Genomic DNA, 72,089 nt, shown 5'->3' on the forward strand with positions numbered 1-72,089 from the left:
GAGAAAGTGCGTCAAGGAGAGGGTCATTGACGGGATCTTCCAGATCAAAATCTTGGTTGGTTTGGGCTGCCACACGAGACAAAACATTAGTCGAAAACCAAGAAACAAGAAGTACAATAAAATAGAAGGGACGGGTGATATTACTCAGCGTACGTCGACTTTGCGATTTCAAACGCTTGATGATCCCTTGTTCTCGAGAAGCTTGTGCAGCTTTACGCTCGTCTAAGGCAGATTCAGCATCTTTGAGCCTTCTCTGCAGTTCCTCGACACTAGCGGCCTTTGCTTTGGCATCATCGGCCTCGGCTCTAGCTTCGCTAGCGACAAGTTCGGCTTTCTCGCGAGCCGCCTCACTTTGCTCTAGTTTGTGAGCAAGAGCGTCGGCACGCTTGTTGGCCTCTGCAAGTTTCTCTGTCAAGATAAAAAAGGGGAAAGAAGGATCAAAAAATAGCGACAAACACAAAGGAGAAAAAGTCAGGAAGGACAGTAAATATAAAAGTTACTACCTTCGGCTCTGCTGGCATACTCGCGGTACCCAATAAATTGGGACCCGATGCGGATAAGATCCTTGATCATAGGCTGTCGAAGAAGAAGAACGAAGGGGAAAACATCGGCATTAAAAAAAAGGGGGTCCACAAAAGCAAAATAGAAGAAATATAGACATTGACAAACTTACATCATCCAAGAGCTGCGACGAAGAGCTGCCCAATTGAGGAGGAGGCTCAACGATCATTTCAACCCTTGCCCTTTTTGGTGAAGGGACAAGGGGGCTTGATGGTGGAGTAGTGGTGACGACGTTTTGTTGAGGAGGCGACGTTTCATCTCCTTCAACTGGCGTGTCGGAAACAAGTACAGTTCGTGACGTGCTTGTCCGAGGAGCCACGTCAGTGACTGGTACTTCTTCTTCCTCATCACTAGTGAACAAAAAATCGACAGTATAAAAAGCAAGACAAGATAAATATTTCGAGTACAAAAAAAAGGGGGGAGAGATAAAGTCGACTTACGAGCTGATGAGGGATTCAACATAAGGATCGTAAGCTGCCTTCGGATGAGAAGGAACAACTTCTTCAGCCTTAGAAATGCCAGAATCCTCGGCATCAGTCCTTTTCCTTTTGTTCCTTGGAGAAACAGCGGGAGGAAGGGATTCAGTCGATTCACTGGCTTCAGACTCAACTTCTTTCTCATGAGAAGCCGCAGATTTGTGAGAACCCGCGACTTCACTTTCAGGAACAGAAGAGCCTTGAGTATCTTCGGCAACAATGCCCATTTCTTCGACTTCTCCATCCTCAGGAAGAGGAGGAAGGGAAGCCATAGTAGGGTGATTCTACAAGAAAATAGCGACAAAGGGAAAAATAGAGAGATATCAATGCAATGAGATGCAGGGAAATTCAGAACAAGATAAAATTCGAGAAGACAAAATACCTCGGGGAGAGGATTGGTGGAGCTGTAGGGTTCCACGCGACAAGAGGAAGGAATAGGGTCCTTCTTACTCAGCGAGGTAATTCTTCGAATAAGCTTCTCCAAGTCCTTCACAGAAAGATCATTGGAGAGCCTATTGGCGTCATTGGCACCAGAGTACGTCCAAAGGGGATTTTTGCGAGCTCGAAGAGGCTGCACTCTAATCCTAAGAAAATAGGCAGTGATTTGGACACCGAGATAATTCTTTGCCTCGAGTATTTTGAAGGCGATGAATACGAGACATAAGAGCTTCGTCGCCTTTTTCTCTTCTTCGGAAGCTTCGGCGTCCCGGGAATAGCGGCGTTGAATTTTTGCGTTTCCGTCGAAAGGAACTATGTTGTGTTCCACGGAATTGGCGCTTTCTTCGTGTATATAGAGCCACCTTTTGCGCCATCCTTGGACGAGTCGGGAAATTTGACGTCGAAATAATCGACATCGGTTCGAACACGGATAACTACGCCACCTATGTTGTAGGTGGCGTTGTGAGCGCCATTGCGGCGAAGGCAGAAAATGCGCTTCCAAAGAGCCCAATTGGGAGCGACTCCAAGAAAGCATTCGCAAAGTGTGATGAAAATGGAAATGTGAAGGATGGAATTGGGGGTCAGCTGGTGCAGTTGAATCCCATAGACAAAGAGAAGACCGCGGAGGAAATCATGGATTGGGGTAGAGAGGCCGCGAATGAGATGATCAACGAAACTAACCCGATACTCCATTGGAGGCTTGGGGTAGCTTTCTTCGGCTGGGAAAGCGGATGGCGTCTTCCTTCTTCATCGGGCCGAGCCTCTTCGGCATATTGACATCTTGGTTGGAGATTTTGGATCTCTCCCACTCAAGATCTTCAGCGGCCATCTTGGATTCCGGAGTGCTGTGGCGAGTCAGACGCGCACGCGGTGGCATCAACGGCAATGGGCAGAGCAATGTATGCGCGTGCGGAAAAATCGAGAGAGTTGGGCGCAGGGGAAGATTTGCGAAGAGGAACAGGTGTGCGGCGCAAGCGAGGGGATGAACGGAGGTTGAAGAAAGGTTTATATAAGAATTGGGTCAAGCAGTGTGCCGTTGGATGAAGAAATCGTGTGGTGAGAATAGATCTTCTCGATACAAGGGCAAAAAAGTATTTTTATTGAGATAGGCGTTACCGTACGTGCGCCAGAAAAAGCGGAGGACGTGTGTCCCCCACTTGCACGACGTGTCAACATGGTGGGAATGATGGACCCACAAGGCAGAAAAATCTCGACCATTAATAGAGCTGAAGAAAATTTGACAAGGAAAGATATGTCGGCACGAGAAATAAAGGAGAATGGCGACAGGAGAAATTATTAGTACTTTGAGAGCCTTTGGTCAGAAACAAGTTTTTGCCCAAATGCTCGGGGGCTACTTCGACAAAAAGTAAAATTTCGAGTATGACAATATAGAAAATGTTGAGCCTACAGTCAAGCACAAGTTCTTGGCTGTAGCCTCGGGGGCTACTCCCATCGGGAGCGCTGTTCGCGCACCCGAGAGAAAAAAAAAAAGAGAGAGAAGAAGAAGAAGAGAAAAGAGTTCATATTGAGAAATCATGACAATATAGTGACAAGGTGGACTAAAATGTTGAGCCTACAACCAAGCACAAGTTCTTGGCTGTAGCCTCGGGGGCTACTCCCATCGGGAACGCTGTTCGCGTGCCCGATGAAATTAACAAAGGAAAAATAGAACAACAAGAGAGTATATTTCGAGTTATAATTAACTCTACATATACTCCCATCGGGAGAGCAATATAAGTCATATTTGACTCAATAAAATGTGCCATTCCAACAGCCGGAAAAGCACTCGACAATATATTCTCGAACGCCAAAGTTGCGATCAATTTCCGAATGCCGCAAAATTGCGAAGGTAAGACCCCGGATCCATTCCGCTGGGCGTGGCATCGCCAAAGACTGCGCTCCGCTACTTTTATCCGTATCAACGGATACGAAGAAAAATCCTAACGGACGCGTTAGGTACCCGATAAATTTGGTCGGGACTCGACAGAATGGTAAGACCTTAAGCGGCACCTGTCGAAGTTTACACCAGTATCCCGAGATCATGTCCAGGGACGTGATTTTGAAGTAGGTTTTTGCGGATTGCCACTAGAGCAGTTAACTAGTACCTGATCTGTCAGATGAACTAGCCCCAACTACCAATATCCCTGTACAATATAGAATTTTATGAAAAAAAATATAAAAAGTTAGAGCTTTCGAGTAAAAATAAACAGTGGAGATTTTCCCTGACTCTATGATTCAAGCAAAATCTCGGGGGCTACTGACATAGGCGTCCCAAATGGGCCTGCCGAATATAGTACCCGGGGTTTATTGAAGGCTCACTATCCGAAGAATAAGAAGATTCGGGAGCTCAAGATGTATTTAAGGAAAAGATAGAGTTGTAATAGGAAGTGTTATTTGTAATCTGGCGGGATGAGTTAGAAACCGTCCCGGACTCTGTAACTTGTACAAAACGAAACCCTCGGCTCCACCTCTTATATAAAGGGGGAGTCGAGGGACGAGGAGATCATCGAATCATTGTCCGCAAACCCTAGTTTTCATATTCGTCGAGTACTTTTCGGCTGAAACCTTCGAGATCTACTTGCCCTCTACTTCTAACTAAACCCTAGCCTACAATCCATAGGCATTGATAAGTTAATCCCTTGTCACTCATAGCATTGTCATGGACAACGACAGCAATTTCACCTCCAAAGAATTCAAGGCATATTGCGCAGAGGTAGGCACCAAATTACACTTTGCGTCGGTTGCGCATCCGCAAACTAATGGTCAAGTCGAGAAAGCAAACAGTGTCATTTGCAACGACATCAAGAAACGATTGATAACACCTCTGGAGAAAGCTCGACACACTTGGCCAGAAGAGTTTCATCTTATGGAGTATACGAACAACACCTAATACAGCAACACAGGAAACCCCATTCTTTTTGGTCCATGGAACCGAGGCAGTGCCGCCGATAGAAATAGAACACAATTCTTCGAGAGTGGCGAAATATGATGAAGAAACATCGATAAAAGCACTAGAAGACGACGTCGACGCACTTGATGAGGCTAGAGATGAGGTGTTGTCAAGAGTCACTAAGTACCAGCAAGACCTGAAAATTTACCATAGTCGACATTTGCATCCAAGGTCTTTTCAAGTTGGCGACCTAGTTCTTCGGCTTACCCAAGACAACCATGAAAAGTTCGAGTCGCCATGGGTGGGACCATACATCGTCACAAAGGTGATCCCAGGAGGAGCATACAGAATAAAGGATAAAAAGACAGGGGTCGCAGAGCCAAATCCATGGAACGTGGCGCAGCTTCGGTGTTTCTACGCGTAGAAGTGAAAATAAAGATATGCATGTAAAGATACAATTTACTTAAAAGCTCGCGATTTTTCACACGCACTCTTTTCCTTTCAGGGCACCGAGTGGGGCTGAAAGGTTTTTAATGAAGCGGGCTCGCGATGCTACAATATAGTAAAGATATTGGTGATATACATCTTTTTCTTCGACAGGCTTGGGGGTTTACAACTCACAAAATCGACAAAATAGACTTGATCTTTACAATATATAAAACACAAATTATTTGCCTTGGTTACAACACCTCGCAAGTAATAAATATACATACGCCTGTTGAAATACTCGGGGGCTAGAGAAAGAGAAAAAAATAAACATACATAGTTATCGCAATATACATACTCCTCGCAATATACAAGATATTTCTTCGTTACAGGAAAACTCGGCAAAAGGGAAAATTTCATTAATCTCCTATACGGTCATCTATATTTACCCTTTCACCTTCCGCAGGAGGCACCCAGGGAATCAACGTAATGGTTCTCGGTGAAGTACTCAGCATCCATCCGAAGAAGATCCTCAATCATCTTTTCGGCTACGGGTGTCACCTCGTCGTTGATCCTGTTGACGTTTCTCCTTCGTTTCTTTAATCTGGCATGACAAAGTTCAACAACGTTGTACATGTCCAACTTCGGGTGACAGATTTGTAGCATGATCATAGCAAATCTAGCACCATCCATTAACTGGGCCTTCACAAAATCATGGATTCAATGCACACTTTTGAACTTGTTCATCAATCCGGGAAGAGTTTTGGGCTGAAGATTCCGAGGAAACATGGCATTGTAAACCATTGATACGTCTCAAACGTATCTATAATTTCTTATGTTCCATGCTACTTTTATGATGATACTCACATGTTTTATACACATTATATGTCATTATTATGCGTTTTCCGGAACTAACCTATTGACGAGATGCCGAACGTCCGATTGCTTGTTTTCTCGCTGTTTTTGGTTTCGAAATCCTAGTAAGGAAATATTCTCGGAATCGGACGAAATCAACGCCCAGCATCTTAGAATTCCACGAAGCTTCCGGAACACCCGAGAGCAACCGGAGGGGGCCACGGAGCCCACCGGATGACGAGGTGGCGCGGCCGGGGCCTGGGCCGTGCCCCCTATTGTGTCACCACCTCGTCGGCCCTCCGACTCCGCCTCTTCGCCTATTTAAAGGTCCCCGACCTAAAACCTCGATACGGAAAAGCCACGGTACGAGAAACCTTCCGGAGCCGCCGCCATCGCGAAGCCAAGATCCGGGGACAGGAGTCTCGTTCCGGCACGCCGCCGGGACGGGAAGTGCCCCCGGAAGGCATCTCCATCGACACCACCGCCATCTTCATCAACGCTGCTTGTCTCCCATGAGGAGGGAGTAGTTCTCCATCGAGGCTAAGGGCTGTACTGGTAGATATGTGGTTAATCTCTCTCCCATGTACTTCAATACAATGATCTCATGAGCTGCCTTACATGATTGAGATTCATATGAGTTTTGTATCACTATTCATCTATGTGTTACTCTAGTGATGTTATTAAAGTACTCTATTCCTCCTCCACGGTGTAATGGTGACAGTGTGTGCATCGTGTAGTACTTGGCGTAGGTTATGATTGTAATCTCTTGTAGATTATGAAGTTAATTATTGATATGATAGTATTGATGTGATCTATTCCTCCTTCATAGTGTGATGGTGACAGTGTGCATGCTATGTTAGTACTTGGTGTAATTGCAATGATCTATCATGCACTCTAAGGTTATTTAAATATGAACATTGAATGTTGTGGAGCTTGTTAACTCCGGCATTGAGGTGCTCTTGTAGCCCTACGCAATTAGTGGTGTTCATCATCCAACAAAAGAGTGTAGAGTGGTTTTATTATGTGATCAATGTTGAGAGTATCCACTAGTGAAAGTATGATCCCTAGGCCTTGTTTCTAAGCATCGAAACTCCGTTTATTTATCGTTACATTGCATGTTTACTCGCTGCCATATTTTATTCAGATTGCTATTACCACTCATATACATCCATACTACTTGTATTTCACTATCTCTTCGCCGAACTAGTGCACCTATACATCCGACAAGTGTATTAGGTGTGTTGGGGACACAAGAGACTTCTTGTATCGTGATTGCGGGGTTGCTTGAGAGGGATATCTTTGACCTCTTCCTCCCTGAGTTCGATAAACCTTGGGTGATCCACTTAAGGGAAACTTGCTGCTGTTCTACAAACCTCTGCTCTTGGAGGCCCAACAATGTCTACAAGAATAGAAGCACCCGTAGACATCAAGCACTTCTCTGGCCCGTTGCCGGGGAGGAAAGGTAAAAGGCACTCATACTCCGGTCCCAAGTAACTAAGTACTTTTCTGTTGCCGTTGTGTGTGTGCTCGAAGCTATTTCCTTTAGATCCTGCAATTGCATCTTTTTGTTTCTTGTTTTACACTAGTAAGGCATAATGGACAACAGTGAGCTTCTTATTCTATTTCCTGAGTTAAGACATGGATTGTTTGATGCGAAAATTAAAAACCTATGGAATCTTATTTGCATGCTGGTAGTAATATTAGTATGAACGCTTTGAACACCATTGTTGATAATGATATAGAAAGTTCTAAGCTTGGGGAAGCTGGTTTTGATGAGTATGATATTTTTAGTCCCCCAAGCATTGAGGAGAAAATTTTCTTTGATGATACTTTGCCTCCTATTTATGATGATTATAATGATAGTGGTCTTTTGGTGCCACCTACTATGGAGAGTAAATTTTATTGTGACTATACTATGCCTCCTATATTTGATGATGAGAATAATAATGATAGCTACTTTGTTGAATTTGCTCCCACTATTACTAATAAAATTGAATATGCTTATGTGGAGAGTAATGATACTTTTATGCATGTGAATAAGAATGTTTCATTTGATAGTTATATTGTTGAGTTTGTTCATGATGCCACTAAAAGTTATATGAGAGAGGAAAATATGGTTGTAGAAGTTTTCATGTTACTAAAACACCTCTCTATATGCTGAAATTTTTGAAGTTACACTTGTTTTATCTTTCTATGCTTGTTGCATTATGCTTCATGAATTTGTTTATTTACAAGATTCCTTTTCATAGGAAGTGGGTTAGACTTAAATTTGTTTTGAATTTGCTTCTTGATGCTCTCTTTTGCTTCAACTCTGATTTCTTGCGAGTGCATCATTAAAACTGCTTAGCCCATCTTAATGGCTATAAAGAAAGCACTTCTTGGTAGATAACCCATGTTTTTATTTTACTACAGCAATTTTGTTTTATATTTGAGTCTTGGAAGTTGTTACTACTGTAGCAACCTCTCCTTATCTTTATTTTATTGCATTGTTGTGCCAAGTAAAGTCTTTGATAGTAAGGTTCATACTAGATTTGGATTACTGCGCAGAAACAGATTTCTTTCTGTCACGAATTTGGGTATGATTCTCTGTAGGTAACTCAGAAAATTCTGCCAATTTACGTGCGTGATCCTCATATATGTACGCAACTTTCATTCAATTTGGGCATTTTCATCTGAGCAAGTCTGATGCCTCTTTAAAATTCGTCTTTACGGACTGTTCTGTTTTGACAGATTCTGCCTTTTATTTCGCATTGCCTCTTTTGCTTGTGTTGGATGGATTTCTTTGTTCCATTAACTTCCAAGTAGCTTTGAGAAATGTCCGAAGTGTTAAGAATGATTATGTCACCTCTGAATATGTGAATTTTTGATTATGCACTAACCCTCTAATGAGTTTGTTTTGAGTTTGGTGTGGAGGAAGTTTTCAAGGGTCAAGAGAGGAGGATGATATACTATGACCAAGAAGAGTGAAAAGTCTAAGCTTGGGGATGCCCCCGTGGTTCATCCCTGCATATTTCAAGAAGACTCAAGCATCTAAGCTTGGGGATGCCCAAGGCATCCCCTTCTTCATCGATAAATTATCAGGTTTCTTCTCTTGAAACTATATTTTTATTCGGTCACATCTTATGTACTTTACTTGGAGCGTCTGTGTGCTTTTATTTTCGTCTGTTATCTTAGTTCTCTGAATAAATTCATGCTTGTGTGTGAGAGAGACACGCACCGCTGTTGCATATGAACACATGTGTTCTTCGCTTTATCTTTAATGTTCATGGCGAAGGTTGAAACTGCTTCGTTAATTGTTATATGGTTGGAAACAGAAAATGCTGCATGTGGTAATTGGTATAATGTCTTGAATAACTTGATACTTGGCAATTGTTGTGCTCATATAGATCATGTTTAATCTCTTGCATCATGTACCTTGTACCCATTAATGAATAACTACATAGAGCTTATTAAATTTGGTTTGCATGATTGATCTCTGGAGTCTAGATATTTTCTGGTTGAGGTGTTTGAACAACAAGGAGACGATGTAAAGTCTTATAATGCTTACAATATGTTCATATGTGAGTTTTGCTGCACCATTTTATACTTGAGTTTGCTTCAAACAACCTTGCTAGCCTAGCCTTGTATTGAGAGGAATTCTTCTCGTGCATCCAAATCCTTGAGCCAATAACCATGCCATTTGTGTCCACCATACCTACCTACCACATGGTATTTTTAAGCCATTCCAAAGTAAATTACTTGAGTGCTACCTTTAAAAATTTCTATTCTTTGTCTTTGCAATATATAGCTCATGGGACAAAATAGCTTAAAAACTATCGTGGTGAAGAATATGTACTTATGTGTCTTATTTCTTAATAAGTTGATTGTTGAGCGGTAACCATGTTTCTGGGGACGCCATCAACTTTACCTTTGTTGAATATCATGTGAGTTGCTATGCATGTTCGTCTTGTCTGAAGTAAGAGCGATTTTCATGATCAAATGGTTTGAGTATGCATACTGTTAGAGAAGAACATTGGGCCGCTAACTAAAGCCATGATTCATGGTGGAAGTTTCAGTTTGGACAATAAATCCTCAATCTCTTATGAGAATTTTAATTGTTGTTGAATGCTTATGCATTAAAGAGGAGTCCATTATACTGTTGTCTATGTTGTCCCGGTATGGATGTCTAAGTTGAGAATAATCAAAAGCGAGAAATCCAATGCGAACATTCTCCTTAGACCTTTGTACAGGCGGCATAGAGGTACCCCTTTGTGACACTTGGTTGAAACATATGCTATGCAATGATAATCCGTGTTAATCCAAGCTAATTAGGACGAGGTGCGAGCACTATTGGTATACTATGCATGAAGCTTGCAACTTATAGGATATCTTATACATAACACATATGCTTTATTACTACCGTTGACAAAATTGTTTCTTGTTTTCAAAATAAAAGCTCTAGCACAAATATAGTAATCCATGCTTCCCTCTGCGAAGGGCTATTCTTCTACTTTTATGTTGAGTCAGTTCACCTACTTCTTTCTATCTTAGAAGCAAACCCCTTGTGTCAACTGTGTGCATTGATTCTTACATGTTTACCTATTGCACTTGTTATATTGCTTTATGTTGACAACTATCCATGAGATATACATGTTACAAGTTGAAAGCAATTGCTGAAACTTAATCATCCTTTGTGTTGCTTCAATGCCTTTACTAAGAATCTATTGCTTTATGAGTAACTCTTATGCAAGTCTTATTGATGCTTGTCTTGAACGTATTATTCATGAAAAGTCTTTGCTATATGATTCATTTGTTTACTCATTGTCTTTACCATTGCTTTGAATCGCTGCATTCACCTCATATGCTTTACAATAGTATTGATCAAGATTATGATAGCATGTCACTTCAGAAATTATCCTTGTTATCGTTTACCTACTCGAGGGCGAGTAGGAACTAAGCTTGGGGATGCTTGATACGTCTCAAACGTATCTATAATTTCTTATGTTGCATGCTACTTTTATGATGATACTCACATGTTTTATACACATTATATGTCATTATTATGCGTTTTCCGGAACTAACCTATTGACGAGATGCCGAAGGGCCAGTTGTTGTTTTCTGCTGTTTTTGGTTTCAGAAATCCTAGTAAGGAAATATTCTCGGAATCGGACGAAATCAACGCCCAGCATCTTAGAATTCCACGAAACTTCCAGAACACCCGAGAGCAACCAGAGGGGGGCCACAGGCCCACCAGATGACAGGGTGGCGCGGCCAGGGCCTGGGCTGCGCCCCCCTATTGTGTCACCACCTCGTCAGCCCTCCGACTCCGCCTCTTCGCCTATTTAAAGGTCCCTGACCTAAAACCTCGATACGGAAAAGCCACGGTACGAGAAACCTTCCAGAGCCACCGCCATCGCGAAGCCAAGATGCGGGGGACGGGAGTCTCGTTCCGGCACGCCGCCGGGACGGGGAAGTGCCCCGGAAGGCATCTCCATCGACACCACCGCCATCTTCATCAACGCTGCTTGTCTCCCATGAGGAGGAGTAGTTCTCCATCGAGGCTAAGGGCATGCCGGTAGCTATGTGGTTAATCTCTCTCCCATGTACTTCAATACAATGATCTCATGAGCTGCCTTACATGATTGAGATTCATATGAGTTTTGTATCACTATTCATCTATGTGTTACTCTAGTGATGTTATTAAAGTACTCTATTCCTCCTCCACGGTGTAATGGTGATAGTGTGTGCATCGTGTAGTACTTGGCATAGGTTATGATTGTAATCTCTTGTAGATTATGAAGCTAATTATTGATATGATAGTATTGATGTGATCTATTCCTCCTTCATAGTGTGATGGTGACAGTGTGCATGCTATGTTAGTACTTGGTGTAATTGCAATGATCTATCATGCACTCTAAGGTTATTTAAATATGAACATTGAATGTTGTGGAGCTTGTTAACTCCGGCATTGAGGTGCTCTTGTAGCCCTACGCAATTAGTCGTGTTCATCATCCAACAAAAGAGTGTAGAGTGGTTTTATTATGTGATCAATGTTGAGAGTGTCCACTAGTGAAAGTATGATCCCTAGGCCTTGTTTCTAAGCATCGAAACTCCGTTTATTTGCTTGTTACGTTGCATGTTTACTCGCTGCCATATTTTATTCAGATTGTTATTACCACTCATATACATCCATACTACTTGTATTTCACTATCTCTTCGCCGAACTAGTGCACCTATACATCCGACAAGTGTATTAGGTGTGTTGGGGACACAAGAGACTTCTTGTATCGTGATTGCGGGGTTGCTTGAGAGGGATATCTTTGACCTCTTCCTCCCTGAGTTCGATAAACCTTGGGTGATCCACTTAAGGGAAACTTGCTGCTGTTCTACAAACCTCTGCTCTTGGAGGCCCAACACTGTCTACAAGAATAGAAGCACCCGTAGACATCAACCATGGCCAGAGTTTTGGTGCAGAACTCAAGATACTCCCGCACCTGAGCAGCTCGATCCTGGAATCATACAATTTGTCGAGTCCGATCGAGGGAAGCCCATAAGCTGGAGTTATTTTGTTGAGCCAGCCGAAGAAGAACTTCGGACCTCGCATCAACATGCTGATCCTCGGCAGTAGCATCCAAGAAGGAGCCTACTCATATCAATAAATATAATGAGGATTGCAAAACTTCTACACAAATAAGGAAAAGAACACAAAAGGAGAAACTTACCCGCCATATCCAGACTTGCGTCAGTTAGCAGGTCAAGCATATAATCTTCACGGGCCGTAGCCTGTAAGGCCTCGGTAATCGCAGATTATTTCAATTTTAAGGATTCTTGAGCCTGTTGAAGAGCTATTTTCTCCCGCTCCGAAGATTTGTGGGACTGTTCCATGACAATAAGGGATTGTTTCTTCATGGCTTGGAGTTGTTGTCGAAGTTCGGTTAATTCTAATTGATCTGAGTTAACACACGAAGAATCGTCCAGGAAAACGTCGTCAAGTATCCGGTTCGAGCGAGACGTAGCAGGGAAAGAAGATGATGGTCCAGCAGTCTTAGAGTAATTGTCAAACACCAACTGGAAGAAAGGAAAGGACGACATCAATTACCAAACAAGGATTTTTTCCTTTTTCCATTCATAAGTCTAAATATTTACATAGGCGAAGATTCAGTTCAAAAGATCGACTCCTAGTGAGTGAGCAGAGGAAGTCGCACATCATAAGGATATCGACATCTACCAAAAGAGAGAACAAATGGAAGAGTAGGTTGGTCTACTTGACCTCCGGCTTGGCGGTACTGGAGGAAGCAGCTGGTTTGTAGCCGAGGAAGGAGAGAATCTTCTTGGAGTGTGGCTTGGCAACCTTCACTACAGCTGGGCATGGGCAGCCCGGCTCGTACGGCCCGGCCCGAAAATCCTAGGCCGGGCCGGGTCGAGCTTGCACATCGGGCCGGGTTCGGGCCTGATTTTCGAGCCCGAACGTCGGGCCGGGCCGGGCTCGGGCTTGCATAAAACACAGTTTCAGCCTAGTTCAGGCCGGGCTTGTCGGGCCGGGCCGAGCTTTTGGCAGTTCGGGCTGGGTTCGGGCCTAATTTTTAAGTCCGAAGGTCGGGTCCGGGCCCGGCTCGGGCCTGGGAATTTTAGTTCGGGCTTTTTCGGGCCTGGCCCGAAACTCGGCCCGGCCCGAGTAATGCCCAGGTGTAGCCTTCACCAAGGACTTTCACTTCTCTTTGTTTATTCCTTTCGTTTCACCAGCTTTCACCCAGTCGATGTTTTGCTGGCTTTCGGCAACCAGGGCTATGGTACCTTCAACTTCAACCTTTAAGTTTTCTTGCCGAAAAGCCAGCCCAAGATCCTCCTCGGGAATGAAGCGCTTGGCAAGCTCCGAAAAGGCATCTGGTTGTTTTTGCTTGGGAAAGAAGTAGGGGAAGAGGCGCGTGAACGCGGTCCGCGCGTCAACAATGCTGTTGCGCGCCAAATCCCCATGAAGCTCAAGGATGGAGAGGGCGTCGAGGAAACGGTCGTCCTCAGGTTCCTGGAGAGCAAAATCATCACCAATCCTTTCTGCTGAAACAACATTAGGGTTTTTCGAAGATCTCCAATAGAGGCAGCGTCTTGCTCAGCTTTCCCGCGAGTTTTTTCGCTTTGCTCAAGCTTGACGGCGAGATCATCGGCGCGTTTGTTGTCTTTGGCGAGAGCCTCTAGCGGAAGGAAATGATGCAGGAGTGTTAAAAAGCTACAACATAGTCTACTCGACGAAAAGTAAAAATATTTTATCTACAGGAAGGGTTACCTTTCAAATTTTCGACAGTATTATGGTACCCAATAAATTGAGTACCGAGACTAATGAAGTGTTTCATCAGAGGCTGTAGAAAGAGAGGAGATAGAAAGGTTGAGAGGGGGAAAATCGATAAATGACACAAAATAGTTGCAAGGGTTCTTATATCATCCAAGGAAGGAGTCGTTGAACTCCCGGCCAAGAAGTCTTGTTTCTCACTAAGCTCAATCCTCGCTCTTTTTGGCGAGGAGGCTCGGGGGCTGACGACAGGAGTCGACATTTCCAAGTCTTGATGATGAGGAGGCGAGGTTTCCTCCGTTGCACGGCGAGCTTCCGAAAGAACTAAAGTTTGTGACGTGCTTGTTGGAGCAGTCACATTGGCAGTGGGTTCTTCTTCTTCTTCTTCTTTGCCACTATTCGTAAAGATAACATGAGAATATTTACAAGCAATATAAAATGAAAAAGGAGGCAGAGTAGCTTACGAGCTAATGATGGCATCCTCATAAGGACAGAAGGCACCCTTTCCTCGGGAGGCGACCCCTTGGGTTTGGAGGTGCCGGAATCCTCGACTTCACCCCTCTTTCTCTTGTTCCTTGGGGAAGCAGCGGAAGGGAGAGAGCGCACTGATTCGGAAGCATCAGATTCTGTCTCTTTTTCGGAGGAAGCCGCAGATTTGTGAGATCCTGCGGCTTCACTTTCAGGGCGAGAAATACCCTGTGAATCATCGGTAACGATGGCTCGTTCATCGACCTCCCCACCTTCAGGAAGGGGAGGCAGAGAAGATAAGACTTGGTGTTTCTGTAGAAGGAAAATTTACACCAAGGGAAAGTTAAGCAAGACAACAGTCATAAAAATATAAACTCGAGAAGACAAGTTAAGCAAGATAGCAGTCGAAAAAATATAAACTCTAGAAGACAAGTTATTTACCTTGGGGAGGGTGTTGGTGTCGCTGTATGGTTCCACACGACAAGAGGTTGGAACTGTGTCTTTCTTGCTCAGCGACGAAATACGTCGGACAAGCTTCTCCAAATTCTTTACCGAAAGATCCTTGGATACGTGGTCCGCATCTTTTTCGCCAGCAAACATCCAGAGGGGGTTTTTGCGAGCCTGTAGAGGTTGCACCCTGATCCTAAGGAAGTGCACAGTAATTTGAACACCCGACAGTTCCTTACCACGGGTGTTCTGAAGCTCATGGATGCGCCTCATCAGTGCATCTGTTGCCATCTTATCTTCTTCGGTAGCTTCAGCATCCCATGATCGGCGCCGAAGGATTTTTGCGCCACCATCAAAAGGCGCGATGTTGTATTCCTGCGAGTCGATGTACTCCTCGCGGATGTATAGCCATCTCCTACGCCACCCTTGGACGGAATCGGGCAATTCGACATCGAAATACTCGACATCGGGACGGATGCAGATAACAACACCACCTACATTGTAGGCGATGTTGTGGGAGCTGTTGCGGCGAACAAGAAAGATGCGTTTCCACATGCCCCAATTTGGATGGGTCCCGAGAAAGCATTCACACAGGGTGATGAAGATGGAGATATGGAGGATAGAGTTGGGAGTCAGCTGGTGTAGCTGCAGCCCATAGACATAAAGTAATCCACGGAGGAATTCGTGGATGGGAGTGGACAGGCCGCAGATGAGGTGGTCAACGAAAGTTACCAGGTATCCGATGCGAGGTGTCGGGAAGCTTTCCTCCCCAGGAAAGATCAGCCCCTCTTCTTTCTTCATCAGCCCAAGCTTCTTGAGCAAGTTCACGTCCTGGTTTGAGATCTTGGATCTCTCCCACTCAGAGATTTCCAAATCTTCCGTCGCCATGTTGGTTCCTAAAGCGGTGTGCCTGAGGAGTTTGGGGCGTGGTGGCATTCAAATGAGTGGTGGAGGAAAGTGGAGATGTGAAGCAGTGCGATGAGCTTGGGGGAAGACAATGGAGCTTTTTGCAGCGAAGGAGAGAGAGAGAGAGGAGATTTGAACGGCGCAGCGAAGGGGAAAGAAGCAAGAAGAAGAAGGTATTTTATAGGAAAGGGATTGATTCGTCGCACTGTTAGATGGAAAGGGAATGGATTCGATGCCTTACACATGTTCGCAAGGGCACAAAAGTCTTTTTACTTTGAGGTAACTAAACAGGCGCTACAACGCGTGTGCCAGGAAAAGCGGAGGACGTGTGCCCCCACTTGCATAACGTGTCAAGCGATGCAGTGTTAGGGACCCACGAGTTAGTGACAGGATATGACCCGCACCTTCCCAATACAACGATCGTGGCCATCGTCAGCGCTGATGTCACTATAAGGGAAATTTCGGGTACAATGCTTCGAAGATTGGCGACAAAGGCGTATTATTGATAATTTCGGGAGCCTTTTATCAAATACAAGTTTTTGTTCAAATGATCGGGGGCTACTTTACGAAGGAGTTTGATATGGAGTTGATTCAAAAAAGAGAAACATGAGCATACAACCAAGTATAAATAATCGATTGTAGCCTCGGGGGCTACTCCCATCGGGAGCGCTGGTCGCGCACCCGATAAAGATGGAAATACTAGAAGAGTTGACAAAATAGCGACAAAGATAATAAAAAGAGTGAGCCTACAACCAAGTACAAGCACTTGGCTGTAGCCTCGGGGCTACTCCCATCGGGAACGCTGGTCGCGTACCCGATGAAACTGAAGGAGTCATAGTGAGCATATTTCGAGTTATGATATAAATCTCTATATACTCTCATCGGGAGGACAAGATAAATAATATAGGAGTCATCATATGACTGGAATAAATGTGATATTCCAACAACCGAAAAAGGCACTCGACAATATATTCTCAGAGCGCCTCAGTCGCGATTTAATCTTTGAATGCCGCAATACTTTGCGAATGTAAGACCCCAGGATCCGTCCTGTGCGGCGTGGCATCGCACCCGAATGCGCTCTGCTACTTTTTCCGTATCAACAGATGCGAAGAAAAATCCTAACGGACGCGTTAGGTACCCGATAAAATATGACTGGAGCTCGGCATATGGTAAGACCTTAAGCGGCACATGTCGAATTACGCCAGTATACTGAGATCATGTCCAGGGACTTGATCTTGAAGTAGGTTTTTGCGGAATTGCCACGAGAGCAGTTAACTGGTACCTGATCCGTCAGATGAACCAACCCCAACTACCATTATCCCTGTACAATATATGATTGTTTTATGAAAGTCATTTAGCGACTCGAAGAAATCAGGTGTTAATTGTAATGATGGAGATTTTCCCTGATTCTTCGATTCAAGCAAAATCTCGGGGGCTACTGACATAGGCATCCCCAATGGATCTGCCGAAGATGGTACCCGGGGTTTACTGGAGGCCCATAACCCGAAGTTTATGAAGCCTGGAAGCCCAGTTAAGAGATGGTTTGGAAATATAGAGTTGTATTAGGAATAATGACTTGTAACTATTACGGGACGAACTCAAAGAGTATCCCGGTCTTTGTAACTTGTACATCACGAAACCCTCGGCTCCGCCTCCTATATAAGGGGGAGTCGAGGGAGAAAGAGAGGATCGATTCATTGTCAACATAACCCTAGTTTTATAATAGTCGAGTACTTTTCCGGCTAAACCCTCGAGATCTACTTGCCCTCTACTTCCACGAAAACCCTAGTCTACAATCTGTAGGCATTGACAAGTCGATACCTTGTCAGCTGAGGTGTGGTAGATCTCCTCGGAATCCCAGCTACACGACGGCGTGGTGGTGATGGTGGAGGACAAAATCTGCAGGGCTTCGCCAAGCCGGAGCAGATGTGTAGAGCAGGAGAGAGGGATGCGCCAGGGCTAGGGTTTCAAGGGTGTGCGCCCCCTGCCCCCTCCCCTCTTTATATAGGGGGAGGTCGGTTTGGGGTGGCCCCCCACGCCCCAAACGGATCTAGGGCCGGCGGACAAGAGGGGGGGAGGGGATTTCTCCCCCCCCCCCCAAGTTGATCCCCCCTAGGGTTTGGGGAAACCCTAAGGGTGGCCGGCCTGGGCTATGAGGGATTGGTGCGCCTGGCCCATTAGGGCAAGTCAGCACCCCCTCGGCCCATGTTGGCACTCCTAGGGTCGTGGGCCCCATGGTGGACCCCGGAACCATCTAGAACCTTTCCGGTCTTCCACCAGAAAAATCCTGAACTTTTCCGAAACCTAGAAATCAACTTCCCTTATATGAATCTTATTCTCCGGACCATTCCGGACCTCCTCGTGATGTCATGGATCCCATCCGATACTCCGAACAAACTTCGTTCTCCATCTCATATTCCAAATCTACTTATGCAACATCGAACCTTAAGCGCGTCACCCTACGGTTCGTGAACTATGTGGACATGATCGAGACTCCTCTCCGACCAATAACCAATAGCAGGACTTGGAGATCCATAATGGCTCCCACACATTCAGCGATAACTTAGTGATCGATTGAACCATTAACATACGATACCGATTCCCTTTGTCACGCGATACTTTACTTGTCCGAGGTTTGATCATCGGTATCTGCATACCTAGTTCAACCTCGTTACTGGCAAGTACTCTTTACTCGTACCATGGTATGTCATCTCTTGTGACCTAGCCACATGCTTGCTAGCTAATTAGACGATATTCCACCGAGAGGGCCCAGAGTATATCTATTTGTCATCAGGATGGACAAATCCCACTCTTGATCCATATGCCTCAACTCACACTTTCCGAATACTCAATCCCATCTTTATAACCACCCATTTATGCAATGGCGTTTGATGTAATCAAAGCATCCTTCCGGTGTAAGTGATTTACATGATCTCATGGTCGAAGGACTAGGTAACTATGTATCGAAAGGTTATAGCAAGATGAACTTAATGACTTGATCTTATGCTACACTTATTTGGGTGTGTGTCCATTATATCATTCACCCAATGACATAACCTTGTTATTAAGAACATCCAATGTTCATGATCACGAAACCATGATCATCTATTAATCAACAAGCTAGTTATACAAGAGGCTTACTAGGGACTCCTTGTTGTTTACATAACACACATGTATCAATGTTTCGGTTAATACAATTATAGCATGTGATGCAAACATTTATCATAAACATAAAGATATAATAATAACCATTTTATTATTGCCTCTTGGGCATATCTCCAACAGTCTCCCACTTGCACTAGAGTCAATAATCTAGTTTACATTTGTAAAGATATAACACCTTGGCCTTCTGGTGCTTATCATGTTTTGCTCACGGGAGAGGTTTCAGCCAACGAATCTGACATGCTCAGAAACGTATGTATTTTGCAATTCATTTGCGTCTCCACGCATCACTCATTTTCCAAATGAGTCAGCATTATGTTTAGTCTTCTGGTGGAACCTTAATTCCGCGGTCTGAAATATGTCACTAATATTGTCACACACAATATAGCTTCAAAGTTCTGACACTATCGAAACTACACCAAGTTCTCAAAGAACTCCTCGACTCAAACACTCTCGGTCATTGTCAAAACAATGACATACTCGGGAAAATGTGGGCCCCCTGGCCTCCACCGACATCGCCCCTCCGACTATTTAATCACGATCTCGGGAAAACCTTGAACACCCGAGCCTCCATCCACGAAAAGTTCCGCCACGACCGCCATTGCATACCCAAACTCGGGAGGGTTCTGAAGCTCTTCCCGGCATCCTGTCGGAGGGGGAAATCATTGCCAGATGCATCTACATAGCCATGCGCACCTCCGAAGTGATTCGTGCGTAGTTCATCCCTGGACTATGGGTCCATAGCAGTAGCTAGATGGTTGTCTTCTCCAATTCGTGCCTCATGTTCGGATCTTGTGAGCTGCCCTACATGATCAAGATCATCCTTATGTAATGCTACATGTTGTGTTTCTGGGATCCGATGAATATTGAATACTATGTTGACATCGATTATTTATTCTTGTCATATGTTATTTGTGATCTAGCATGCTCTCCGTTGCTAGTAGTTGCTCTGGCCAAGTAGATGCTTCTGACTCCAAGAGGGGGTATTTATGCTACTAAGGAGAAAATAACAATGTTTTATCCGAGGGTAATTCTAGTGTTTACTTTACAGACATTGCTAATGCGATAATATGTTGCTTGTAACTCAATACTGGAAGGGCTTCGGACGATAACCGGAAGGTGAATTCTTAGTCATAGACGCAGTTGGATTACGGTCTATGTATTATGTTGTAATGCCCAAACGAATCTCAGAGTAATCATCTTGTCATGTATGGTCTATATTATGTCAATTGCCCAGCTGTAATTTGTTCACTCAGCATGTTTTATCTTTATGGAGAGACACCTCTAGTGAACTGTGGACCCGGTACTTCCTTTACACTGATAAATTCAACAACTGCACTATTTACTTACTGCAAGCTCTGTTCCCTTTAATTACTGTAAACATCTCCTTCCACTCGATACATTTAATCCTTTGTGTTCAGCAAAACCAGTGAGATTGACAACCTCACTGTAAGTTGGGGCAAAGTATTTTGGTTGTGTTGTGTGCAGGTTCCACGTTGTTGCTGACGCCGGTAGTGCGCCCTGCCACTAGTCAGCTAGCAACATCTTCGGAAGTCACGCCTTTCTCCTACTGGTCGATTAAACCTTGGTTTCTTACTGAGGGAAAACTTGCTGCTGTGCTCATCACACCTTCCTCTTGGGGTTCCCCAACGGTATTGACCATCATCGATTAAACCTTGGTTTCTTGCGCTGTTGCCGGGGAACAAATCAAGACACTCCATCAAGTCCCGTCACACACCATCAAGCTCTGTTGGCTAGATCGATGGAGTGCACTTCAGACCTCTTCTTAGGGTCGAGCCGTTTGAAATTCTTCCTACCATCGCCAATATAATTTCTTTTCTTTTTTGATTTGTCCAAATGACAGCGCCAATGAGCATATATGTTGAAAATCTAGTAAATACCTCAAAACCACAACACAAATATTGATGAGAACATAAATAAGTAATTTAATCATGGGGAAATTAACTCAAAAACCGTACATACATGTACAAAAACTAATAAATACCTATAAAAATCACTATCTAGATATGTAAAACGCATAACTAAAACATGTAATTTCTTCAGCTAAAACGCCTTAAGAGATTAGTGCCTAATGTAAAAAATCCATATAGTCTCATGCTGCCGCCTCCGCAACACCTTTGTCACCGCAGCCGTAGCACTACGGTCCTCCAACACCCAGCACTGTCAAGGACACCACCCATCTTCCACCTCCATCAAGGACAAGGATCCGCCGCCTCGAACACCGCTGGCACCAACCTGGTACATGCTTCTCGCACCACACGACACAGTGTCACCCAACTCCAGCCGAACAACCGAGCAACTGCCACCTGCCCTACATTCCAAATGGGCCCATATCGGGCCCGTGCCATCCCCTCCATCTCACTTGCAGGCTCTGCCAGGAGAGCGTCGCGACATGCCCGAAATGTAGAGGCTCATGTCTGCATCTCGCCATGACTCCTCCTCATCGAACACCTCCGTGTCACCGCCTCCCTCGCCTTGGGCTCGCGTCGCCGTCTCTAGCCACGCCGTCGCACCACCTTGATCCGCTCGTCTGTAGCTTCCTTGCCGATCTTAGCCACTCCTTCCCCCGCTTCCTTGTTCTGCGCCAACGTACAATCATGATGCCACACGCCGCAACTAGCTCCACCTCCCGGGTCGCCTAGATGGCATCTTCCTCCATGTGAAGGAAGCCCGCCGGAGCGCGCACCAGCCCACATGCCGCCTTTCAGGGCCGGGCGCGCCCGCTACCGTCGGCGGCGGCCAAAGAGAGAAGTTGTGGCGGCAGCTTTTGCCTAGGGTTGGGAGCCTTGAAAACCGCCCACACAAGTGGTCGGGGAGGCGTTTCTGCTGTTTTAGAATCGACGAAGGGAAAATTAGTGTGGCCAACACAAGCATAACTCATGATCTCTATACTGACATTGTGAATTTCTGTGTGCCAAACAAGAAATCTATAGAGCTAGGGAGATTTACTAGCATGACTTGTCTACTGCTAATAAGAGTTTGATAAAGCATGTGAGATTTCATTATTTTTGAAAAACTAGGTAACACAAAGAAGGCAAAACAGTAAAGGACCTTGCTACACGACGGTGCCGCATAATTATCGATCCGTACGTCGGCTTCTACTTGGCTGGACGACCGCGTATAATAAGGACGCGTTGCATACATGCCCCGTAGTATATTACTCGTAAATAATTATTATGCGTGCATGCAGATATCTAGGCAGCAGCTAATCCCGATTCTTGCAAGCACGCATACATGAAAAAAGCTATTCGGTGCATGTAGCTGTCAGTGCACACAAATGTACTAGCCCTACATTGCCACAGTTCGCACTAGCTTTCTCTTCGATATATTCAACAACTAGCAATAGTATTAGCTAGTTTTCAAAGTTCCAATACATGATTGTTAAGTTAATTATATTTTTTGTGCCAACCAAATTAGTGCCTAACTGCCTAGTTAATTTTATCTAGTTGCCAAATTTGTACTGCATGCTTGCAAGTTAATTACATTTGGTTGTCAACCAAAATTAGTGGTTAATTGCCAGGTTAATTTCACATACTTGCTTGACTAACAAGTTAATTGCATTCGGGTTTCAACCCAAATTAGTGCCTAAACTGCCAGGTTAATTTCACCTAGTTGCCGGAATTGCGGTGCATGACTAACAAGTTAATTGCATTTTAGGAGGAGTCCATGAAAGAATAAAAGAGAAGGGATAAAGACGACTTGTCGTGGACCGCACGATCCCTATTTTGCGAATCGTCATGCACCGCCGCACGCGGAAGGGAGCGCTTATAAGTAGATTTCCCCAACAGTAAAAGAGCGGAAACGAAACAAAAAGGGGACAGGAAAGACAGCCAGATTGGAAATTAAGCGAGTAACAACCTCCAACCCAGACACTGTCACCACCACCTCCACGCCCCCTGCTGTCCCCTCCCTTCTCCCTCGGCCCTCGCCTCCTTCCTCCTCCGTGGGAGTCGGCGAGCCGCCGCTTCCGTCTCTTTTGCCGGGCACCGAGCTCCTCCGCCACGCCATTCCAACTGCTGTCCTCCGGCGAGGTAAAGAAACCGTCTTTTCTCACATTCCCCACCCCCTCCCCTTGGCTTGCTGGTGCCACGGGCGTTCGCTGTTACTCGACTAGATCTGCGCGCATTTGGCGTTTATTGGGCGCAGATCTTGAGTGCAGATCCTCCTATTACCGGATCCGGAGTGAGGTGGATCCGGCGTTTCCGCGGTGCTGGTCGGATTCGGTCCTACTCACAGTGGGAAACGAAAGACCGCATTTTCGGTTTGTAGATCGTAGAGCGTGTGCGTTCGATCGTTTCTTGGTGTTAGTCTCTTCACGTATGCGTGGATTCACAAGTAACCTATGCACATTTGTTCCACCAAGTTCTGTGGATTGTCACAACCGTCAAGTAAATTACCTCTGAACTCTGAAGTAGCACCATGCTTAGCAATCTTACACTGACACTGTGCCTTCCTGTGGTGGGTGCAGGGGAATAGAGCATGATTCCGTGGCAAGGTTGAATGGCAGCGAGTTAGGGATACACGAGACTGTGCTCGGCAGAAGGGTTTCTAATAACCGGGAAAGAGGTGGGACGTGGCCAGGATGGATGCTGTTGCTGATGTTGCTGATGCTATGGGCGCAGTGACTATAGAGAATGGGGTCAATGGCAAGCTGGTGCTGCCTGACGCTGTAGAGGAACACGGCGAACATCATGATGCACAGGCCAATAGGGACCATTCGGGGGAGAGCGAGGTTATCAACCCGCACGAAGAGGCAGGTGGGGAGGCTAGCTCACATCCAGAAGGGAAGAAGACCCGCCCTTCTAAGGTGATCTTGCGACAGCGATGTTTTTTGTGTGTGTCTGGTACCAATACTGTGCTGATTGGTGTTTTCTACGTGATGTGCTTATAGGGATCTCCAAGTCATGGTCCTAAGGCTGCAAGGACTAGGACCCCAAAGAGTGGAGATGGAGGTCTAGCAAGGAAAAGCACCCCTACTTCCTCTAATCGTAAGGCACCAATTGCGAGAGTATTGCATGCAGACTCAGGCTCATGTACAAATGGTGATTCGAGTGTTGATAAGACCGTAAGTTCTCTATTCTGCTTGAATTTTAATTCCTAAATTATTTGGAATTGGTTCCATGTCCAGGCGAGCTAGATCTTAAATAGTTTGTTTGGTAATGATTAATCAGAAAAATGGGAAGACTGAGTCTCGCTCGTCTGCCAAGGAGTCATCATTGCTTGAGGCCACAAAGTATGCATCTATCTTTCCTGTCCGTGCGCTCTTTCTTGTGTACTTTTACCATCGATTTTGCTCTATCTTTGTATGCTTGTCTAGCCCTTATTAATCAATATAAGTTCCAACCAATGGTGGTACCATTGAGAGCTAAAGCTTTGGTTGCTAGTTAATGATTAGCTAAAACAGGGAAATATACTGTGGTTGTGTTTCTTGGAGTACCTTACTACACATTAGCTTAAGGCATTAAAACAGATGTGCGCTTACCTCGATTCAATAGAATTGATGCTAATTTGAGCCTTTTCTCTTTTATGTCGCTGAACGACACCTTTTCATCTCGTCATTTATTTATCTACAGAAGGTCTTTGACAAGTATTTCAGTATCCAAAGTTACTTTTCCATCTTTTGAATGTCATGTACTTTAGAAAGCTCTGCTCAATCTTAGTCGTTTGTCATTTTCAAAGTTCAACTTAGGGCCAATTTGAATCTTTGGATCATTCTTGCATAATTTCATGTAAGATCCTTGAGAATATCTCTTTTACATTCAGACTCCAGTTCTCCCTTTTCCCCTTAATATTATCTAGTTTAGTTGGATACTCACGAAGTTGCTGATGCTGTTATGTTCATCCCCACAGATCCAGGGAGAAAAGTAAAACTCAAAAGCCATCAGATGAGCATTCTTCCATCAAACGAGATGAAGAGGATTTAAATAGTGAAAGTTCAAAAGCTCGAAAGGCTGGTGGCACTCCTGCCTATGGATTCAGTTTCAAGTGTGACGAGAGAGCTGAAAAAAGAAGAGAGGTAATTTCTGTGCCTATTACCATGTTTTCCTGTTTTTATTTGGAAACACATGCAGATTTAATTTAGCTATTTTCTTTACCAATGTGTAGTTTTACTCAAAGCTTGAGGAGAAGATTCACGCAAGAGAAATGGAAATAAGCAATATGCAAGCAAAATCAAAGGTAACATCTTGTTCTCTCTCAGAAATGTTATCAAACAATTCCTATCTTCCATCTCAAATGTTGATTGCTTATGATTGTTGCCTTATAATATGCAGGAGACTGAAGAAGCTGAACTCAAAATGCTGAGAAAAAGCTTAAAGTTCAAGGCAGCACCGATGCCAAGCTTCTCCCCACCGCCAAAGGTTGAGTTGAAGAAGGTAATCCTGCTTTGTTCCTCATTCATTTTGAATCAGTGGCTTTTCAACAAGTTAATTCATGACTGTGATATGACTTATGTAAGAACTCAAGTCTGTGGGGTTATCCCTTGCAACGTATGAGCTCTAACGGGCAAGTGGCCATGAAAACCACCAACATGTGCGTTTTTGTTCTATACTGACTCCATGCTTTAAAAAATTAAGACTTCCAAAAATATTAGAGTGCTATGTTCAGAAAGTATACTGAAAACGAAACTTCATCCCTTAAAGAAGAAACACACAAATATACTAGAATGTTATGTTAAGAAATCACTTATACCATGTTATACACTAAAATTCCGTGTTTGTAATTTAGGTTAATGCAATACTCAGATCTGTCTGATCCAAATTTCTGAATTCATCATATCACAGAAAGTAGTGTCTATTAGATTATTACCAATTGGAGCACTCTAGTCTACTAAATAGCAACCTATCAAAGTTGAAGCATAAAGAGAAGACAAACCGCACTTCTTTGTTTTATTAGACATCATTTGAAGTAACTATTAACCATGGCACCGAATTATCTGAATGCGTCCAGAACCAAATGTCATATGCTCCTCTTCACATCCTGCATTGTGAACATTATTAGAAAATGCTTTTCTACATTTCAAACATTGGACAATACTTATCATATGCTGTTATTTGTTGTAGATTCCTCCCACTAGAGCTAAATCACCAAAGCTTGGCCGTTCGAAGAACAAGTCCGGGGCAGAGACTGAAGAAAGTACCACTCCTTCAAGCCGGCCTATCCGTATGAGTCTTGATGTGAATATTTCGCAAAATGGTGCAAAGAAAGCAACCCCATCAAATGTGGCAAAGAAGCCCCAGAGGAAGTCACTCCCCAAATTACCTTCAGAGGAAAGCGGTCCACTTGAGGCGAAACAGCTAAAGAGCACCGACATAAACACAGATAGTTATCAGGAGTCAGGAACGTCGCCAGCAAAGCAGCTTCAAGAAACCGAGTCGATTGCCGACAATGTGCAGGAGCCAATCCGAGCTAGAGTTACTCCTGACGACCAGGAACTCGATGAACAGTCCGTGTAATGAAGGTCATGGCTTGCGGATCCTTCGATTTTGTGGTGGCAGGGCAGGTGTGCCTCTGGCGTAGTTGTGTATTGTTGCTTGATAATTTCGATAGTATGTTTAGTAGCCTATGTTTTGTAACCAACACACTTGTCTCATCGTCCTGGAGTTTCATCTGTACTGCTTCTGTCTATATTCTGCTTCTGTCCATAATCGTAAGCGAGGCTTCAGTCGTCATGTGCAACTGCAAATGGTTTTCTCATTATTTTCTGGTGATCTGGATGAACTTTGTCGCCCTGTTTTATGGCTATGGTTATGTGGTGTCGGTGTGTTGACCCCACCTGACAGCCACTCATTCATTTCTCAGTGTGCCGCTGACCGCCACACCTGTCGCGTCCCCCTCTGCGGCTCTGCAACTGATGAACCAGCCATAGTCACTTTGTGCATCTTAACCTCGCTGTCGCAATGCGAGTCCGAGCCCGCTCGGGCGCTCGACCTAAGATCAAGCTTTGTGGCCGCAACTCTGTTCAAGGCGTCGACCTCCACCTTAGTATCCTCTGCCCACAAGGTGTTACCTCCACCTTAGTATCCTCTGCCCACAAGATGTTTGGTGATTTGCCCGAACATTTCTGAGGTAAAAAAAAAAGTTGCACAAACTTTCTCACCCTGTTTCACTTCAATGCATTGATCATGGTGGATAGCTGCGACCAGGTCGGTGGCATTTGTGTGCTCCAAGCTCGTTGGTCTATTATTCGACACCCTGCTATAACATGAATAGAAACAATGTGGGTGGTGATAACTACTCAAATGGCGGGTGTAATGTTTAAACCTTTTAAGTAATAAAACACCCTTTATAAAAAAAACTACTCATGTGACCATGCCCAAATGATTGTGGAGGATGATTGTGACGATCAACTCCATGATCTAGCAGGGGAACTTTCAGGGCCCATTGATTGAGCCCAGCAACGTTCCCCTTGATTGAGCCGAGCATGCATCGGCAGAGTTCAAAGATTACCTCGCGATGCTTCATCAAATCCGTTGCAGCAATGTTCATCGACAGTTCCAAAATGATCTAGTTGAGCACACGTAGATTCACAAAGTAAACGATACGAGTGTTTTCAATTAACAGAAGATACTATCACTCTGGAAAAAGGGTCTGGCAGAGATTTGTATGCCCCATCCACGTTAATCTTCAGAGTGTTTCCTGGTGGCACCCACTGCAGGTGCAAAGCATTGTCCGTAAGTCCGTTGTATTGCCGCACCTGCTTTGCCCGCACAGAACACCGCTTGATGCGCACGTTCTCTGAGGCAGAAGCAGATTGTTTGCCTTCCCTCACCCAGTTCTTCCACCAGCTAGACCAGATAGCAAAAATCTGAACCCTCACTCTTCACCTGCTTGCTACCGAGCATGACTCCAGCTTCGAATAATATGCTCCAGGTCCATAGCTCGCCAGACCGCTTTCACATGCTTGCTCGTGGGTTACTTCATACTCCCTTCGTCTCATGAAACTTATCTGTCCTGCACCCTCCTCCAACCCTAATCTCTCCCGCACCCGCGCGGCGGCGCCGCGCCGGGCGGCCGCCTCCCCTTCCCTCGGCGCTCCCCTCCTCGGCCTCCTCTCCCTCCGCCGCCGCCCAGGATGTCACCGGGCAAAGCCCCTGTGTGGCGCGGCGGCGGCGGCTTTCCTCGGCCTCCTCTGTTGCGGATCGGGGAGGCTCGGCGGCGTCCGGCCTCTTCTTCCACGCGAAGGCGCTGCGGGGATGTGGCCATTGGTGAAGCTTCTGCGGCTGGTGGCGAAGGCAGGTGGCAGCGCTGGCCCCTTGGGTCCGGCAGGCTCTGCTTCTTCTCCGTCGATGGCATGGAGTCTTCCCCGGGCTACCTCTGCGATGCTGAGGATGGCTGGGAGGTGGTGGTGTGCCTTACCGGCGGCAGAGGGAGGGGTGGGGGCGGGCTGCATGGGGAAACCCTAGGTCCCCTTCTCCTCGCCTATCGGCGGCCGGCGGTGGAGGGCTGGCGTTCGGCTGCGGTGGTGCCCAGGCGTGTGCGGTGTCTCCAGTTTACGGCGATTTGCTTGGTATCTCCGGTGGCAGCTATGGCCAGCCTGGGATGGTCGCCGGCGTGGGGGTCCGACCTGAATAAAGGCGGCGGTCCTATGGCCTCTCTTGGGTGAAGAGGAAGACCTACCGGAGGCCTGGACTTGCGATCTGGTCGGTGTGTTGAGTTCCAGAAGGCGCCGCTGGCAAGTGTAACGGTGCTTTTATCGCCTGGAGTTTGCTGGATCGGTAGTATTCGGTCGTGCACACCCATGCTTTTATTCCGACCGTTTGGTCTGGAGGGAGCGGCGCGAAGCTCTTTTCTGTGTTGACACCAAGTGACAACTGATCCATGAGAAGTTAGAAGAAGAGAATATCATGAAGGCCGGATTGGAGGACTAGCTAATGGAGGTTCAAGTCTTTGCGCTGTTGAGGGGCTTGCTTGGTGTTTCGGACTTTGCAGCTGTGGTATAGAAGTGGGGGTGGCAACACATATGAAGTTCGGAGTCTTACCTTTCAGGTAAAAACCCAATGTCTGGCCTTAACTGGTTGTGCCTGGCAGTGTCCTTGTTGAAGGCATTGTTTTGAGAGCGAAGACTATCTTCAGGGTGAAACCTAAGATCTTTGATCGGGCGACGGCGACGCTGGTGCACTGTTCCCTTCTTGGAAGCGTCGCTTTTGAAGAGTCTGATTTTCAGGTGTTGTCTTGGTGGTGGTTGTATTACTGTTGTTAGGGCTGTGATGCTGTAGCGGAACTTTTATTTCTTTTCTTTTTCTCTTTTTTGGTTGTGTGCATCCGTAATGTTTCAGGCCATTGTTGTTGCAAAAGCTAGGTGTAATTGGTATCCTTCGATATTAATATATTTCTTTTATCAAAAAAATGAAACTTGTCTGTGATTTGACAAAATTTAGATGTATATTAAATAGTGTCTAGATATATTTAAATAAATTTTAATAAATCTCAGATAATTTTTGTGGGACGGGGGAATACATCTGTTAAAACCCTATATACAGCTAATTTTATTTCAAATCATATGGTTATACTTTACGCCTCTCTGGAACATATGCTAATCTGCAGTGACTTGATACTTTTCTCCCTATCTCGTACGTTTTTCATCTGCATACATTCGTTTGTGCGATGGGCAAGGGCCCTTGATTCAATAACGAGTCAATAATTTGTGTCTTTTGAGCTAGGTTGTGCAGCTTGCAAGCTGTGTTCTGTCATGAATCACACGATGAACTATTATTATTTGTCTTTGATATGATAGATCTGTTGAAATATTGGGCCCACTTTAAGTGGCCCAAATTAGATTTCAGTTTTTCCTATAAATCTCAAAGCCCACATAGTGGCAGCCTTGTGAGTTTGAGCCCAAGTTGGTCGCAGCTCACTAGGGAGTGGCAAGAGGTGGGAAGTTTAGTCCCACATGAAAAGTTGGGAGGAAGTTAGACCACCTTATAAGGTGGGTTGTTCCACCACTAGTAAGTGAGTGAGAATAGGAGTGCTACACGCGCGCTCCTCCTCCTCGCTCGCTCGTCTCGTCTCGACTCGACACGACACGTCACGACGCGCGCCGCGCTCGTGGTGAGTGGTGAGTGGATTGAGCCTCGAGCCGAGACTTTCCTTACTTTTTGCAGCTCAGGAAAACGAACAGAGTCCTAGACGGACGCGTCGCAGTTAGTCGGTTCGGGTCGCTCCCGGATCGTGGGCTATCCGTAACCGACTCGAAATAGTTCGTGCGACGTGGGCGTGGCCCACGTTGCCTAGGGTTTCCCGAGCCTATATAATCTCCTGCCCGGCTACCGCTGAAATACATCCAATACACGAGTTAGGGTTTCCACCTCTCTCTGCTTGCGCCGCCATCGTAGCCTACTCCATCCCGCGCGCCGACGTGCATCGGCGAACGGGAGAGCAGGTCTCCGGAACCGCTCGTCCTTGCGATCCTGTACGGGAGAGGGCGAATTAGGTTTTGGGAAGCGCTCGCGCGACTCGCTCAAGCTCTTCATCACGGGTCGCCTTCCGTCCAAGTCGGGCGGTGCTGCCTACCGTCGTCTTCAACGCCGTCTACTTCGACCCGTCGTCCCCGTCGTCAACAACGTTGTCATCAACAACGTTATCTGCTGCGACGAGCGTCTGCTACACCTCCACCGCCACCACCACCGGATCGGTACGTGCGACATATCTCGATCTGTTTAGCGATGGATGCTTTACCGTTTGCGCTGCTGCTACTCATGTTGATTAATGCATCTAGTATGTTTGAGTTTCACATGTTAGTAGTTGATGCCGTCATGTTTTATATTCTGGAATTAATCATGGAAATTGTGCCTAATTATCCAACAATCCAAAAACCTAATTGTAGGCAATTTCCTGAGTTAACAATGGCTGGTTTTTCCGATGCACTGAGGCCGGATAAGTTTACCGGTGTGCACTTTAAGAGATGGCGGTATAAGGCCATGCTGCGGCTTACTCATCCGAAAGTGTTCGAAGTTACCGATGGTTTACTCGAAGGAACTATATCTGACCAAGATCGGAACAAGTTCAAGGAAAACAATACTCTCTTCGTCGGATGCGTTCTAAGTATTCTTGCTCGATCGTACGTGTGATGTGTACATGCACTTAACGGACGGTAAAGAGCTTCGGGATGCACTCGAATGCTAAGTTCGGTGCAACCGATGCGAGCAGATGAAGCTGTACATCATGGAGAGCTTCCATGACATCGGGATGGTTAACAACCGTTACTCGTAGTCGAACAAGCTCATGAGATACAGTGCATTGCGAAAGAGCTTGAACTCCTTAAGTGTGCCTTACCTGACAAGTTTGTGGCTGGATGCATCATCGCTAAGTTGCCCCCTTCATGGAGGAACTTTGCCACAACTCTCAAACACAAGAGACGAGGAGATATCGGTTGAAAATCCGATAGCGTCTCTTGATGTTGAGGAGAAAGCTCGGGCTAAGGATAATGCGAGAAAGGAGAGGGTCGGTCTAGCGCCAACATGGTGCGAAGAAACCCTACGGCAAGAACAAAGGGAATAACAAGCCCTCCTTCAATAAGCCTATGAAGACTACAACCTTCAAGAAGAAGAAGATGATAAACAAAGCAGATCCGAGCTGCTTTACCGTGGAGAGGCTGGCCACTTTTCTAAGGACTGTCCGCAGAGGGCGGACCGCAAGAAAAAGGGAGGCAAGTCAACACGGTGACCGCTAGCAATGCTGATGGGTACGGTAATCTTTTTACTATTCTTTCGGTATTTCAATCTCCATGTGGTTGGATTTATACGGGTGCTAATGTTCATGTGTGTGCTGACATATCCTTGTTCACTTCTTACCAGGTCGCCCAGGATTCTTCCGTCTTGATGGGGAATGGGTCACATGCTTCTGTTCGTGGTGTTGGCATGGTAGATGCGAAGTTCACTTCGGGGAAGATCGTGCGGCGAGGAACGTGCGGCATGTCCCTACTATGAACAAGAATCTCGTTAGCGGCTCCCTTCTATGCGAGAGATGGGTTTAAGGTTGTTTTAGAGTCAAATAAAGTAGTTGTTTCCAAGTTTGGACAATTTATTGGTAAAGGCTATGAGTGCGGAGGCTTGTTCCGCTTTTCGCTTTACGATTTCAGTAATAAGTCCGTGAACCATATTTGTGGCAATGTTAGTGACGATACCGAGTGTTTGGCATTCTCGTTTATGTCACATTAATTTTGGTTTAATGTCTCGGCTATCCAGTTTAAGTTTAATTCCGAAATTCACCATTGCCAAAGGTTCTAAGTGCCATAGTTGTGTGCAATCAAAGCAACCTCGGAAGCCTCACAAGGCGGCCGAGGAGAGAAACTTGGCACCTCTAGAACTCATACATTCTGATCTATGCGAGATGAATGGTGTGTTGACAAAAGGTGGAAAGAGATATTTCATGACATTGATTGATGATGCGACTAGATTTTGCTATGTTTATTTGTTGCGAACTAAAGATGAAGCTTTAGACTACTTTAAAATTTATAAGGCCGAAGTTGAAAATCAACTAGAGAGAAAGATCAAGCGTCTTAGGTCGGATCGTGGTGGCGAATATTTTCCTAAAATCTTTGACGAATTCTGTGAGGAACATGGCATTATTCATGAGAGGACGCATCCCTATTCGCCCCAATCAAACGGGGTTGCCGAGAGGAAAAACCGCACGCTGACTGACTTGGTGAATTCCATGTTAGCCACTGCTTGGTTTATCAAAGGCATGGTGGGGGGAGGCTTTGTTGACTTCATGTCATGTCTCGAATAGAGTTCCTAACAAGAATAAAGATAAAACCCCTTACGAGGAGTGGTACGGGAGAAAACCATCACTTTCGTATTTGCGCACATGGGGATGTTTGGCGAAAGTCAATATTCCAATTACTAAGAAGCGCAAACTTGGACCAAAGACAGTGGATTGCATCTTTCTAGGTTATGCTCCTCGGAGTGTAGGATATAGATTTTTAGTAGTTCAATCCGAGGTACACGATATGCATGTTGATACTATTATGGAATCTCGTGATGCAACATTTTTTGAGAATATGTTTCCTATGAAAGATATGCATAGCATTGCTAGAATTTCTACTGAGATAATTCACGAGTCCGAGTACATCTAATGAGTATTTTGAACAATCACATGAGAATGTTATGCGAGAAGGATGACAATGAAGCTCCTAAACGGAGCAAGAGACGAAGGATTGAAAAATCCTTTGGTGATGATTTCATTGTGTACCTTGTGGATGACACTCCCACGTCCATTGCAGAGGCATATGCATCTCCAGGATGCGGATGGCTGGAAAGAAAGCTGTCCATAATGAGATGGACTCGATTCTTTCTAATGGAACTTGGGAGTTGTCGAGACTGACCCCATGGATGCAAGCCGGTAGGCTGCAAATGGGTGTTCAAGAAGAAGCTAAGACCTGATGGTACTATTGAGAAGTACAAGGCGCGGCTTGTAGCTAAAGGCTACACACGAGAGAGAAGGCGAAGGTTACTTCGACACCTATTCACCTGTCGCTAGACTTACCACCATTCGAGTACTACTGTCCATGGCTGCCTCCTATGGTCTTATCGTTCATCAAATGGACGTAAAGACAGCTTTTCTTAATGGAGAGTTGGAAGAGGAAATCTATATGGATCAGCTTGATGGGTTCGTAGTAAAAGGTGAAGAAAGAAAGGTGTGCAAGTTGCTGAAATCTTTATATGGCACTGAAACAAGCACCTAAGCAATGGCATGAGAAGTTTGACGAGAACTTTGACTTCAGTAGGCTTTGTTGTCAATGAGGCTGACAAGTGTGTTTACTATCGCCATGGTGGGGGCGAAGGTGTTATCTGTGTTTGTATGTGGATGATATTCTGATATTTGGTACAAACATGAGAGTAATACACGAAGTCAAGTCTTTCTTGTCAAAGTGCTTTGATATGAAAGATGCGGGAGAAGGCTGATGTAATTCCGAACATCAAGCTTATTAAGAATGAGAGTGGGATTACTCTAACGCAATCCCATTATGTTGAGAAGATCTTGAGCCGGTTCGGCTATATTGATAGCAAGTCTTCTCCAACACCTTATGATCCCGAGTGTGACATTACGCAAGAACCGGAGGATTGCCATAGATCAATTGAGATATTCTCGGATCGTTGGCTCACTCATGTACTTAGCGAGCGCGACTAGACCCGACATCTCTTTTCTCTGTTAGCAAGTTGAGTAGGTTCATGTCAAACCCGGATGCTGATCATTGGCATGCACTTGATAGGGTCATGCGCTACCTATGTGGTACAATGAGTTATGGGATTCACTATTCGGGGCACCCAGTCGTGCTTGAAGGATATAGTGATTCGAATTGGATCTCGGATGTAGCTGATCTCTACGCCACTAGCGGGTATGTATTTACCTTTGGAGGTGGCGCGGTATCATGGAGATCTTGCAAGCAAACCATATTGACGAGGTCAACTATGGAAGCAGAACTTCTTGCTTTGGATACAACCACTTGTTGAATCGGAATGGTTGCGTGAGCTCTTGATGGACTTGCCTGTGGTTGAAAAACCTGTTCGGCAATCCTTTTGAATTGTGACAATCAAGCTGTAATTGTCAAAGTGAACAATTCTAAGGATAACGCGAAGTCATCAAGACACGTCAAGAGACGTTTGAAGTACTGCCGGGGAAATTGCGAAACTCCGGAGTAATAAGCTGTTACATATATTCAAACGGAGACAAAAACACAGCGAGATCCCTTTACAAAGGGACTATCACGTAATGTGATAGAAAGTGCATCGAGGGAGATGGGTTTGAGACCCGTTGATGTTACACCATAGTGGTAACCCAACCTTTGTGATCGGAGATCCCGTGAATTAGGACACGGGAAGAACAAACTAGTGGTTTAATTGAGGAGAGTATTATGTAACCCTCTCTATGTGAAGATGCACAACTCTCAATTGTCTGTAAGAGCGGGTTGGCAAAAGCCTTAATGTGTTTATGTTGGCTATATTAGCAAAGATGCTGCCCTACAGAGCATTCTTGAAATAACACACCTATATGAGTCTGATTGTTAAACGTCGCAATCTATGAGATTTGGGTGATCTCTAGTAAACTCATGAAGAGACCACGAAGTATGGCGCATATGCTTCACCCGCGGGGTAGGCTGCGGCAGCCATGTGCTGGTCATGACTTTGAGTGAAACCCTGTTCACGCAAAACTTGCAATTCAAGGCTTAGTCCATTGTTCAAGTGTGAGTGGATGTAGCTTAAGGTTCTAGGCGGAAGTTCAACTTAACGAGTCTCACATTTGAAACATCGGTATATAAACAAGCGGCGAGTATTGGTAAATCTCTAAATGGGGATTTGAGATGCTGGTGGGGGATTGTTGAAATATTGGGCCCACTTTAAGTGGCCCAAATTAGATTTCAGTTTTTCCTATAAATCTCAAAGCCCACATAGTGGCAGCCTTGTGAGTTTGAGCCCAAGTTAGTGGCAGCTCACTAGGGAGTGGCAAGAGGTGGGAAGTTTAGTCCCACATGGAAAGTTGGGAGGAAGTTAGACCACCTTATAAGGTGGGTTGTTCCACCACTAGTAAGTGAGTGAGAATAGGAGTGCTACACGCGCGCTCCTCCTCCTCCTCGCTCGCTCGTCTCGTCTCGACTCGACTCGACACGACACGACACGTCACGACGCGCGCCGCGCTCGTGGTGAGTGGATTGAGCCTCGAGCCGAGACTTTCCTTACTTTTGCGGCTCGGGAAAACGAACGAGTCCTAGACGGACGCGTCGCGGTTAGTCGGTTCGGGTCGCTCCCGGATCGTGGGCTATCACGTAGCCGACTCGAAATGTTCGTGCGACGTGGGCGTGGCCCACGTTGCCTAGGGTTTCCCGAGCCTATATAATCTCTCGCCCGGCTACCGCGAAATACATCCAATACACGAGTTAGGGTTTCCACCTCTCTCTGCTTGCGCCGCACATCGTAGCCTACTCCATCCCGCGCGCCGACGTGCATCGGCGAACGGGAGAGCAGGTCTCCGGAACCGCTCGTCCTTGCGATCCTGTACGGGAGAGGGCGGAGTGGGTTTTTGGGAAGCGCTGCGCGCGACTTGCTCAAGCTCTTCATCACGGGTCGCCTTCCGTCCAAGTCGGGCGGTGCTGCCTACCGTCGTCTTCAACGCCGTCTGCTTCGACCCGTCGTCCCCGTCGTCAACAACGTTGTCATCAACAACGTTACTGCTGCGGCAACGTCCGCTACACCTCCACCGCCACCACCACCGGATCGGTACGTGCGACATATCTCGATCTGTTTAGCGATGGATGCTTTACCGTTTTGCTGCTGCTACTCATGTTGATTAATGCATCTAGTATGTTTGAGTTTCACATGTTAGTAGTTGATGCCGTCATGTTTTATATTCTGGAATTAATCATGGAAATTGTGCCTAATTATCCAACAAGATCTCCAACGTTTTCTCCGCTGTAATTTGTAAAGCAGTTTTTAGCGTAATTAGTTGCAATCCGACCCCCCTTCTTTCCCAAGTAGAGTAATTCCTTCGTTCTGGACGAGGAATCCGAGTGCATTCTGCATTGTCTTATTACACCGGTGGTCCGATCCGATAACGACTCCAACTCCCTTGTTCGAGATCCTTATATACACTCTGCGCGCACCCTTCGCTACTGTGTTTCTCCCTGATCGATACACAGTTTTCTCTTGGATCGATCCTACTTTACTAAACCAGGAGCAACTCGGCCTGCCAAATCTCCTCTTCGCCGTTCTCGATGGCCGTCGTTGGAGCCCTACCCGCCGCCGTCCGCTTCGTCGACTCCCGGTCAAAGAGCTGCAACGGGAGGCCTATCTGGAGCCTCGACGACTACGGCGAGACGGGCGTGCTCGGCCACGGGTCCTTCGGCACCGTCATCAAGGCGCGCTACTACGGCACCGGGGAGAGCGTGGCCATCAAGATCCTCACCTCGACCAGCAGCCAAGACGCGACGCTCCGGGAGGCCGACCTGCTCGCGGCGTGCAGCGGCCACCGCTCCATCGTGCAGCTGCGCGCCATGTCCCTGGACCCCGCCACCGACGCGCTCTCGCTCGTGATGGAGTACGTCGGGCCAAGCCTCAGCGACGTCCTCCGCTGGCGCCACGCCCGCCCGTTCCCGGAGGCCGACGTGCGCTGCGTCATGCGCCAGCTCCTGTCCGGCGCGGAGCACATGCACCGGTGCCGCGTCGTCCACCGGGACATCAAGCCCGACAACGTCCTCGTCGGCGGCGACCGCATGAGCGTCAAGATATGCGACCTCGGGCTCGCCATGTCCATGACCGAGTCCCCGCCGTACGGCCGCTGCGGCACCCGCAACTACACCGCGCCGGAGATCCTCCTGGGGAAGCCCGACTACGACGCGACGGTGGACGCGTGGTCGCTCGGCTGCGTCATGGCCGAGCTCCTCCGAGGATGCCCGATCTTCAGCGGCGCAGAGGACGACGCCGACCAGCTCCTCAAGATCTTCGCGATACTTGGCACGCCGAACGAGTGGTCCTGGCCGGCTTACGGCTCCATGCCGCTCGCTGGAGAGCTGGTGACGCTGCCGAGCATCCCACACTGTAACAGGCTGCGCGAGATGTTCCCTGAGCACCGCCTGTCCGCGGAAGGGTTCCAAGTACTGAGCGGCCTCCTCTCCTGCGACGCCGATAGGAGGCTGTCGGCGACGGCCGCCCTCCGGCATCCATGGTTCACCAACAACGTGGACGACGCTCCCGAATGTCTGATCTGAAACAATTCCTACTGTCTCTGTTATTGTGACAGGCATGTGACTGCAATTTTTGTATGGCTGTGCGGCCTGTTTTTTCAGCAAGTTTAAGTCTACCTGTAGAAAGTAATAGTTGACTTATGTTCAGACAAATAACCCTGTTGTTGGGTTTGTATTATTGGATAATCTTCCACATGTCAAATTTTGTAGATTCTTCGGAAGATATTATCTTAATTTTTTTTAGTTCATTCATAATTTTGTTGACAATTGTTTGAAGTTCTATTTGAACTCAAAGTTTATCTTAATTAGTTACCACGAGTTCTTCCAATACTGTTGAAAGCTAGAGTAAGGACAGAATTACATAAGATACGATAATGGCACGATAAACAAAACTCAAAATTCCTTTGGTTGCTTTAAAACGATTCAGGTATCCAAAATCAATATGGACAGTAAAACAGAGAACTAAACTGATATACAACTAAGCATGATGCGAAAACACAAGCTCATCCAAACTGATTTATCCATATCAGGTACCAATGGATTGTAGGCAGATTACTGATAAGAACAAAATCAAAAGGTTCACTGACCATGTCTTACAACACTATCTTTGCAATACATCAAATCCAACAAAGAAAAATGAAAACATTTTAAGTCTTGTACTTCTCGTGACCAAAAGAGAAATTTGCGGGAAGAGCTCCCTGGATAGACTGTTTCACTCTGTGTCGCTCCCCGGGGCGAACCCTAGCTCCTCCGGCGCCCCACCCTCTCCTCCCTCCTCCTCTCCTCCCCGTCGCTGCCGGCGAGCGCCGCCGGGAAAAGTCCGCGCGGTGCCCCATGGATTGCGAGAAAAAAACTTGCTATTGAATGGATCATTCCTAAGCATCCGGCTAATTTACACTTTCATATGATCCTTCTCTTAAAAAAATGGATGCAGGCGGTGACGAAGGACAAGGGAGGGTTAGCACTTGCGGTTGATAGGATGAAGCGGTCCTACATGCTTCGCTTCGCGGCGTGCAGCAGAAGGAGGCATCGCCAGTGTTCATGTCGTACATGTTGGTTTGGTCTTACTTTCTCGTTGTGTGTTGTGTTGTATCAAACTCATTGCGGTCTCAGGCTCGAGGGCGAAGCTGCATGTCGAGTCTGCGGAGGCGCCGCCGCATGGCACGTCCCCGATCTGTATATGTGGTTGCTACGAACTGTCAGCATAAGTGGTACAAACGGTCGGTAGGGGCGCTTCAAATTGCCAGCAGCGGTGCTACAAACTGTCAGCAGCGGTACTGCAATCTGTCATCGGCATTGCTCCAAAAGGTCAGCGATTGTGTTGCAAACCCTCAACGATGGCGCAAGAAGCGAGTGATGGTGATGCTAGCTGGAGCTAGGATGCTGTCGGCATTGCGCCATCGAGTAGTTGACGATGCTACAATAGTATAAATCATTTGCTACAAATGTTCTATGATTTTGCTACTTTAGTATATTTTTTGTGCTCCAATGTCTCCGGTCAGGTCTCTGGCAATGTCTCTGGCGAGCAGTGGACGATGCTATTGTAGTATAACTTTTTTGCTACAAATGCTCTATTGTTGAGGCTGTGAAGTTTGGAGCCTCCAGAGAATTTCTAGCATTGTTCATAAAAAAAAGGTGTTGCAAGTAAAACATGCATGGATGATACATCTACATCTGTCTCAAGTCAATAGTAAAAGCAACAACATCCAAATTAAATGAATCATCATCGGCTGATCTGGTCGTTCTTAGCTGACGACCGGCCCGTCATCTCCTCCAGGAGCTTGGCTGGTGACAAGAACTCTCTGATCTCCGGCAGATCGTACAATTCGTCCAACGTCAACCTCACGAAAAAGGGTTCGTCCTCGCCGCGAACGATGAGCTTGGGAGCTGCGGTGTGCCGGCAGTAGTCCATAGCCCATTCCCAGACGGACGGAGCTGGGTCCCGGTAGAAGTCTTCCTTGCTGATGCCAATCTCCTCCCTCACCCTGTCCTTGTTCCGCAGCCACCAGAAGAAGTCCTCGCGATCCTCAACCTCTGGCTCGTCCGCCGGCGACGGCGAGCTCTCCGCCTCGACCTCGACAAGGTCCTCATGGTTGCCAGCCTTGGCGTGGTCTTCTTCTTTCGACGTCTTCTGACGAGCACGGCGGTGGCATTGGTGCGCCGCGGCCGAAGCGTCCGCCTTCCTCTTGCGCGCGCACGATGTCGCCGCGGCGGGCTTCTTGTGGTTCTTGGCGGCGGCGCGCGGGCTGAAGTACACCTTGCAGAGGGTCATCTCGTCCTGCCCGTCCTCGCGCAGGCCGAGCTCCGCCATGAGCCACCCCGACCGGACGCGCGCGCCGTCCTCCTTGGTCACGAATGAGAAGTTTTGGCGATAGCCTACGCCGCCGTGGCGCGCGGACTCCACTGGCTTGGACCCGGCCTCGGAGTGCCAGCACCCCTCCCCCGAGTCCACCGTGCGCGACTTGCGGCCGCCGCCTCTGGCCCGCACGGCCGTGAAGAAGTACCACGCCTCGTCGCCGTTGCTCGAGACCGCCGCCGCGTAGTCCCGGGTGAGGTCGGCGGGGTGGGCGGCGTAGACGTCGCCCTCGTGGATGAACCTGCTCGACTTGTCGCCGGAGACGACGCGCGGGCTGAGGTGCGACACGATGAGCTCCTGCTCGGAAGGGTGGGCGTCGAGCGCGAAGTCCATGGCGCGCGCGCGGGAGATTGACGGAATTCCTCAATGGGAGGAGGGGGACGACGGCAACTGCCTAGCTACGTGCTGCTTTGCTGGGATTCTGAATTCAGTTCGAGTCCGTTGTGATTAATGGCTACGGAGATATATAGCGAGTTTGGAGACGGAGTTCGTGTCGGATTGTACAGTACTATGATCCCAACTCGATCCAACTTTCCATCCTCGAGTTCCAAGTTTCCATATTTGAGCTCCAGGTTTCCAAATTTGAGAAAACTACGCGGTTTTCAGTTTTTCACTTTCTTTGCGGGGTTCGCGATCAGTACGTACTATGGAAAGTCCAGTAACCAGTAGATTCAACTCTAGATCCGCATAGTGAAAACACGAGGTAAACCACTGTACCAAATCTCATCATGTTTAATAATGGGCATTCTGAGTCTTTTTCTCCTTCAAATTCAAATCTAACGAAATAATTTAAACAAAGTCCAAAATCCGTTGACCCACGAAATATACAATATTCCGCGAAATTCCGATGAAATTTTGAACCCTACCGAGTCTCATGGTATCTTCTTTGATTCCCCATTCTTAGGGCCTATTTGATCGTAGCATTCTTAAAACATAGGAATAGCTGCAGGATTAGAATATCATGTTCAGTTGAATTCTAAAGAATTTGAAACCTACAGGAATATTTTCCAAATAACGGTTGATTGATAAGAAAATCGAAGAAATTGTAACATGAGATTTGAGTGGCTGAAAATAGTATAATCAAATCATATAGGAAAATTTCCTATGCATTCCTAAGGATTCAATCCAACGAATCAAACGGTAACATAGAATAAAATTCTGAAGGATATTCCATCAAACAAATCCTTATTTGCATCAGCCTCTGCCTCCTAGATTCCCTACCCAACCAATTCCCTTCATGATGTTGCCGCACTCTCTCACTCCTCTCGCTCCACATCTCTCTCACTCATCAATTCCCCCCACCGCGGGCTTTCGATCCTAAAACAGGGTGCCTGGCATCGTAGTGCCCTTCTCCCCGGACAACCCCGCACAACATGGCCTCCTACTATGTCCCGGGCTCCATGGAGATCCCTACAGCGACAGCGAAGGCTGAAGTCAACACTCGAGATGAAGGACCAACTCCACTGCCTCTGACAAGCCTTAGAGGCTCACTGGCTTGACCACCGTTGTCCGAAGCGTGGAGCCGTTGCAGCAAGGCATGGACGTCGTTGCCACCGATGCACAAGGGGGAGGGGGAGGGGACATAACTGGATATGCCGGATCAGGAGGAGTTCGTCCACGACCACGACGATGCGCACCAAAAGCTCCTTGTTTTACCCGCCCACCCTCATCTACCCCCACCACCACCACAGAACGAGGAGAAAACCCAAGTAGCCAACGAGATCCATGGACAAGGAGATGCAGTGGGAGGACAGTGGCGCGGGCCACCGCCCTTGACGTGGTTGTCATGGACGATGGGGACTTCCAAATGCGGCTTCCGTTTGAGGAGGTCCAGCGCTACGTTGATGCGCGCGGTGGCGGCCCCGGAGCTACGCTACAGGCCTACTGCGTCTGCGTCAGCCTCATTACACCGTCGCCGAACGCGCCCCACTTGAAAGGACACAGATGTTACCTAGAGGGGGTGTGAATATGCGGTTTAAAACTTTACGAGATGGGCTTAACAAATGCGGAATAAAACTAGTGTTTACTTTATCAAGCCCAAAGCCTATATACTATGGTTCACCTATGTGCACCAACAACTTATGCTAAGAAATATAAGCAACTATGTGATAGCAAGATATATAACTTCAAGTACGATGGCCGATGGCGCGTGAAGCACACGTCCGTTGGGAACCCCAAGAGGAAGGTGTGATGCGTACAGCAGCAAGTTTTCCCTCAGTAAGAAACCAAGGTTATCGAATAGTAGGAGATGAAGGCCACGTGAAGGTTGTTGGTGAAGGAGTGTAGTGCGGCGCAACACCAGGGATTCCGGCGCCAACGTGGAACCTGCACAACACAATCAAAATACTTTGCCCCAACTTAACAGTGAGGTTGTCAATCTCACCGGCTTGTTGTAAACAAAGGATTAAACGTATGGTGTGGAGAATGATGTTTGCTTGCAAAGAACAATAGAGAACAATGATTGCAGTAGGTTGTATTTCAGATGTAAAAGAATGGACCGGGGTCCACGAGTTCACTAGTGGTGTCTCTCCAATAAGATAAATAACATGTCGGGTGAACAAATTACGGTTGGGCAATTGACAAATAGAGAGGGCATAACAATGCACATACATATCATGATGACTACTATGAGATTTACTTAGGGCATTACGACAAAGAACATAGACCGCTATCCGGCATGCATCTATGCCTAAAAAGTCCACCTTCGGGTTAGCATCCGCACCCCTTCCAGTATTAAGTTGCAAACAACAGACAATTGCATTAAGTACTGTGCGTAATGTAAACAATACAAATATCCTTAGACAAAGCATTGATGTTTTATCCCTAGTGGCAACAGCACATCCACAACCTTAGGGGTTTCTGTCACTCCCCAGATTCAATGGAGACATGAACCCACTATCGAGCATAAATACTCCCTCTTGGAGTCACAAGTATCAACTTGGCCAGAGCCTCTACTAGCAACGGAGAGCATGCAAGATCATAAACAACACATATATGATAGATCCATAATCAACTTGACATAGTATTCCATATTCATCGGATCCCAACAAACACAACATGTAGCATTACAAATAGATGATCTTGATCATGATAGGCAGCTCACAAGATCTAAACATGATAGCACAAGAGGAGAAGACAACCATCTAGCTACTGCTATGGACCCATAGTCCAAGGATGAACTACTCACGCAACAGTCCGGAGGCGGGCATGGTGATGTAGAGCCCTCCGGTGATGATTCCCCTCTCGGCGGGGTGCCGAAGGCGATCTTCAGAACCCCCACGAGATGGGGTTGACGGCGGCGGCGTCTCGGTAACTTTTCTCGTATCGTGGCTCTCGGTACTAGAGTTTTCGCGACGGAAGGATTATATAGGCGAAGGGCGAGTCGGGGGACGCTCGAGGGCCCACCCCATATGGCGGCGCGGCCAGGGGTGGGGCCGCGCCCCCCTATGGTGTGGCCGCCTCTTTGCCCCTCTTCGTCTCCTCTTCGGTGTTCTGGAAGGCTCCATGGAAAATAAGACCGTGGGCTTTTGTTTCGTCCAATTCCGAGAATATTTCCTGTGTAGGATTTTTGAAACCAAAAACAGCAGAAAATAGGAACTGGCGCTTCGGCATCTTGTTAATAGGTTAGTACCGGAAAATGCATCAAAATGATGTAAAGTGTATATAAAACATGTGAGTATTGTCATAAAACTACCATGGAACATAAGAAATTATAGATATGTTTGAGACGTATCAAGCATCCCCAAGCTTAGTTCCTACTCGCCCTCGAGAAGGTAAACGATAACAAGGATAATTTCTGAAGTGACATGCTACTATCATAATCTTGATCAATACTATTGTAAAGCATATGAGATGAATAGTAATTCAAGACAACTGAATAGATAATGACTAAACAACTGAATCATATAGCAAAGACTTTTCATGAATAGTAATTCAAGAGAAGCATCAACAAGTCTTGCATAAGAGTTAACTCATAAAGCAACAGATTCTTAATAGAAGGTTTTGAACCAACACAAAGGAAGATTTAAGTTTCAGCAGTTGCTTTCAACTTTCAACATGTATATCTCCTGGATAATTGTCAACACAAAGTAATATGATGAGTGCAAATAAGCAAGTATGTAAGAATCAATGCACACAGTTGACACAAGTGTTTGCTTCTAAGATAGAAAGAAGTAGGTAAACTGACTCAACATAAGGTAAAAGAAAGGCCCTTCGCAGAGCGAAGCAGGGATTACTCATGTGCTAGAGCTTTTTATTTTGAAAACATGGAAACAATTTTGTCAACGGTAGTAATAATTCATATGTGTTATGCATAAAACCTCCTATAAGTTGCAAGCCTCATGCATCGACTACTAATAGTGCTCGCACCTTGTCCTAATTAGCTCGGATTTCCATGGATTATCATTGCATTACATATGTTTCAACCAAGTGTCACAAAGGGGTACCTCTATGCCACCTGTACGAAGGTCCAAGGAGATAAATCGCATTTGATTTCTCGATTTTGATAGATCTCAACTTAAGAACATCCATACCGGGACAACATAGAAAACAGATAATGGACTCCTCTTTAATGCTTTAAGCATTCAACAACAGATAATATTCTCATAAGAGATTTGAGGATTAATGTCCAAGCTGAAACTTCCACCATGATACATGGCTTTGGTTGGCGGCCCAATGTTCTTCTCTAACAATATGCATACTCAAACCATTTAATTCATGGCAAATCTCCCTTACTTCAGACAAGACGAACATGCATAGCAACTCACATGATATTCAACAAAGGTGTAACAGGTTGATGGCGTCCCCAGAAACATGGTTACCGCTCAACAAGCAACCTATAAGAACTAAGATACATAAGCGACATATTCTTTACCACAATAGTTTTTAGGCTACTTTCCCATGAGCTATGTATTGCAAAGACAAGGAATGAATTTTTAAAGGTAGCACGCAAGCAGTTTACTTTCGAATGGCAGAAAAATACCACATAATAGGTAGTTATGGTGGACACAAATGGCATAAGTTTATGCTCAAGGGGTTTTGGATGCACGAGAAGCACTCCCTCTCAGTACAAGGCTTTGGCTAGCAAGGTTGTTTGAAGAAAACACAAGTATGAACCGGTACAGCAAAACTTACATAAGAACATATTGCAAGCATTATAAGACTCTAAACTGTGTTCCTTGTTGCTCAAACACTTTTACCATAAAATATCTAGACTTTAGAGAGAGCAATCATGCAAACAAAATTTCAACAAGCTCTACGGTAGTTCTCCACTAATAGGTTTAAACCACATGATGCAAGAGCTTAAACATGATCTACTTAAGAGCTCAAAACAATTGCCAAGTATCAAATTACTAGAAGAAATGCGCGCTTCGCCGCGCCGGCGAACCCTCGCTCTATCACTGGCATACAGTGCTCTTTTTCTTCAATTGTTGCCAGGGTCCACATCTTTTTGGCAATGACAAAGAGACATTATGGTCATCCGAGATGCTTGAATGTATCACAATAACTCAAGAATATAAATGTATCAAATGTACAGAATATACGTTGTATCTTGTTGAAATAATCCAAAACATCAAAGTTCTGAATGTAATACAATATTTATGGGTACAAATATACACAAAAAAATGGAAAAGAATCCACAATAAACAGTACATTCATAATGTAATGCAGTATAACCTAGTATATGTGGCCTATTACATAACAAAGTAAGGTGCTCATATAGATATACACATTAATAATCAAGATTTAAATTTGACTCGATGTCACGAAAACGCAAAAAAAGAGTTCCAGTGAGCTCGTAGTCGATAACTTTGCAATACTATGCTTCGGTTTCAAAGTGCAAGATTAAGTCAAGGCCTCTCACAACAGAGGGGATACTTTCTCAATGAAAACCGAAAGGGCAATGACTATTTTTCACTCCAGCACATAACAGAACCTAAGAGAAACTATGATACAAAACAATACAATATGAAACAAAAGAAATATTTGAAGGCAACAAATGTATAGATCCCTAAAAGGGAAATCCAAATTAATATGGTGGAAGCTCGAAATTTTTCTTCATATTCATACTGATGGGTACTATAAAGACATGGTGCATTGACAAACAAAAAAGGTACATATTAGTTTGCATCTCATAAGTGAAAATGCACCAACTTTAGATTTAGACCACATGAGCATCTGTAACCTTCTCCAGTTAAGCTGTAGGCCAGCTGAAAAAAATCAACTTGTTTTATTTTGGGCATGCATTGCAGGTCATAAGAAACTGAAACATTTTAGAAAGACCAACCAGTCTTCTATAAGATGTTGTAATGACACAAAACTGAAATCTAAAGGGAAACCATATACATTTAGTAGTACGATCCTACTATATGCCAGACTCATTTCCTTATGCGGTTGTTTGTACACTAAGTGGATGGACACATTTGAAAAGGTCCAGCAAAACATGTCACTCCCGAACATTTCTCAACCACAAGATTAGAAGTAGGGTCAATCTTAGTACTGACACAAGTAGATTGGAAACGATGATGAGTTAAATGGTACGGGACAAAGAATTCATTAGGGAGTGCCTTAATCTTCAGAATCCACCGACATTGGATTTAAGAAATCAGAACTGTCACAAAAGAATTACCCTATGTTTCACAGTGAATGGCAATACACATGACTTTTCATTCTATTAAAACATGGTGATGGATACATCAAACTGTAAGCAAGAAATTGCAAATTGTAACTCTTTAAAGGGATAAAAAATACTCCCTCGATTCCATATTAGTTGTCGAAGATAGGTACATCCGAATCTTCGACAACCAATATTGGAACCGAGGAAGTGTATACCATTTATACTCAGTAAGCCAACTTTCATGCATCATCCTGCAGTCACACTTTTATGCAGAGTGCAAGCACAAAGATCAGCATGTTTTGAAGGAATAAAAATATAGTGAATCATACCATAATGGAACTTCTTTCTAACCCGCAGAGAAAAAAATCACATCAGCTAATGTCAAGCGAACTTCTAAGAGTTCATTAACGACTGTCACCACAATTCCCGCTGGCAGCCGAGCTTGCAGTTTGAAGCAAATGTCGGAACCATTTTGACAAACAAAGATAAGTAGAGTCAGTAACAACTCGTCAATTGCATGTGAAATGTTCACACATATAAAATGGAAAAATAAGGCAGAAAAAAATATTATAGTCTCCGATGTTTGTGCAACAATACCTACGGATTCGTTTTTCAAATATTCTAACCAACAGGAAGGGTTAATAACATGTAAACGTCCTACCAAGTGCATTGTGTTGCTGTTTTTCTTGATGTGGTTTGACTTAAGAGGACCTAGCTATAAACTCCAAAACGCGTCGTGAGGTTCTTGAGAAACATCATAACAATCACCTGCAAGAGTCGCTCCTAGAAGCACTGAAACTTGGTACAAATACATCAGTTCAATGTGCAAACAAACAGATCAATAAACTTGGAAGGAGACCTCCAAGCGTTAACATTTATCTGGCATTGAATCGATAAAAGTCAAAAAATAATATGTGAGCAAAAGCTACACAGTACACACTGCCATGCAATAATATCTGAATTATATGAATATAAGCTACACAAACTGATAGCAAAAAAACAAACCACAAACAATGGAAGCAAATGCCGAGAAGCATATTTGCAAAGGAGGTTTCATCCTAGTGGATTAGAGAGGAATAACATTCAGGCAAGACATCTAGCCTGTGACAATGTTGGATACATCAGGATTTGATGTCGGGACACACATCCAAAGAAATACTGTCACTATTACACGTTTGGTTGGCCACAATAGGTTCAATACTAACAGCCCAGTATTAATTCCTTCGGATCAGAGAGTAATATTTGAACGTCAAATCAGTCAGATACAGAAGAGAAAACAAAAACAGTTTTGCGCATCACCATAAGTTTCATTCATTACACAATTATATACCAAGCAGCTACACCACAGTATCAATTAAGCTAAGCCTCATTGACTCCTAAAAAAGGCAAATTGAAAGGGGAAACCTATTTCTTATGTTAGATTTTTTTCATCAAAGTTCTATAGCAATAGGTAGTTGAACTCCTTATACCAAAAGTTCAATAAATCACTCGCAAACATTAAAAGAAGAGGAATCTTTAAATATATACAATTTTTTATTGAAACCCAAGGACTTAAATATAGATGCTGCCTTCGAGAGAGTCAGCCAAAGCAAAACCAATTTTACTGGCCTGATCTTTTGTTTGATACGGGTGAGGCTACAAATTAAGAATAGAGCAGCTCCTAGAGATGAACCAACTCCTGCATTTCTTCTTTACAATGTACAGTATATATTGCTGGAAAGGCAAAAGGGTCAACAGGTCGGGTTTTACTACAACTACTTGAAATGCGTTTGGATAACATCCTTTTCTACTGGGTAATGGCTTTGAACATTCCTGGAGCCAGGCAATTAGTTAACAAACGAAAGGCATGTAATCTAATAATGATGACTTCGACAACTGAACTGTCATATTATCTAACAGCAAAAAAATAAGACTAATGTTCCTACTTCCTATGGGTAGAAACATGGCAGTGTTTATTGTTTGACATTTGAAAGTATAATGTAGGTTATTGAGGACAGCCATAACATAAATAGATCTAATAATTTCTTTGTGCACAAATTGGTTGGACAAAGGATGTAGTCGAAAGCGCCCATTTTGTTTAGTTGAACGAATACATTGACTTACAGCTGGGCAAAACTCAGGCCGGCCCAGGTTTCAGGTCAGGCCTGAAAAAGCCCGAATCTAAAATGTCAAGCCCGAACCCGGCCCGGGACGACTGTCGGGCCTATAAATCGAGCCCGAACCCGACCCGAACCTTACCTAAATCGCAAAAACTGCAGGCCCGAGCCTGGCCCGTCCCAATGTTCGGGCTCAAAGGTCAGGCCCGAGCCCGGCCCGAAGTGCAAGCCTGACCCGGCCCGGGATTTTCGGGCTGGGTCGGGTCAGGTCGTCCGGGCCGGGCTGCCCATGCCCAGCTATTTGTTTTACTCGCATCCCATTATCTTACGCTGATAGAATTGTCGAGCACACACCCAAACCTGGTAATAGTTCATCTCCCCACCCGCACCAATACCGGTAAGCACATGCACTGGCTTACACCCAGGATGCTGGTATATAACCTGCAAGTCAATGAAAAATGGGCGTATCTGGTACTTTATCTCAGCAATTAGAGCTCACAGGAGTGTAAGTCGTACTCATTTGATTTCGGGCCTCGTTTCATGTTTAGACAGTCAGTAGTGAAGACACCGTGGCTAATACCCATCTGCTTTGTCAGTCGGCTAGCTCACGAGTCTGGAAGAATTTTTGCATGGAACAGTTCAGATAGGTTTTTCACTGCGCTCGCCGCTGCAAACAACACGTCCGGATCACTGGCATGTGCAATAACCCCCAGCCTATGGTGTTTGTCTTCGTAGAGAAGGCCCCATCAAAATCCACTTCATTCCAGCCAAGAGCCGGGGTCTCCAATCTTACAGTCCTAATGGAAGTAGTTTTGGTTTTTCTTCAGAAAATCCTTCCATTCTCCAACATGCATATTGATCTCGAATTGCACTTCTTCTGTGCCAAGATGCTTCTCGCAGTTGTTCGCCTTGTTACTATTGGTCCACCAATACCACAAGAGAGTGGCGACAATCGGTCTTCTTTCTTCATTCGGGGCTAGAATATTCTGAACAATTTCAAACGACAGTGCAAAAGAATACACCAAACCACATCCAGTTGTAGTGTTCCCCAAACGCTCTTAACTTGATGACGCCGAAGAAACAAATGGCCACCATCTTCGAATAGACAATGGCATACTGCACATCTTGTATCTAGGTTCACCCCAAGGCGTGCAATATTCATCTTCAGGGGCAAGCTGTTATGGCATTGATGCCACGGAAATGTTGATTTTTGGTGGACACTCACTGAGGCAATTTCAATAAAGAAGGCGCTAGTGGCATGATCCAGGAACTTAATCACCCAGCTTGTAACAACACTTCCCATCTTAGTGAAGATGTGTGTGCATCAATAGAAATAAGAGAGGTGAAGGGAGGATTTGCATCTTGCCTCACATTTGGGTTGATGTTTTCCTGTTGTGGCAGCACCGTAGAGCAAATGGAAGTTAGCATACAGGAGTGGGATTTTCCTGAGGCTGCTTCGGCATTTTCCCAAACACCATGGAGGCGGCAGCACCGCCATCATCTCCCGCATACCATGCGGCGGATTCTGCGGAAGGGGAGAACCGCGCGGCTCCTGTGCTCCCCGTAATCACCTACAACGCATGGGAGGGCCGGAGGCCGCTCGGCGCTCGAGTTGGCCGGAGCCGAGCTCCACCTTATCCTCGCATGTCACCACCGCATCCGGGCCTCTGGAGAGGAACAGAAACACCAGGCTGCCGCAATCGCCTCTCACAAGGGGTGGAGCTGCCGCGCAGCTTGCGCCAATCCCGGCTGGCCGCCGTTCCCCGGGCAGGTGCGCTCGGGATGGCACCGTCCATGGCAGGTTAGAGGAGCAGAAATCGGCAGGATCGGGCCGGAAGCTGGTGCGGGAAGCGGCGGAAATCAAGGCAAGGTGCCGGCGACTTTCCTGGTTTGGTGCGGCAGCGCGGTCCGGAGATGGAGAGGAAGCACGGGAGATGAACCAGGATGTGCTGGGTCGGGAGGAGAGATGATTTGACCGCGTTTCTTACTGCAACTTCTGGCGCACTCGCTCGCTGTGTCACGGGCCATGGCCATGGTGGTGGATAGGGCCCGCCCAATCGCTTACCGGCGAACATTTCCCTCGCGGTAAGATAAGTTCAGCTTACCAGCCCCAAATCGACGATCCAGGTAGCTCCATCCAAAGATCCAGCGGCTGTAAACGCACCCGACGGAGGAAGCCTCACCTGGCTGGGTACTCAACAGGCTTAACTCTTGTAAATAATTCAACACAATATACCAATTACCACACGAAGCATTTTCTGTTTCCAACCAAATAGCAATAAATGAAGCGACTTTCAACTTTCGTCATGAACATTAAAAGTAAAACTAAGAACACTAATGTTCAATATGAAAAAGCGGAACATGTCTTTCTCCCACACAAGTAATGCTAGGATCCGATTTTATTCAAACACAAACAAAAATAAAAACGCACAGACGCTCAAAGTAAAGCACATAAGATATGACGGAATAAAAATATAGTTTCACTAGAGGCGACCTGATAAGTTGTTGATGAAGAAGGGGATGCCTTGGGCATCCCCAAGCTTAGATGCTTGAGTCTTCTTGAAATATGCAGGTATGAACCACGGGGGCATCCCCAAGCTTAGACTTTTCACTCTTCTTGATCATATTATATCATCCTCCTCTCTTGACAATCTCATTAGAGGGTTAGTGCATAATCAAAAATTCACATGTTCAGCGAGGACACAATCATTCCCAACACTTCTGGACATTACCCAAGGCTACTGAAAGTTAATGGAGCAAAGAAATCCACTCAACACAGTAAAAGAGGCAATGTGAAATAAAAGGCAGAATCTGTCAAAACAGAACAGTCCGTAAAGACGAATTTTTTCGAGTCACTTAACATGCTCAGATGAAGAAGCTCAAATTGAATGAAAGTTGCGTAAATATCTGAGGATTACTCATGAAATCTTTGCAGAATTTTTAGATTCTCCTACAGAGAGATCAACTCAAATTCGTGACAGCTAAAAATCTGTTTCTGCGCAGAAATCCAAATCTAGTATCAACTTTACTATCAAAGACTTTACTTGGCACAACAATGCAATAAAGTAAAGATACAAAGGTATTGCTATAGTAGTAACAAGCACCTTGACTCAAATATAAAACAAAAATTGCAGAAATAAAATAATGGGTTGTCTCCCATAAGCGCTTTTCTTTAACGCCTTTCAGCTAGGCGCAGAAAGTGTAAATCAAGTAACATCAAGAGAAGAAGCATTAACATTATTACCAGGGGCTTTGCACCTACCCTTCTTACTCTTATTATTACTCTTTGGTCTAGGGAATACATGACCGCATCCGGGTGTAGAGGTAAAAATTTAGAGTGCCTTTTCCCACATCTACGGTTGCTCCCAAGAGTTTCAGCAGGGATCTTCCAAGTGTGATTTGTCCTGTTCCTACACATTCAATAACGAGATAATCAGTGGATACCGTTCTTCCAAGAAAGGTTGTGAACACACCTTCAGCTACCCCCTTAGGAATTATAACAAAATTATCGAGTAAGAGTTATTCCTTCTCCACCTTCGATGAAGTCCCCAAAGTGTCAAAGATTCATAGATACTTTTAGGCATAAGGCAAAACTCAGACATAATATCACAACGGCCATAAAAAATTTCACCACAAATAGCAACCTTAATAGTAGGTACCCACATTGAAGGTTCAAAGCTTACTGGAACATAATCATAATATTCATGAATCTGGTTGTACCCTTCTTTTAAACAAGATATATTTGTTTCGAGAGTGTTTAATCTATTATGAATGCTAGTAAGAGATGAATCAAAATTATTAGCGGAGCTAGATGATGTAACCAATTTTTTTATGGCATTAAAAGCTTGATCCCCATCGCAGTGAAGGAAATCTCCTCCCACTAAAGTATCCAAAGCATATCTATAGCGAACAATAAGCCCAAAATAAAAGTTACTAAGAAGCAAACTTAGAGTCATTTTAGGTTCAATTTTACCATAAGAATCAAAAATTCTAGACCAAGCTTCTTTAAAACTCTCCTCACCCCTTTGTTTAAAAGTAAAGATCAGTTCCTCAGGTGACAGAGTAACAAGTACAGGGCTAGACATGATAACAAAATAAATTAAATGCAAGTAACTAATTTTTTTGTGTTTTTGATATAAAGAAAGCAAACTAGACAGAAAATAAAATAAAGCAAGACAATAAACAAAGTAAAGAGATTGGGTGTGAGAGACTCCCCTTGTAGCGTGTCTTGATCTCCCCGGCAACGGCGCCAGAAAAATGCTTGATGGCGCGTGAAGCACACGTCCATTAAGAACCCCAAGAGGAAGGTGTGATGCGTACAGCAGCAAGTTTTCCCTCAGTAAGAAACCAAGGTTATCGAACCAGTAGGAGATGAAGGCCACGTGAAGGTTGTTGGTGAAGGAGTGTAGTGCGGCGCAACACCAGGGATTCCGGCGCCAACGTGGAACCTGCACAACACAATCAAAATACTTTGCCCCAACTTAACGGTGAGGTTGTCAATCTCACCGGCTTGCTCGTAAACAAAGGATTAAACGTATGGTGTGGAGAATGATGTTTGCTTGCAAAGAACAACGAGAGAACAATGATTGCGATAGGTTGTATTTCAGATGTAAAAGAATGGACCGGGGTCCACAGTTCACTAGTGGTGTCTCTCCAATAACATAAATAACATATCGGGTGAACAAATTACAGTTGGGCAATTGACAAATAGAGAGGGCATAACAATGCACATACATATCATGATGACTACTATGAGATTTACTTAGGGCATTACGACAAAGAACATAGACCGCTATCCGAGCATGCATCTATGCCTAAAAAGTCCACCTTCGGGTTAGCATCTGCACCCCTTCCGAGTATTAAGTTGCAAACAACGGACATTTGCATTAAGTACCGTGCGTAATGTAAACAATACAAATATCCTTAGACAAAGCATTGATGTTTTATCCCTAGTGGCAACAACACATCCACAACCTTAGGGGTTGCTCGTCACTCCCCGCATTCAATGGAGACATGAACCCACTATCGAGCATAAATACTCCCTCTTGGAGTCACAAGTATCAACTTGGCCAGAGCCTCTACTAGCAATGGAGAGCATGCAAGATCATAAACAACACATATATGATAGATCGATAATCAACTTGACATAGTATTCCATATTCATCGGATCCCAAAAAACACAACATGTAGCATTACAAATAGATGATTTTGATCATGATAGGCAGCTCACAACATCTAAACATGATAGCACAAGAGGAGAAGACAACCATCTAGCTACTGCTATGGACCCATAGTCCAAGGATGAACTACTCACACATCAGTCCGGAGGCGGGCATGGTGATGTAGAGGCCTCCGATGATGATTCCCCTCTCCGGCAGGGTGCCGGAGGCGATCTTCAGAACCCCCCGAGATGGGGTTGACGGCGGCGGCATATTTGGAACACCGTGGGCTTTTGTTTCGTCCAATTCCGATAATATTTTCTGTGTAGGATTTCTGAAACCAAAAACAGCAGAAAACAGGAACTGGCGCTTCGGCATCTTGTTAATAGGTTAGTACCGGAAAATGCATCAAAATGATATAAAGTATGAATAAAACATGTAGGTATTGTCACAAAACTAGCATGGAACATAAGAAATTATAGATACGTTGGAGACGTATCAAGCATCCCCAAGCTTAGTTCCTACTCGCCCTCGAGTAGGTAAACGATAAAAAGAATAATTTCTGAAGTGACATGCTACCAACATGATCTTGATCAATACTATTGTAAAGCATATGAGATGAATGAAGTGACTCAAAGCAAAGGTTTATAGTTTGCTAACAAAAATATAATGACTAAACAACTGAATCATATAGCAAAAACTTTTCATGAATAGTACTTTCAAGACAAGCATCAAAAAGTCTTGCATAAGAGTTAACTCATAAAGCAATAGATTCTTAATAGAAGGTTTTGAAGCAACACAATGGAAGATTTAAGTTTCAGCAGTTGCTTTCAACTTTCAACATGTATATCTCATGGATAATTGTCAACACAAAGTAATATGATGAGTGCAATAAGCAAGCATGTAAGAATCAATGCACATAGTTGACACAAGTGTTTGCTTCTAAGATAGAAAGAAGTAGGTAAACTGACTCAACATAAAGTAAAAGAAAGGCCCTTCGCAGAGGGAAGCAGGGATTACTCATGTGCTAGAGCTTTTTATTTTGAAAGCATGGAAACAATTGTGTCAACGGTAGTAATAAATCATATGTTATGTATAAAACTTCCTATAAGTTGCAAGCCTCATGCATCGAATACTAATAGTGCCCGCACCTTGTCCTAATTAGCTCGGATTTCCATGGATTATCGTCGCATTACATATGTTTCAACCAAGTGTCACAAAGGGGTACCTCTATGCCACATGTACAAAGGTCCAAGGAGATATATCGCATTTGATTTCTCGATTTTGATAGATCTCAACTTAAGGACATCCATACCAGGACAACATAGAAAACAAATAATGGACTCCTCTTTTTAATGCTTTAAGCATTCACCAATAATAATATTCTCATAAGAGATTTTGAGGATTTGAGTGTCCAAGATGAAACTTCCACCATGATACATGGCTTTGGTTGGCGGCCCAATGTTCTTCTCTAACAATATGCATACTCGAATCATTTCAACTCATGGCAAATCTCCCTTACTTCAAACAAGACGAACATGCATAGCAACTCACATGATATTCAACAAAGGTGTGACAGGTTGATGGCGTCCCCAGACAACATGGTTACCGCTCAACAAGCAACTTATAAGAACTAAGATACACAAGCGACATATTCCTTACCACAATAGTTTTTTAGGCTACTTTCCCATGAGCTATGTATTGCAAAAACAAGGAATGAATTTTTTGAAAGGTTTTAAAGGTAGCACACAAGCAATTTACTTTGGAATGGCGGAAAAATACCACATAGTAGGTAGTTATGGTGGACACAAATGGCGTAGGTTTTGGCTCAAGGTTTTGGATGCACGAGAAGCATTCCCTCTGAGTACAAGGCTTTGGCTAGCAAGGTTGTTTGAAGCAACACAAGTATGAATCGGTACAGCAAAACTTACATAAGAACATATTGCAAGCATTATAAGACTCTACACTGTCTTCCTTGTTGCTCAATTACTTTTACCAGAAAATATCTAGACCTTAGAGAGATCAATCATGCAAACCAAATTTCAACAAGCTCTACGGTAGTTCTCCACTAATAGGTTTAAACTATATGATGAAAGAGCTTAAACATGATGTACTTGAGAGCTCAAAACAATTTCCAAGTATCAAATTATTCAAGACAATATACCAACTACCACATGAAGCATTTTCTATTTCCAACCAAATAGCAATAGATGCAGCGGCTTTTAGCTTTTGCCATTGAACATTAAAAGTAAAAGCGAAGAACACTAGTGTTCATATGAACAAGCAGAGCGTGTCTCTGATGCGTGCAGTCGACACGTCCGTTGGGAACCCCAAGAGGAAGGTGTGATGCGTACAGTAGCAAGTTTTCCCTCAGAAAGAAACCAAGGTTTATCGAACCAGTAGGAGACAAGAAGCACATTGAAGGTTGATGGCGGCGGAGTGTAGTGCGGCGCAACACCAGGGATTCCGGCGCCAACGTGGAACCTGCACAACACAATCACAGTACTTTGCCCCAACGTAACAGTGAGGTTGTCAATCGCACCGGCTTGTTGTAACAAAGGATTAGATGTATAGTGTGGATGATGATGTTTGTTTGCGAAGAACAGTAAAGAACAATTGCAGCAGATTTGTATTTCAGATGTAAAGAATAGGACCGGGGTCCACAGATCACTAGTGGTGTTTCTCCCATAAGATAAACAGATGTTGGGTGAACAAATTATAGTTGGGCAATTGACAAATAAAGAAGGCATAACAATGCACATACATATATCATGATGAGTACTATGAGATTCAATCGGGGCATTACGACAAAGTACATAGACCGCTATCCAGCATGCATCTATGCCTAAAAAGTCCACCTTCAGGTTATCATCCGAACCCCCCCCAGTATTAAGTTGTAAACAACATACAATTGCATTAAGTATGGTGCGTAATGTAATCAACACAAATATCCTTAGACAAAGCATCGATGTTTTATCCCTAGTGGCAACAACACATCCACAACCTTAGAACTTTCTATCACTCGTCCCAGATTTAATGGAGGCATGAACCCACTATCGAGCATAAATACTCCCTCTTGGAGTCACAAGTATCAACTTGGCCAGAGCCTCTACTAGCAACGGAGAGCATGCAAGAACATAAATAACATATATGATAGATTGATAATCAACTTGACATAGTATTCAATATTCATCGGATCCCAACAAACACAACATGTAGCATTACAAATAGATGATCTTGATCATGATAGGCAGCTCACAAGATCTAACATGATAGCACAATGAGGAGAAGACAACCATCTAGCTACTGCTATGGACCCATAGTCCAGGGGTGGACTACCGACACATCGATCCGGAGGCGATCATGGCGATGAAGCGACCTCCGGGAGATGATTCCCCTCTCCGGCAGGGTGCCGGAGGCGATCTCCTGAATCCCCGAGATGGGATTGGCGGCGGCGTCTCTGGAAGGTTTTTCGTATCGTGGCTCTCGGTACTGGGGGTTTCGCGACGAAGGCTTTAAGTAGGCGGAAGGGCAGGTCAGGGGGCCACACGAGGGCCCCACACAACAGGCCGGCGCGGCCAGGGCTTGGGCCGCGCCGCCCTAGTGTGTGGCCACCTCGTGGCCCCACTTCGTATCCTCTTCGGTCTTCAGGAAGCTTCGTGGAAAAATACGACCCTGGGCGTTGATTTCGTCCAATTCCGAGAATATTTCCTTACTAGGATTTCTGAAACCAAAAACAGCAGAAAACAACAATCGGCTCTTCGGCATCTCGTCAATAGGTTAGTGCCGGAAAATGCATAATAATGACATATAATGTGTATAAAACATGTGAGTATCATTATAAAAGTAGCATGGAACATAAGAAATTATAGATACGTTTGGGACGTATCAGTCTCTCTCCCACACAAGCATGTTAGGATCCGATTTATTCAGAGAATGAAAATAAAAAAATGAAAATAAAAGCACACAGACGCTCCAAGTAAAGCACATAAGATGTGACGGAATTAAAATATAGTTTCACTAGAGGTGACCTGATAAGTTATTGATGAAGAAGGGGATGCCTTAGGAATCCCCAAGCTTAGACGCTTAGTCTTCTTGAAATATGCAGGGATGAACCACGGGGGCATCCCCAAGCTTAGAATTTTCACTCTTCTTGATCATATTATATCATCCTCCTCTCTTGATCCTTGAAAACTTCCTCACACCAGACTCAAAACAATCTCATTAGAGGGTTAGTGCATAATCAAAAATTCACATGTTCAGCAAGGACACAATCATTCCCAACACTTCTGGACATTACCCAAGGTTACTGAAATTTAATGGAGCAAAGAAACCCGCTCAAACACAGTAAAAGTAAAAGAGGCAATGCGAAATAAAAGGCAGAATCTGTCAAAACAGAACAGTCCGTAAAGATGAATTTTTTCGAGGCACTTAACATGCTCAGATGAAAAAGCTCAAATTGAATGAAAGTTGCGTACATATCTGAGGATTACTCACGATTTTTTCAAGATTTTACGATGTTCCTACAGAGAGAACAACTCAAATTCGTGACAGCTAAAAATCTGTTTCTGCGTAGAAATCCAAATCTAGTATCAACTTTCTATCAAAGACTTTACTTGGCACAACAATGCAATAAAGTAAAGATACAAAGGTATTGCTACAGTAGTAACAAGCACCTTGACTCAAATATAAAACAAAAATTGCAGAAATAAAATAATGGGTTGTCTCCCATAAGCGCTTTTCTTTAACGCCTTTCGCCTAGGCGCGAAAAGTGTAAATCAAGTAACATCAAGAGAAGAAGCATCAACATCATAATTTGTTCTAATAATAGAATCAAAAGGCAACTTCATTCTCTTTCTAGGGAAGTGTTCCATACCTTTCTTAAGAGGGAATTGATATTTAATATTTCCTTCTTTCATATCAATAATAGCACCAACGGTTCGAAGAAAGGGTCTTCCCAAAACAATAGGACAAGATGCATTGCATTCAATATCCAAAACAACAAAATCAACGGGGACAAGGTTATTGTTAACCGTAATGTGAACATTGTCAATCCTCCCCAAAGGTTTCTTTATAGAATTATCAGCAAGATTAACATATAAATAACAATATTTCAAAGGTGGCAAGTCAAGCATATCATAAAGTTTCTTAGGCATAACAGAAATACTTGCACCAAGATCACATAAAGCATTACAATCAAAATAATTGACCTTCATTTTAATGATGGGCTCCCAACCATCTTCTAACTTCCTAGGGATAGAAGCTTCAAGTTTTAATTCCTCTTCTCTAGCTTTAATGAGAGCATTTGTAATATGTTTTGTAAAGGCCAAGTTTATAGCACTAGCATTAGGACTTCTAGCAAGTTTTTGCAAGAACTTAATAACTTCAGAAATATGACAATTATAAAAATCAAAACCATTATGATCTAAAGCAATGGGATCATTGTCCCGAATACTTTGAAAAATTTCAGCACTTTTATCACAAATAGTTTCAGCAGTTTCAGGCAATTTTGCACGCTTTGTAGTAGAAGTAGAAACATTACCAACACAAATTATTTTACAATTGATAGTAGGAGGTTTAGCAACATGTGAAGCATCAACATTACTAGTGGTGGTAATAGTCCAAACATTAGCTACATTATTCTCTTTAGCAAGTTTTTCTTCTCTTTCCCACCTAGCATGCAATTCAGCCATCAATCTAATATTGTCATTAATTCGAACTTGGATAGCGTTTGTCGTAGCAAATGACTTAATATATTTAGTTTCATTAGGCATAACTTTCAGTTTTAAAAGATCAACATCAGCAGCAAGACTATCAACCTTAGAAGCAAGAACATCAATTTTACCAAGCTTTTCCTCAACAGATTTGTTAAAAGCAGGTTGTGTACTAATAAATTCTTTAAGCATGACTTCAAGACCAGAGGGTACACTCCTACTATTGTTGTAAGAATTACCATAACCATTATTAGAAGGATATGGCCTATAGTTGTTGTTACCAAAATTATTCCTATAAGCATTGTTGTTGAAACTATTATTTTTAATGAAGTTCACATCAACATGCTCTTCTTGAGCAAAAAATGAAGCTAAAGGAACATTATTAGGATCAACATGAGATCTACCATTAACAAGCATAGACATAATAACATCAATCTTATCACTCAAGGAGGAGGTTTCTTCAACGTAATTTACCTTCTTACCTTGTGGAGTCCTTTCAGTGTGCCATTCAGAGTAGTTGATCATCATATCATCAAGAAGCTTTGTTGTAGCACCCAAAGTGATGGACATAAAAGTACCTCCAGCAGTTGAATCCAATAGGTTCCTTGAAGAAAAATTTAATCCCGCATAAAAGGTTTGGATGATCATCCAAGTAGTTAGTCCATGGGTAGGGCAATTCTTTACCAAAGATTTCATTCTCTCCCATGCTTGGGAAACATGTTCATTATCCAATTGCTTAAAATTCATAATGCTACTTCTCAAAGATATAATTTTAGCAGGAGGATAATATCTTCCAATGAAAGCATCTTTACATTTAGTCCATGAATCAATACTATTTTTAGGCAAGGATAGCAACCAATCTTTAGCTCTTCCTCTTAAGGAGAAAGGAAACAATTTCAGTTTTATAATATCCCCATCTACATCCTTATACTTTTGCATTTCACAAAGTTCAACAAAATTATTAAGATGGGCAGCAAGCATCATCAGTATTAACACCGTAAAATTGCTCTCTCATAACAAGATTTAGTAAAGCAGGTTTAATTTCATAAAATTCTGCTGTAGAAGCAGGTGGAGCAATAGGAGTGCATATGAAATCATTATTATTGGTGCTAGTGAAGTCACACAACATAGTGTTCTCAGGAGTATTCATTTTAACAATAATGAAAATAAGTAAAGCAAACCGAATTGAATAAAGTAAAACAAGTAACTAATTTTTTTGTGTTTTTGATATAAAGAAAGCAAACAAGACAGAAAATAAAATAAAGCAAGACAATAAACAAAGTAAAGAGATTGGGTGTGAGAGACTCCCCTTGCAGCGTGTCTTGATCTCCCCGGCAACGGCGCCAGAAAATGTGTTTGATGGCGCGTGACTGGGCTTGATGGAGTGTTGATTCCTCCCCAGTAACGGCGCCAAAAAGCAGTTGCTTGTGACGGTAAAGCACACGTCCGTTGGGAACCCCAAGAGGAAGGTATGATGCGTACATCAGCGAGTTTTCCCTCACTAAGAAACCAAGGTTATCGAACCAGTAGGAGATGAAGGCCACATGAAGGTTGTTGGTGAAGGAGTGTAGTGCGGCGCAACACCAGGGATTCCGGCGCCAACATGGAACCTGCACAACACAATCACAATACTTTGTCCCAACTTAACAGTGAGGTTGTCAATCTCACCGGCTTGCTGAAAACAAAGGATTAAACGTATGGTGTGGAGAATGATGTTTGCTTGCAAAGAACAACAGAGAACAATGATTGCGTAGGGTTGTATTTCAGATGTAAAAGAATGGACCGGGGTCCACAGTTCACTAGTGGTGTCTCTCCAATAAGATAAATGACATGTTGGGTGAACAAATTACAGTTGGGCAATTGAGAAATAGAGAGGGCATAACAATGCACATACATATCATGATGACTACTATGAGATTTACTTAGGGCATTACGACAAAGAACATAGACCGCTATCCAGCATGCATCTATGCCTAAAAAGTCCACCTTCGGGTTAGCATCCGCACCGCTTCCAGTATTAAGTTGCAAACTGATACGTCTCCAACGTATCCATAATTTCTGATGTTCCATGCTTGTTTTATGACAATACTTACATGTTTTGCTTGCACTTTATGATGATTTTATGCGTTTTCCGGAACTAACCTATTAACAAGATGCCACAGGTGCCGCTTCTGTTTTCTGCTGTTTTTGGTTCCGTAAAGGCTGTTCGGGCAATATTCTCGAATTCGACGAAATCAACGCCCAAGATCCTATTTTTCCGGAAGCATCCGGAAACACCGAAGGAGAGTCGGAGGAGAGCCGGGGGCCACCACACAGGTGGGCCGCGCGGGCCACACCCTGGCCGCGCCGGCCTGGTGTGGGGCCACCCTGTCGCCCCTCCTGCGCCGCCTCTTCGCCTATTTAAGCCCTTTCGACCTAAAAACGCAGTACCAATTGACAAAACTGCAGAAAGACTCCAGGGGCGCCGCCACCATCGCGAAACTCCAATTCGGGGGATAGAAGTCTCTGTTCCGGCACCCTGCCGGGACGGGGAAGTGCCCCCGGAAGCCATCTCCATCAACGCCATCGCCTCCATCATGCTCCGTGGGTAGTTCCCCCATGGACTACGGGTTCTAGATGTAACTAGTTGGTATTCTCTCCCCCATGTACTTCAATACAATGATCTCATGAGCTGCCTTACATGATTGAGATTCATCTGATGTAATCGGTGTTGTGTTTGTCGGGATCCGATGGATTGTTACGTTATGATTGTCTATTTACAAAGTTTGTGAAGTTATTGTTGCTGCAATCTTGTTATGCTTAATGCTTGTCACTAGGGCCCGAGTGGCATGATCTTAGATTTGAGCTCTATACTTATTGTTTAGATTGTATCTACAAGTTGTATGCACATGTCTATGTCCGGAACCAAAGGCCCCAAAGTGACGAAATTGGGACAACCGGAGGGAAAGGCTTAGATATGAGGATCACATGTTTTCACCGAGTGTTAATGCTTTGCTCCGGTGCTCTATTAAAAGGAGTACCTTAATTTCCAGTAGATTCCCTAGAGGCCCGGCTGCCACCGGCTGGTAGGACAAAAGATGTTGTACAAGTTTCTCATTGCGAGCACGTATGACTATATATGAAAAACATGCCTACATGATTAATGATCTTGATATTCTGTCTTAACGCTATTTCAATCCTATCAATTGCCCGACTGTAATTTGTTCTCCCAACACTTGTTATTGGAGAGTTGCCACTAGTGTAGATAGCTGGGAACCCCGGTCCATCTTTCATCATCATATACTCGTTCTACATGACATTGGAAGTAGTATCAACTATTTTCTCGGTGCCATTGCTCTCGTATTACTATTACTGCTCGCTGTGTTATCATGTTACTACTGCTCTCATATCACTGCTACTTTCACATCACCCCTGTTGCTAGTGCTTTTCCAGGTGCAGCTGAATTGACGACTCAGTTGTTAAGGCTTATAAGTATTCTTTACCTCCCCTTGTGTCGAATCAATAAATTTGGGTTTTACTTCCCTCGAAGACTGCCGCGATCCCCTATACTTGTGGGATATCACAAACAACAGACAATTGCATTAAGTACTGTGTGTAATGTAAACAATACAAATATCCTTAGACAAAGCATTGATGTTTTATCCCTAGTGGCAAGAGCACATCCATAACCTTAGAACTTTCTATCACTATCCCAAATTCAATGGAGGCATGAACCCATTATCTAGTATAAATACCCCCTCTTGGAGTTACAAGTATCAACTTGGCCAGAGCCTCTACTAGCAACGGAGAGCATGCAAGATCATAAACAACACATATATGATAGATCGATAATCAACTTGACATAGTATTCCATATTCATCGGATCCCAACAAACACAACATGTAGCATTACAAATAGATGATCTTGATCATGATAGGCAGCTCGCAAGATCTAAACATGATGGCACAATAGGAGAAGACAACCATCTAGCTACTCCTATGGACCCATAGTCCAAGGATGAACTACTCACGCATCAGTCCGGAGGCGGCCATGGTGATGTAGAGCCCTACGGTGATGATTCCCCTCTCCGGCAGGGTGCCGGAGGAGATCTTCAGAACCCCCCGAGATGGGGTTGACGGCGGCGGCGTCTCTGGAACTTTTCTCGTATTTTGGCTCTCCGTACTAGGGTTTTCCGATACGAAGGAATATATAGGTGAAGAGGCAGCGTCGGGGGAGCCAGGGGGTGGCCTCCCCATAGGCCGGCGCGCCTGGGGGCCTGGCCGCGCCGCCCTGTGGGGTGGGCCCCCTGCTGGCCGCCTCCGACTCTTCTTCGGACTTCTGGAATCCTCCGTGGAAATAGGGTCGTGGGCTTTTGTTTCGTCCAATTCCGAGAATATTTCCTGTGTAGGATTTCTGAAACCAAAAACATCAGAAAACAGGAACTGGCGCTTCGGCATCTTGTTAATAGGTTAGTACCGGAAAATGCATCAAAATGATATAAAGTATGAATAAAACATGTAGGTATTGTCATAAAACTAGCATGGAACATAAGAAATTATAGATACGTTGGAGACGTATCAAGCGTCGATAGAGGGAATGTCTCCCCGGACGCGGGCGGCGCACAACTTCTTCAAAGGCCAGATCCTCGACGACATCGAAGCCAAAATGGCGGCGGCCGACGCGGCGGCCCAGGCAGCAGAAGCGGCAGCAACCGCGGAGCAAGAGCCGGCTGACGCGTCTTCTACTGCTACACCTGCGTCGGCCTCTGCGTCGGCCAGGAAGCAGACGGAGCATGCACAGCACCGGGCAGATCGCGACGAGGTCATCGTGATCGACGGGCCTGCGTCGACTCAGGATACGTTGCCGCCGTCGCCCAACCCCTTCTTCTAATTACCATGCACCACCGGTCTGTAATATGATCACGCGCCCAGTACTTTGATCGCCGCTACTCTGATCGCGACGATTCAGCGGGAACCATCTCTTTTGAATGCAACAATTCGAATTTCTGATTGGGGGCGGCGTTTGGCGGACGCGGCTGGGGAGCGACGTCCCCCAAACGCGGCATGAACAAAACACGTCCCCCAAACGCTCAATCCGGCGCGGTTTTGGGGACGCTTTGGAGGACGCGACTGGAGATGCTCTAATTCATGCTCCTCCTCGATTAGGTAAGTGATAACAAAATATTTTTTTAGGTGACATGAAGCCAACACAATCTTGATCAAGCATTGTAAAGCATTATGAGCTGGTATCAAAGTACTCTAAACATAGGCATGACAGATATAATTCAATGGAACTTATCAACTATGTTATAACATGAAGAGTAACTCAAACAAAGGATCATGAATAATAGTGTATTGAAAGCTCTGTTTGTTTATGAGCATAGAGTAAACATAGTAAAGTGGTACTCAACATGTCCTTTATAGAATAGCAAAACATCTAGGACACCTTTAAAGTTCAGAGGGTGACTAGATACATGTAATTTAAGAACAAGCAATAGCACAATCATGAATCAATCAATAATAATTTTGGGACTATGCACTAAGAATGACAACTATGCTCTCTTAATTGGTGCATAAAGTAGAAGATGAAGACTCAACATAAAGTAAAAGAGAGACTCTTTGCAGAGTAAGCAAGATAAACAAGTTTTATAAACCTTCCAAAAAGTATGGTACTTATTACCTTGAGCTCTCATTTCCCCTATCATAAGCATCTTGAATGGTTAAAGTTAATGTGAGTCAAAATGAGCTATATGCTTGCAAATCACAAGTTGAAAATCTCATGCCCCTTGAATGCGAGTACCTAAACCTCATGCTACTCAACTTAGGTCCCAAATAAGTTCTTGTCATTGTAAGTTGATACGTCTCAAACGTATATACAGCTTTTGATGCTCCATGCTTGTTTACACCAATTCATATATGTTTTTCTAACACTTCGTTGCACTTTTATGCATTTTCTGGAACTAACCTATTAACAAGATGTCACAGTGCCAGTTCCCTGTTTTCTGATGTTTTTGTATTTCAGAAAAGTTGTACAGGAAATATTCTCGGAATTGGATGAAACAAAAGCCGAAGTCAATATTTTACCAAAACGAAGTTCGAAGGGGGGTCGAAGAGGCGCAGCAGGACGCCCAAACCACCTCTAGGCGCGGCTTGGACCTGGCCCACGCCTAGGATAGGTGTGGGATACCAGGCACCCCACCGACCTAAATCTTCCGCCTATATAAAGCCTTCTACTAGAAAACCCTTAATATCAAGCCTCCGTACACGAAAAGTTCCGTCGCCGCCGCCATCGTCCAGACGAGTTTTGGGGGTCAGAAGTTCCTATTTCGGCACCCTGCTGGGATGGGGATTGACCCCCGGAGCCATCTCCATTGACTCCACCGCCTCCACTCCAACTCCATGATGGTTCGTGAGTATTTCCCCTAGACTACGGGTTCTCTGCTGTAGCTAGTTGGTACTCTCTCTCCCATGTACTTCAATAAAATGATCTCATGAGCTGCCTTTACATGATTGAGATCCATATGATGTAATCGGTGTTGTGTTTGTTGGGATCTGATAAATTGTGGAATTGTGATCAGATTGTTCATCATATTGTCATACTACTGTTATTTAAGATCTTGCATGCTCTTCGGTACTTGTTGTTACCTTGATCAAGTAGTTGCATGTATCTCCAAGAGGGAGTATTTATGCTCGATAGTTGGTTCATGCCTCTAGTTTTCTGGAAGAGTGACTTTGACTTCTAAGATTGTAGATGTGATGTTGCTACTAGGGAGAAAACAACAATGTTTTATCTGAGGGTAATTCTATTGGTTACTTTACACACATTGCTTAATACGATAGTCTGTTGCTTGCAACTTAATACTGGAAGGGGTTCGGAAGATAACCTGAAGGTGGATTATTAGTCATAGACGCAGTTGGATTACGGTCTATGTATTATGTTGTAATGCCCAATAGATAGTACAATAACATTTATCTTATCATAGCATGCATTGTCATGCCTTCACAATTATCAATTGCCCAATTGTAATTTGTTCATCCAACACATGTTATTTGGAGAGTTAGCACTAGTGTAGATAGCTGGGAACCCCGGTCCTTATGTCATCATCATTGCTCTACAGTCAACTACACACTAGAATATTTTCCGGTGCCATCTCCTCTGTGCTACTACTGCTGTGTTACTATTGCCATTGCTCTCATATTTCTACCGCTTTCACATCACCCATGTTACTAGTGCTTTTCTAGGTGCATCTGAATTGACAACTCTGTTCTTAAGGCTTATAAGTATTTTTTACCTCCCCTTGTGTCGAATCAATAAATTTGGGTTTTACTTCCCTCGAAGACTGTTGCGATCCCCTATACTTGTGGGTCATCATAAGTATACATGTATCATTGAGAACCTCCAATGGGGTACCTCTTGCCCGATGATATGGAGGTACTCTTGTAAGAGAAATCCCATGCTAAAATGACAAGACAAACAGCAGTGAGCATCTCAGCAATTTTTTATTTACTATGGGTATAGCTTTTTATAGCAAATGCTTCATATAATGCTCACTATGGCTTAGCTGTAAATTTCCACCATGAATGATGCATGGCTTAGATTAGCGGCCCAGGCGTTTCCCTAACTCATATACAAACTCCATGGACTTACAAGTTTCCAATTTATTTCGCACCGCTAGGCATCCATAAACAAAAGAACTTGACATCGGCTAAATATAAGTGCAATGTCGAAAGTGTTCCCCATGAAAGCATGGTTGTACTAACTCCCAACTTGCAATTTGCAAACATATAAACTTCATAAGATAGGCACAATGATCAATTTTATTAAGTGCAAGAAAATAAATGTGCCATCAAGTTCGTGAGAGCTTTACTAGCTAATTTTCTCATACCACAATTTAATTTGGAAGATAAATAAAAACATGATGAATATACTTAGAATAGCAATAATGGTACTAGGTAGATATGGTGGAGAAAATTGGCACACTTTGGTTGTTGGTGGTTGGATGCACGAGTAGAGTTCATACTTAGTACAGGTGAAGGCTACCAAAAGACTGGGAGCGACCAACTAAGAGAGCAATAATGTACATAATCATGCATAGCGACAAAACATTATCAATCAAAGCATAAAGTGATATTACAAGTCAAAAACAAAATGATCATAGAGGCTTTAGTTGACTGGTTATAGTCATAGCATGGTATAAGCATGTGCCAAGTCAACCCAATAAGGCATCAAAGGAGAATAACACAATATTATGCTTTTATGATGGAAACAACACATGATTCTTTCAATGACACATTATGCACTCTCATCCATTTGAGATAAGTCATGCTACAACAATAAATACTAAGCATATGAAAAGAATAACATCCAACATGACATGCCAAATTCTATGCCACAGTCTAGACAAGCTTCCTTTTGCATCACTATAGTCATAACATATTTTACTCATATCCAGCACCAATCAAATTATTTGAAATAACTCTCAGAGATGAAATTCATTATGGATCAGAGAGCTAATAATACACAAATAAATAATACTAACGGGCTATGAATAAAATTCAAGTGAAAGAACAAGAGCTAAACGTAGTACCAGAAAACTAGAACACTCGCAGAACAATAACAGCGAAAACTAGAGCGTTCTATGCAATTAAAACGAAACGGGTCTCTCTCCCACACGAAAATGATAGGATCCAACCATGTGCTATAGAAAATAAACCAAAACTAAACTAAAAACAAAAATAAAGATGCTCCAAGGACAACACATAGCGTATGAAGCAATAAAAATATAGCGCATAGAAAGATGATTTGTTGCTTTGTTGATGAAGAAGGGATGCCCACCCAAGCTTTGACGCTTGTACCTCTTGGATATTTCTTGGGGTGCAGGGGCATCCTCAAGCTTGAGCTTTTTTCCATACTTCATCTCATTACATCACTCTTCTCTCCCTACACTTGAAAACTTCCTTCATACAAAACTTCACACAATTTTCTATTAGCAGCATTAGAACAATCAAAATAAATAAATCCAATTGGGTTCAGTACTAACATATATCGAACATATATTAAAGCATTAGCTACTTTAGCAACCTTTCAAAAAGCTCTCTGATCAAAAGAACTCGAAAGGAAAAGAGATTGAAAGGATACAGATGTCGCCTAGAGGGGGGGGGTGAATAGGCGATTTAAAACTTTTACGAGATGGGCTTAACAAATGCGGAATAAAACTAGCGTTTACTTTGTCAAGCCCAAAGCCTATAAACTATGGTTCACCTATGTGCACCAACAACTTATTCTAAGCAATACAAGCAAGTATGTGATAGCAAGATATATATAACTTCAAGCACGATGGCTATCACAAGGTAAAGTGCATAAGTAAAGAGCTCGGGTATAGAGATAACCGAGGCACGCGGGAGACGATGATTTATCCCGGAGATCACACTCTTGCGAGTGCTAATCTCCGGTGGAGAGGTGCGGTTGCTTAGTGCTCCTGAACGCCACAAGAGGCTCACCTTGAGGTGTGGTTGCTCGATGCACACCAACACCACAAAGGCCTCACCCCAAGATGCGGTACTCACACCACACACCGAACGCCACGAAGGCGCCTCACCTAAATCTCCGGTGACCCTCGCCACAAAGGCCTAGGTCACGGTTCCACTAAGGGATTTCCTTCGAGGCGGAAACCGGGCCTTACACAAAGATTGGGGCACACATCCACAACTTAATTGGAGGCTCCCAACAAATCGCCACAAAGGCGTAGAATCCGTCTAGGGTTCCAAGAACCCAAGAGTAACAACCTTCTTGCTTTCACCACCACGAATCACCGTGGAGAACTCAAACCGATGCACCAAATGCAATGGCAAGAACACCACAAAGATGCTCAAGTCCTTCTCTCTCAAATTCCAACAAAGCTACAAAAGCTATTGGGGGAATAAGAGAGGAAGAACAAAGGAATTCACAAAGAACACCAAGATCAAGATCTAGAGAGTTCCACTCACAAAGAGATGGATTTGATTGGTAGAAAAGTAGATCTAGATCTCCTCTCTCTTTTCCCTCAAATGGGGGCAAGAATCATGGAGGGATTGAGAGATAGTGCAAGCTTCTCTAGTTCAACAATGGAGGAGAGAGAGAGTGAGAGAAGCCAAAGCCCAAGGAGGAAGAAGGGGGGTATTTATACCCCCCAAGAAAATCGAGCCGTTGGGCAAAACCAGGGCCGGATAATCCGGCCTAAGTAAGGGCCGGATAATCCGCCCCCCGGATAATCCGGCCACAGGGACAAAACCTGGTCAAAATCCGGCCAAATGTCCGGCCTCACATCAGACTTGCTTTTCTTCAGGTCCTTAGCCATTTTTTGAGGGGCCGGATATTTCCGAAATGTCCGGCCCGGATAATCCGCCCCTGGGACAAAACCGGGACAATATCCGGCCAAATGTCCGGCCCCTATACTGAGCAGCAAATCCTCAGGTCCTTAGCCGATTCCGAGGGGGCCGGATATTTCCGAAATATCCGGCCTAAGCAAACTGCAGAAACACCAAAACTAAAACGGGCATAACTTTTGCATCCGAACTCCGATTTCGATGATCTTGGGCTCGTTGAAATCACAACAACGAGATCTACAACAATATGCATAGAAACATCATAGTCCAGCAAAGGAGGATAGAAAAAAAATGATGAAAGGTTTGACCTATCTAAAAAAGACATACCGGTAAAACCTCCAATCTCGAAAAAGCACCAAGTTGCCCGTGCAAAAACCATTCTTGATGACCTAGAGCTTGACATGAGAATAAGCACAAGCTCTAAATACTCACATGGATAAGATCCAAATAACAACCAAGAAAGATGATGAACCAAACTCGAAAACGCAACAAGTGATCTATGCAAAATCCGTTTTCGATGAACTAGAGCTTGTCATGAGAATAAGCACAAGCTCTAAAACATCACATGGATAAGGTCAAAATAACAACCAAGAAGGATGATGCAAGGATGCAAAGGTTTGAGCTCTCTCCGAACGATACGATCGAGTTACTCACTCGAGAGCCCTCTTGATAGTACGGCAACTAAACTATAAACCGGTCTCCAACTACACTATGAGACCGGTGAGAAAGAAACCCTATCAAGAGCAAACCTTATACTTGGACGTTCCACTTGAGCTTGATGACGACGATCTTGACCTCAACAAGATGGAACGCCTTTCTTGCTTGTGCTTGCTTGACGAAGTCTTGTAGATTGCTCCGCCATAAACCACCATGGGAGAGCTTCTTCTTCGGCGCATCTTCACATAACCATGACCACCATGTGGATTGCTCCCCCATAATCCACCATGGGAGAGCTTCTTCTTCGGTGCATCTTCACATATCCATGATCACCATATGGATGGCTAGACTTAAGCAAAGGATCTCTTCGAGATGGCTCATCTTGAACTTGCACTTCATTTCTTCATTCTTCATCATATTGATGTCTTGAAGTAACTTGAGGGCTCACTTCATATTCATCTTCAAGACATACTTGACACTTGATATCCTTCATCAATTTCTTCTTATTGCAACCTTGAAGCCAACAAATGGTTCAAGAATTGCCTATGGACAACTCCTACAAATATAACTCAATGCAAACATTAGTCCATAGGGATTGTCATTAATTACCAAAACCACACATGGGGGCTCCATGCACTTTCAATCTCCCCCATTTTGGTAATTGATGACAATCTCTTTGAGAGGGTTTATATAAGGAATTGAAGTAGCAAGCAAGTTGAATATATAGAGCAAACTCCCCCATAATATATGCGTGTGTGAATGATCTTGACTTTCATTGCATATATTGGCATTCAAAGCCTAGTGGAGTTTCCTCTAACTATTCAACTATGCAAAGCAACAAGATGCAATGCAATAAAGGCACATGCTTAAGCACAAAGCAAAGACATAACCAAATTCCCTTAAACCCTCCAAACTTCTCCCCATTGGCACCAATTGCCGAAATGGGTGAAAAATTTAGAAGGTCAATATAGTGAGAGTTCCTCCATAGCGTGTGCATTTCTCATAATTTGAGTGGAATCAAATGCACATATCCAATGACGAATATTCGGAAGGAATCACACTATAGATAGGATCAAAGATTGCAAAAAGATAACAAAGTCAAGAAGCTTCAACAAATGAAGCAAGCAACCAAATGAACCACAAGGAGGATACCAAAAGAAAGATAGATATTATGATAAGATCAAGAAGATTGCTCTAAATAATATGAGGAAGCTCCCCAAGGTACATGCATAAAATAAAATGTTGCATTTGAATAAAATATGCATAACATGGAATCCTCACTCCCTCATTTAAAACACAAACATTTGTAATAGATCATAGATAGAAAAGTAAGCTAAACACTTGCAAAAAAACAAATAGTTGAGCAACAATTAAGAGGCACCATAATAAAAAGGCTCAACCAAGAGGATATGTGAAAGGCATGATAAAGCATATTATAAGACTATTACAAGGATGAGCAAAAAGCATCATCATAGTCTTCAATGAATTATATTGCTTAGCATGACCAATCAACACGCAATAAATAAATAAGATATCAAAAGGAGATGTATCATCTCTTA

The 72,089-nt window shown here is 44.3% G+C and overlaps 2 protein-coding genes across 2 annotated transcripts; both read left to right on the top strand.

Annotated features, from left to right (window-relative positions):
- Positions 1 to 22,813: 22,813 nt before the first annotated feature.
- LOC124686715 (protein WVD2-like 5) lies at positions 22,814 to 26,583 on the top strand. Its single transcript, XM_047220615.1, has 8 exons — positions 22,814 to 22,944; positions 23,382 to 23,720; positions 23,805 to 23,978; positions 24,085 to 24,146; positions 24,764 to 24,929; positions 25,019 to 25,090; positions 25,186 to 25,287; positions 25,975 to 26,583. The coding sequence occupies exons 2-8, from the start codon at positions 23,496 to 23,498 to the stop codon at positions 26,365 to 26,367; spliced, it is 1,194 nt and encodes a 397-aa protein (XP_047076571.1). The 5' UTR covers positions 22,814 to 22,944; positions 23,382 to 23,495; the 3' UTR covers positions 26,368 to 26,583.
- A 10,037-nt stretch (positions 26,584 to 36,620) lies between these two features.
- LOC124689882 (putative cyclin-dependent kinase F-2) lies at positions 36,621 to 37,613 on the top strand. Its single transcript, XM_047223338.1, has one exon. The coding sequence runs from the start codon at positions 36,621 to 36,623 to the stop codon at positions 37,611 to 37,613; it is 993 nt and encodes a 330-aa protein (XP_047079294.1).
- Positions 37,614 to 72,089: the final 34,476 nt, after the last annotated feature.

Source organism: Lolium rigidum, chromosome 2, assembly GCF_022539505.1.
Source record: "Lolium rigidum isolate FL_2022 chromosome 2, APGP_CSIRO_Lrig_0.1, whole genome shotgun sequence".
NCBI lineage: Eukaryota > Viridiplantae > Streptophyta > Magnoliopsida > Poales > Poaceae > Lolium > Lolium rigidum.

Excerpts from the sequence above, each read along its gene's own strand:
- LOC124686715 (XM_047220615.1), top strand. The coding sequence starts at position 23,496 with ATGGATGCTGTTGCTGATGTTGCTGATGCTATGGGCGCAGTGACTATA. Across the intron at positions 24,930-25,018 it reads GAGCTGAAAAAAGAAGAGAG|TTTTACTCAAAGCTTGAGGA; the intron begins GTAATTTCTGTG and ends ACCAATGTGTAG. Across the intron at positions 25,288-25,974 it reads CAAAGGTTGAGTTGAAGAAG|ATTCCTCCCACTAGAGCTAA; the intron begins GTAATCCTGCTT and ends TATTTGTTGTAG.
- LOC124689882 (XM_047223338.1), top strand. The coding sequence starts at position 36,621 with ATGGCCGTCGTTGGAGCCCTACCCGCCGCCGTCCGCTTCGTCGACTCC.